Raw genomic sequence first — 72,089 nt, 5'->3', positions numbered from 1 at the left:
CAGACAAAACAAACACAAAGTAAACGACAACAGATCATTTTGCATCTCAGTCTAAGCGTTGTGCCCCTATTATTTTGTATTTTGTCTAATAATCCGTCCTCGTCCTCGTCCTCAGCCACTTCCCTGACTGAATGGAGGTTAGTGAGAAACCTACAAAATTGTATGTAACAGCTTCTAATGGCTGAGAACTGGAAACGTTTGGGTTTGTCCTCTCCTGGGAAAATACGAGAGCAGGCACAGATCAGGACGCCACGAACATACCGTCACTTTACTAAATGAACTTCTGTGAAAAAGCTGCAGTGAAATTCTGATTAAAGTTGGACTGATGTTCCTCAGAAGTTGGTTCGAGCTCTCTCTCTCCATCTCTCTCTCTCTCTCTCTCTCTCTCTCTCTCTCTCTCTTTATTTTAAATACGCTTGACGACGCCTACCTCCAGATAGAGGAGTGAGGAGACTGAGGGGAGCAAAGGAGAGCGAGCTGACAGGAGCAGAATGTGAAGAGACATTAAAACATTTCAAATGAAAGGTGCGTCAGAAGAGCTTGTCAGTGCATTACCGCCGAGATTAAAGGGGTCTCGGTGTCTTCTGTCGGGTTCAAGGGAGACTGCATGAGGATTTGGCTCAGGCTCTTAAATACCTCTGTCGACTAAGATTCAAACAAACACTTCCACAATAATTACATGTTGACTTTTCTTCATTGCCGGAGCAGAAGGTAAAAGATTTCCAAATGAAACTCCGCACATTGTCAGCGTAAGTACTCTGTGCTGTTTATTTAAGTCGGGGGGGGGGAAATGTTTGAGGCCATTATTCACTGATTAGGACGAGTGGCACGGAAAACATAATGCTGGTTGGGTTTACAAGCCTTTGGAGTTGAACAGGAGGAAGGTATTTAGTTCAGGTATTAGTTAGGAAATGAATGTGCTGTCATGGAGGAATAGGCAGCCGTGCCCGAATGGTTCCTGGAGGGTATCCTGCTTAGAGCCCTGACACTTTGGGCTCATATTGAAGGTTTTTTTGGGGCTTAACACGCACACAGATACACCTCAAGTTACTTACACCGCACCATACGTGAAGTAACTGTCATTGCTGCTCTTCATTATGACACAGTGTATTAGGGTTACACTGTAGGAAAAAAAAATTGAGAATAGTCTTAATATAACGAGAACAAAGTTGTAACATATAACGAGAAAAAGTTTTAACAGAGTCACAATTCAATGAGTATAAAGTTGTAATATTACGAGAATAAAGTTGGGATTTAATGAGAACAAGGGTCATAATATTACAAGAGTAATGTTGCCATTTAACAAAAAAATCTTAAAGTAGGTGGTAATTGAGAAGGAAGTCACAATATTAGTAAAACGTGATAATTTAATGAGAAAAAAGTCATTATATTTAAAAAAGGATGAAGTTGTGATATCACGAGAACAGTCATAATACTCTGAGAATAAATGTGTAATATTACAAGAGTAAAAATCACAATATTATGAGAATAAAGTCGTAATTCAATGATATTAAGAAAGACAAAATATTGCGAAAAACAATCAACAACCCAACATTACCTTCCCTACACAGGAGGCAACTTCAATCTGTTTCATTCTTTCTTTAGAACAGACAGTTCTGATACAACTTATGACTTTTGACATTTATCCTAATAATATAGGAACTATAATCTCATAATATAACAACTTTATTCTCATAATCTCTGACTCTTATTCTCTTGAAGTGACTCTAATACTCTGTTGTCCTTCATTGTCTCTTTCAACAAAGCACTGACAACAAACTCCTTCATCCAGCCTCATGACCTCTGACCGCCCCGCTGATGGAAAACGACCATACGCATCACAACGAACACACTCAAGTTCCATGTCTTTTTAAACTGGAGAGTTTAGAAGGAAAACACACTCACTGTGTTCTGGAAACCAGTCAGTAGCTCAGTGGGAAGCCGTGGACTGCTGGTGTCCTTAATAGCAGAAGCTGTCAACACAGACAGGGTTGCTGAACTCTAGACGGGCCTGTCAGACATCCAAGCAGCTGTGACCGGTGCTGCTGAATGCAAACATGAGTGGCCATTTGTATGAACTTGGCAGGCTGAGAGGTGACTGTCAGAACCTGGGTTGAGGAGAGAGAGAGAGAGAGAGAGAGACAGAGAGAGAGAGACACAAATCCGGTACCTGTCTCACCCTGGACTTCTTCAGGGAATAATAGACAAACAGTGATGTTATTTCATGTAGGTCTGACAGTAGATTAACCTTTGAAAAGGCAGCGTCACACAACAATCTCAACTCCAGGTCCTCTTACAGGCTTGTTCCAGAGATTTAAGCTTCATGAAACCATCTGAATAAACTGACGATGAAGACTAGTAAATGGACCTTGTGTGTTTCTCCGGTGTATTTTATAAACAACATCGAAAACCATTCAAACGTTTTGAAAATTTTCATTTCCAAATATAGCACCCCCTAGTGGTCTAGTGCAGAAGACGTAAATCTTCAAAGGTATATTTTTCTACAAACATCTGAATATTATTAAAGTAATTTGTAAAAGGCAATTATCATATAAAATGTTATTTTACAGGTCCATATATTCCAATGATTTCCACAGAAATTTCCTGTAAAAAGATATGAAATTTAGTATTTATAATGGGGGAATAATAAAGACAGTGTGCAATTAGTATACAATCAGTAATTTGATCCAAATGAACTGCTATAGAGAGTCTTAGAACTTACAGCAGGTCACTTAAAGAGACAAATGTGATGTATCAATACAGGTAAAGATACAATTCAACATTTATAAAGAGAAGAGTTCCTTTATATTTGAGGGTATTTGTCAAGGTAATTCCTCCAATTATTAACATGATGTTATCAAAATATTAAATATTCTTTCACGTACTAAGTTTATTACTTAGCTCACATATAGTATTAAGACTTGCAAGTTGTTTTCATGCACATTTAGATACGGCAATCCAGAAATATAAGTCAGAAGTTCAGCAATGTAAATTATTATTTGACCGCTGTTCTGTTTCTGATTTGCATAAAGCATCGGGAAGCAGTTGAATTATATTGGGTTTGACTTTCAGACAAAAGTACAAACACATCGCTGTTAAGGTTGAGCTAAATAAAAGAGAGCCTCATGTGAAAACAGAACAACACACATTTCACCGAAGAGACATTAATTCAAATTCAACAGAATATTCCAAACGTCAAGGGTTTGGAAAAACCTTCTAAAACAAATGAACGTATCTTCCCCGCAGAAATGAAAAATGGCAGCATGTGCAAATAACCTGGAGTGATGCTAAGCTACTTAATGTAAATTCTGCCCTGGAGAAGAAACGTGCGCTCTCTTCAGTTGACCGCTGCAGAAACACACACATCACAACAATGGAGACACAAAGAAGAAACAGGAATTAGCTGAAAATCTGAGCAGACTGAAACAGAAGTGGCTGAAAATTGATTTCAAGTTCTGTCAGTGACGGTGAGGAAAACAGCGCACGCACGCACGCTCTCACACACACACACACACACACACACACACACACACACACACACACATACACACACACACACACACACAAACAACCTCTCTCACCAACTGCCTTGAGAAAACAAAACCGTGCCATTAAAAATATAATAGGATTATCGTTTCTGTTTGTTTGTCACGGTGGATAAAGAAAATTACAGTTAAGAGAAGAGCTTAGAGCCACATTGTTATCGCCACTTCAGAAAACGAGGCGCAGACACAGACGATTTGCATATTCATTTCCTGCTTTTGAAATTCACCTTTTTAATTAGGGCCGCGTGTAACAATCACTTAATATCTGCAAACACCTTGACACCGAGAGGCGCCGCGAAGATGTCCTCAGACGCCGCGCACTTAAACGCGGGATCACCAAAAAAACGGCGAGCGAGTTACACAATGGCGACGTGTCGGAGTGACGCCTGAGTGGGAGGAAAAGAGCTGAAAAGGAAAAAAAAAATGGAACTGAGGAGTGAGATGAAGGCTAACAGTCACACACTAGGTTGTGGGAACTGTGTTTGTTTTGTTGTTTGTGTGAGGAACGAAAAAAAAACAATCACAGGAACAAGACGAAAGCTTCAAGACAGGAATCGGTAGCTGATTATGATCATCCGAGTGTGTTGTCGTGTTTGTTGTTTCTGTGTTTATACGCCGACAGACTGTGGCTTCCGAGGATGACAAGGAGGACTTCCTCGTGTGTCCTCGCCTGCCACAGCATCGGACCGTCCCCCTCCTGCTTTCTCTCTTGTCATAATTATCCTGCAAAAACACAACGGTGCACAGTAAACTTTGTGCGATCGGGGGGGGCATGTGTGGGTCAGAAAATGGGATTCAGGACAGTGCTGGGTGCGAACAGAGCTGCAGGCTGAGACAGGCTCGCGGGCTCCCAGCGAAAGATGTTTCTAATTAAGAGGAGTTTGGCAGCAGGAATTCCCTGTCCCCCCTTGATTTCACGTGAAAGGTAAAATTGTTCCAGAGTGAATTCCAAGCAGCTACAAGGAACCAAACAAGAAGTGAAACAAATCTGTGTGTGTGAGAGAAAACACGATTCTGGAGCCGACATTTCCAATAATCTCGTTCATATTGTAATATCAGTGTAATGGATATGGGATTTAATGGCAGGTTGGTTTTAAATGAAAGAGAATCTTTTTTATCATTAAACATTATGTAGATTTAAGGCCCGATCGTACACCTGGAAAAATACAGCACCAAGGTCAGTGCAAGTGTCCTTTTATACCAACAGAGTTCAGACGGACACAGTTGTCTTTTACACATCCAGCGCCCACTTTGTCCAAATTGCAAATGTCCATTGAGGGCCCATGGGTTCTCAATGGACATATGCTGCTGGCCCACTGCTATGTTGAGGTTAGTTAATGTAGGACTCATTATTAAGCTAAAATGCACCTATACATACATGTATGTGGGTGCACAACTAGCATGTGATGAGCATACACACATTCGGTTTGCGTGCTTCCACTTTGCACTGTTCCTGCAGAGAACTGATTGTCTTACTATTTAGTAAATTCTTCATCATAAAAGCAACCTGCCATAGAGTGAGCACATGTGGCTTTTAGTTAGTTTTGTTAATATGCCAGTAAAGAGCTGGGTTAGCTGCAGGACGTGTTCTTTAGTGCTGCTGTGGCTGCTGGATGTGTTCTTTTTACTGAAGCGAGCCATGTTGCACCTCACTGACCTGAACCTGCGTCCTGATCGCAATATGTTAAAGTGGCAGTTGAGTGGTTGAATGATGTCATGTGCTATTAAGGTTGTGATGTGGCTAATGGCTTTAGAATTGAATTCAGAGAGGTTGGGTGTGGAAAGCTCTATTATCGGTGTTTAACCTTGTATGGGTTACACGTGTTAGGATTCTCTGGTTTGTTACACAGAGCATGTAAAGAAACAGGCGGAGCAGTAAAGCAGAGAAGAACAAACCACTTCTGAACCTCGTTCCTTCTGCCGTTAGAGTAGAAAAAGTAGATTTGCAGCAGGCACTTTAGACCATGTGCTTAGATTGTTAAAATAGATATAGTCTTGATTAGATTAGATTTAATAAAAAGAATAATCTTGAACCTGCAACTGATTTAGTTTCACTGATTCAAAAATAATTAACCACAATACAAGAGTTGAATGAGAAAGTAATTTGAAGCATAAAAGATGCAAAGCTGAGAAATAACAAGAAAACAGTTTCTTCGAGTGTTCCCTTCATTGACTGAACCGCTTCACATTGATATGACCAGCGTGTTGTTCCATTCCAGACGTCATTATGTGGAAGATGACAGCTGCCACTCACAGCCTCCAGTGTGTCTCAGAGCTGTGGAGTAATTGCTCGGCTCCAGTGGCCGTTAGTGTGATAATGATCATCGGCAGTGACAGATGAACAGATAATGACCAGAGCAGATCGCACGGAAACAGCAGCAGCTCACAGATAAACATGAAGTACGTGTCTGTCTTCATTTCATCACTGGTTGGAATGAACCTCTGTGTTGTTGTGATGCTGATACCACAACAACACACGAGACAATTCATCACGCTAAGTCTTTTCAAGGCTTCACGTTGTTATTAGAGCTCAAACTTAAGTCTGAAACTCAAAAGATCCAACAAGAGTTTTGATGCTTTGAAATATAAGTATATTGTCCACAATCGGATGATGCATTTAAGGTTGTAGGAAATATGAAAACATGTTGGTTTGATGCAGCATTTCCGGGTGTTTTAACCTCGGTATCAGTTGTGGCTGAGTTAGCAACAACTTAAAAAGAAGTAATTATGTTCTAATTTTCAAAAAATCTATTAATTCTCTCAGCCGGCAACACATAACCCAGGTTACAGTACAGACTTAGTTGCTCCACTGAAGTCTGATTAAGCTTAAAAGCTGATCAAAAACAGACAATGCAATAAAAAAAAAATCTAAGAAATATGGAAACAAGTAATACAACGTCCTCCCACCACTTTCTGTCGTTTAATAATTTTAAATCAAAGAACTGCTTCTGAGCTTCCCTTTCATTTCCAGCATTCACGCAGATGGCAGCTTGGCTCCTCTGACTGGCAGTTAGACTCAGATGACATGACAGATGTTATTTCATTTCTCTGTCTCTTGTTTTTCTGTTTGGACAGAGGATATTAATTGGATCTATTGAATGTTGTTTTTTTTCCCGCTCACGGTGCGTTTCAGCTCCACGATGTTTTCAAACCGCTGCGGATATTGATTTTCAGCATTAAACCCTGTGCTATCGACAGAGTGCAAACTAAGAAAACAAGAAAATTAAGTGTTTTTTAAATTCAATATAAGGGTAAAAAAAACTGCACTTAAAGGATTGATGGGATTTGACTTCCAGCCACAATTCAACATGCATCAAGCTCCGTGTTGAAATCATTTAACTAGTTTCCTCCTTGAATACTTTTCTCCTCCGTCAGCTGTCAGTGTGAAATGCCAGTGCGTGCTGCCTTTTTGTTTTTAGGGATATTCCTGCAGCACTCGCAGGAAGTGCAGTCAATTCACTGTTGCCTATACTGTGTAACCAAACCTGTTTTATTCTTAGGGCTGGTACGTAGCACTTTCTGACATTTTTGATGTGTTTGCACGTCTCGGTGTGATGTGAGTGTACATAAATAACACAACTCTGAATATCTATCTGTGTGTGTGTGTGTGTGTGCGTGCAGTAAGACGGGGATAGGGGGGTATGCGGATGTTCCGTCTGCAGCACTGTCTTGTTGCCGCATTTCTTGCTGACAGGTCTGATCAGAAAGTGATGACAGCCTATGATTGTCAAAACGCCTGTCGCTGAGTGGCAGCTCGGCTTTGGCTCTGCCTTATTTTCCACTTCCCTTCCCCCTGGTTTTGTCACATCTCTTTCCCAGCAGTGGGGTTGGCTTAACTCAGAGTGAAGGTAAGAAGAAACGCACGCAGGCAGCATGAGGAACTCAATCTCGGTGTGTTGTGTTAAGGCCATTGTAGATGTCACGCGTTAATACTCCCACGGCGGTGGAGAAGCGAGCCCGATAGTGACAGTGTGGGAGTTAAACCAGGAGTTGCAGAGCCGAGTTTGGTGAGAGTCTTGACAAACAAAGCAGAGCTGCTTCTTGCATTGTCTACTGGACAGGTATGACAAGAGCAATACGTGTAGCTTCCCCCCAGAAGAATGCTCGAACCATGAGCTTCCAATGGTGCACCAACTCATAAACTGCACAATAGGGTTCCTCTGTTATTTAGTGGTTAAGTCTAGTTGATCCTCTTTGATTCAATAAAGTCTGTATTAACACAGATAACAGGTTCATTTTTAGATATAGGAGATATTGTTTCTTCAGTCTGTGACATTTAACTTCCCCAGTTTGTCACCTTACAGCCTCACCTCCGGCATATTGGTTTGGACGATGTAGGCTATGAAAGCCCCAAATGTGCAGTGACAGGAAGTTCAGTCTCAGATAACTTCGAATAAAGTTGTTTGAAGGGCTGCAGATAAAAGCTTCTATGGTCGATCTAACAAGAAAACTGCAATAGCTCTATATGATGACATAGGGTTGGGAAGCAGTCATGATTTGAGAAACTGGATGAATATAAGACTAGTTAAAATAATATCACGTCACTGACAGGGATTATAAATGGGAAAAGGATGAGATACTATTTATACTAAAGTGACCGTTGGTCCAAAGGTATCAAAGATGAGAACAAGGAAACTGGATTTAAAAAAAAAGAAAGTCACTTTATCTAATTAGTTACGTCGTCTCTCATACCAGGAAGCATCACTATGGTGGTATCAATATATCTGATCCATCCATCCATTATCCATCACATCCATTCTTTCATCCAGTCATGTTTATAGTCAAGCCCATTGGAGGCTGAAGCTCAATCGAGGACATATAATTCGTAGATACAAACATTGCACTCACCAAAGTCATTTTTCATATCTGTGATGGGTGATGTCATTAAAAACATGGCAACAACAGAAAGAAGAAGTGGTCAGACAAAGAAACAGGTTGTAAACAAGCTGAAGGACTCTCTAGGATAACAGGTCAGGTCGTGCTAGAAATTATACTTATCACGTGATGTGCAGCAGTAAACATGTTTGCAGGAAACACAATGGAATCTAATGAGGTTTTCCACTAATCAACACACTTTCCAAGTCAGACAATGTTGAATGTATCAGTATAATGTTCATGTATTAAGATATAAGAATAATAAACCACAGTTTGTCTATAACAAGTCAGTTTTACTAAGACAATTCATTTAATATAATTTCTAGGACACAGGGTTGAGCGAGTTGATCAAATGTGAACCAGGGAGTTGGTCTGTAAAGTGTGATGGAAATCTACATTTGACACTTTAAGTAAAAACTGGCAAATACTTTTGCTTTGATTCTCCAACATATAACTTCAGCTAATTTGATGGTTTGTTTAAAACCAGTACACTTGATGTCTGATGTTGTCTGTTTCCTGACTGTTTTTTATAGTGTCACTGTCATGTACCTGTCAAATAAACAAAGAGGCTTCTTATTTGTTTCCTGGGCGCCTCATTAAACGTCAGCGTGTTTAACGGAAAATAACAGAATAAAAGCCATGTAAGAACAAACAGCGACAGTAACCACATTATATCCGTATCAAGATCACAGCACTTAATCACGGCCGTAAATTAATAAATAACATCCGAGCAGTCATTTACCATGTGATGAAATAAACATCTCAGATTTCCTTCTTCTAGCTGAGTAGCATCGGCCTCAGTTTTGATTGATCCAGATGCAGGTGAAACAGCTGTTTGGGTGTTTTTTGCCTCATCAAACAAACACATCATGTCAATACAGTTTCCTGCAAAGTTCACACTTGTCAGCGCTCCTCCGCCGCCCTCCTGTCAATCCTCCGTCACTCCACTCCGTCTGCCATCCTGATTGTTGGATAACTGTTAATTGAGGAGATGCTAAACTCACGCTGATGATGGTGATTTCATTTGGGGCTGTAGAAAATAAAACAGTTAGCCGAGCAGCGGCTTTAACGCAGTGAAAGAGGGAGAACGAGGGGGGTGAGCGTGGCTCCGACTTTGTGGGAAGTTGTTGCAGATCCGGGACACGAGTTATCCTCAGTGGAGATGTTAGGCAAGGCTGAAGTGACAGGCCAACATCCATCCGCCTCCTCAACTTGTCTATTTATATGTATATTCATATTCATGAGCTATTGGACCATGCGCCGCTGCCGATGCATTTAGCGTTATTGGAAAAAACGAATCTCAGTCCTCCCCCCTGGCAACTGACAGAGAAAGATTGCAGTGCCCAAGTGACAAAGGACTGGCAGGGCTTGGTACTAAATCATTATTCTGACGTGGGCCAATGAAAGCAGAAGCTCATCGCTGGACTTGTAAATATGACTCCACCCTTCACTTTGGGCATTAGGTGGATTGTTGGTTCTTCTATTAACACACCTCTTAAAGACGGCGGCTGTTTGAATCCGGAGACGAGAGGAACTCGGGTGATGATTTACAACTTCCTCGCTTCCAACTTTTACCTCAACGTCTCCACAGACCAGAGCATTTCGGCCCGAGAGCAGCGTGCGTGTGCCTCGGATGGGGTGACAGTTAACCTTTAAGTCAGCCAATAGTTTTAAAACACAGCAAAAAGTGACTTTAATCAGTGTCTGCTGCACGAGAACGCAGCGTCACTTCTGCAGCACCTTTTTTTTAGAAATGCTCTTTTTAGGTAAGATGATATTTCAATAAGCAATGTTCTTTGTGAACAAAGTAACAGAACAACAATACATAACAATATATAGAAGCTGTCTGTACAGTATAGAATGGAGTTTTTAAGAGGGAGAATTTGCATTATGTGCAGTGACATTTGCAAACTACAAAACCTAATTCTAACGAAGAAAATTAATTCTTCATGAGGTGAATTTGTCGGCAAAGGTGCACGAGGCACATTGAGTTATGTGAGTGCAGGATGAAAAGGGAACAGCACTTTAAATTAAAGCATTAAATGCATATTTCTGGTGATAGGAAAATGTTCTGCATGATAGATAAAATTATTTTGCAACCGCAGCCACATATGTGTAAGTTTAAATAGGCACATGTATCTGCTAAAGAGGTAAATATGACCACAGTAAACACAAAACGTCTGGAAGCAGCTGTATCTGATTCATTCCTGTATGTCACACACGCTAAAGTAACAAAAACACAACGAAACACAACACTGTGCCCTTTTTAGTGCTCTAGCTGGTGTCATGCAGTCAGTCCACGACACTAACACTGCAGATGTGCTGGTGATCATTACTGACACGTGTCCTACTGTGCCTCGGACTTGAACACCGTCCAATTCAGAGTGAGTCATCAGAATGCCAGAGGGCACAGGTGGAAAAAAAACACACACACACACCGAAAAACCAAATGCCACTTCATCGGCACAATGGCTTTTCACAGCTTTTACTCTGAAATGGAGACAAGAAACGACGCGTTCTTAAAAACAACGAGACAATGAGAACAGATAATAACTGCTTTTAGTTTGAGGAAGTTTGTTAAACTCCTTTGATTCAAAGCCAAGAGAATCTCGAGAAACTCTTTTATTTATTCTGAAAAATACGACTTTCGGATTCCTCCACTTCTCTCATTGATTTGAAGCTTATCTTTCCACATCTGCTCCTCCCCTCTCTCTCTCTCCCTCTCTCTCTCCCTCTCTCTCTCCCCCGGGCCCCTGCACTTCCCTCCTCAGTTCTTCCTTCAAGCCTCTGACAGTAGTGCTGCACATAAAGACACTGCTACCTTTGCATAATGCGGATGCGCCTTCTGTAGGTCGAATGAAGCTCCTTCGACATGTGTCAGAAGCTTGCCGTGTAGGCTTGGACTAATGATGGCACGACGGCCAGCCCACTGCCCCTCAGCATATGCCCACTCTCACATATGTGTGTGTGTGAGTGTGTGTGCGCGCACCCGCAGGGTTCGTCATGCTGATTAAAAGCAACCCCACCCCCCCCACAAAGCCCCTCAGAAAAAGACAGCAGGGAACATGAACCACTGTCAGGTTGGCCCAGATGAGGACACAGGATCCGTGTCACCTGAATTTACCGGCCTAATATGACAGCCAAGTTGTGATCCCCTGTCTGGGACGTGTCACGTTTGCAGAGTTTGGGCTTATTCTCATGCAAATGATGTCAGGTTTGGACAGAATGTGAATGAGACTCGTCACACTGTCCAAGGGTCTAAACCCAACCGCATGACAGTGGTTCCTCGCACAGCTGAAGATGAAATGAATGCGACATTTGACATTCAAACCTGGCAACCACAACCAGGAATAGTTCAAAATAATGAGGAATTTGCGAGAGGAACCACAGCAGCACCGGTGTAACCTATTTACCTTTTCTTAGGTCCTAAAAAGCACACATCCAAACTCCAATAGAAACATACAGAGTCCGATATTAAACACAGACACACACAGATTCCGCTGCCCCAGTTTAAACAAATTTCCCATATACTCAGATTCAGATCTAGAACAAGATATACATAAAATAAAAAAAACATTTTAAAGGTATATGTAGCCTGTGTGAAACGGTACATGATATATGCAGGAAAGATAATCAAACTAATTTTCTGGTCATGGAAAAACACAGAAAAACTCGAAGTAGTTAAATAAAACAAGAAGTAGTGGAAACGGCACTAAAGAAATGTCCAGTGTGTCTTTTCTCAGGTGCATTTGTTTTATGTTTACTCTCTAATGTGGATTTTCATATAATTAAATTAAACTGAATAATAGCCAAAATACAGAAACCACCAAAAATGAGCTGTTCACATATAAATATCTCAGTCTTTCAGATACTTTGACACAACAGTGACGGCGAGGCGCATCACACCTGTGGGCTTTCCAGCCCCGGTAAAAAGGCTTTGATAGATCCTAAAAGACACTCCATCCATTCAGCACGATGGCAGCCGTCATTATTCTCAAAAGAATCGACTTTGTCACTTCTCCATTCTTCAAGAGCCTCTCCCTCGGCCTGATGAATTATGTCGTCTCTATCTTCCAAAACAAGGCTCATTCCTGACAGGTACACAACACTTTACACGACGGTTGTGACGGCCTGCTGATCTCAGCGGGGACACACACCAAAAAAAAATAACGTGTCAACAAGCGATCGGATTGAACTCTCTGTCCATGACGAGATGTCTCGGGTGATTTCAAACCTTCGGCTTCCCTTCAAATCCGCCCATCGAGGCTTAATGTTTCGACAGGAATTTAAGGTGCTATATTGTTTTTTCGCTGTCAGTGTGGCTGCAGCGGAAATGAATGAGTCTGCCACCTCGGGTGTATTTATCTTCCGTGTGAGAAACTTGTGATGTCAGGTCCGATTGACGTCTCACAACTTCAGGCCCCGTCAAGGTAGAGACAATAAATACTAATGTAACTGTAACTAATCAAGAGATTGGCAACCATTCATTGTTTTAGGATCATGAGAATCAGCAGCATTTTGAGAGGAAAACCTGCAGAGACCCACCTACAATACTATACACGATAAAATGTTATTGGCAGGACTAACACAATTGTATTTCTGTTTGTTGTTTGCTGCAACCCCATTATACTACTCCTGCTTTTGAAGTCAAACACATATTCTTGTTTATAACTTAGAATTTATTGAAATGAGACGTCACACCTAATTAGGGGCCGCCGAATTAACCAAGCACTAAAACGTGGTTCCAGTGACTCCAGTCCTCTCTGCATTAAAGCACATTCACAGAGGGATTTCTCTCGATGCGCCTCTTCCCTCAGGTGTGCACGTGTGTTTTTGAAAGCGAGGTCTTGTCACACAGAGCTGCGATCAACAGAAGGTTGCCCAGAAAGCGGCGAGGGGTGACAGGAGAGGACGAGGTTAATTCGCCGAGTCCTTGCTGTCGGCATGAGTACACATGATATGCATGTCACAAGGATTCAAACAGTGCCCGCACCATCATGTGCATGTTGCTGACACTTAGTACTTCATGGATGTACAGATGTTACTGCTCAGCAGCAGAACAGCTTACTGCGACTCCAGGCTTTCCATTCTGATTATTATAAATGGATAACAGGCTGCATCACGATGCCTCTTGTCATAAACACCCTTTTGTTTAACATCAGATTTGTGCTGCTGTCTTGTGAGCCTCTGTTCGCCTGGTAATGGTGATGACATGGAGCCAATTTATTTTGTGTTTGCTTTAAAGCAAACAAGAGTCATGAGAGAACAAACAAAACATTGACTGCCTGACAAAGTCATATGGAGCTTTTGTATCTGTTGTGACAAGACAAAGATGGTTTGTTGTGGAGACCGTGTACGAAAACAGCAACATGGTAGACCTCCATGTTCTCCATGTCTATATATATGTGTGTGTATTTATTACTACTATATACTAGTATACGCACAAACACACGCACACATCCACTTAATGTGCATGGATTGTATTTCTGTTCAATCAACCTTCCAGGTTTTACACATTTGCGCAATATATTATACGACAATACTGGACATTGTCATATAATATAAATTCTATACATATAACAATTTAAAAAAATAAGTTAACATTGCTCCACAGATATAAAAACACAACATACACTGTATAACATATCACAATAGGTTAAATTCAATCAAGAAATAGAAACAAAGAAAAGAAATCTTAAGAATATATGAAGTAAAAGTCTAAACCTGAAAGAAAACTCCACTTTTAAAGTCATTTTATAAAGCGAGTGTATGTGTTAATGTGACTTTTATTATAGGTGACTCTTCTCTGTATTTCTCACAAGTACTTCTCATATTTCCCTGCCACACAAAGCTTGCTGCGAGGCACTGGAACTCTATTGTTTCTTGGGAAAAGTGCCTCAGGCTAGTGTTCAGAGCTGCGTGGGGTGGGTGCATGTCGACTTAAATACCTTCAGTGGAGACATGCCACGGCCTCTTTTATCAGGCGTCTCTGGCTGAACTATAAAGCTTAGCTCTACGCTAAACCATAAAGTCAAATCCCGATTTCTTTTAACGACAATGACAATATTTTTCTAAAAGGGATTACGACTCTATTTGAAATTGCTCATGCACCTTCACTGACGTGGCGCTCGTCATGGGCTCTGAATTGAAGAACCCCACATTTATTCAACAATGTATTTAAATGTGTCAAACCAAGTGCCAGGTAGTAAAGAGAATATGCTAAAGATGCTCAAAGTTATACTCACCTGCTACAAGGTTACGCTACACATGCTCTGCAAGTTTTTATGCAGGGGGATATTTTGACTTCAGTTTTTATTGTCTTAACAGCTGCTTCAGTACTTCAACTTTAATGATGTCATCAGTGTTATCTTGGTTTATTTTATTCTATTCTATTTTCTTTTATCTTATTTTCTTTTTTACTATTGGTACTTTGATGTATTGCATGTTGCTGTCGTCTAATGTACCTTTTACTTTGTGAAGCACTTTGGTCAACCAAGTTATTTTTAATGTGCTATATAAATAAAATTGGCAATGGACTTGAAACTTGGACCCTCTCTTACACCCGTGGTAAAACAGTGCAAGTATCTTTGCTAGTTTCAGAACAACAGTTGTCATTTTCATGTTTTTTAAAATACCAAATGTGCGTTTGCTCATTCAGAGATTGTGCGACTGACCAACAGCAACTGAAGTCAGTGGTTCAGTATTTCACTGTTATTTTAAGGGTGTGTTATCATACAACGAGCACACACATATGTAGGCTGGTGCAGAATTCACATATTCTGTGTTTGTTACACACAGATGGTCTGCTGTCAGACTCCACACACAAGCACAGACAGGATCGGTTTTCTCTGCAGAGAAGCCTTCACTCCTGCTACCTGGCAAATAGCAAACCACCACGGAGCAAGCACACCTGGCCTTTAAAAAGGGACGAGGAGACGGCACTCTGACTGGTTTATTGCATATTGTACATAACGTACATGCATGATTAATTAAGCGAGAGAGAGTACAACCGTTATGAACCATGCAACTATTGCAGCGACTGTTTTTTCTGCTGTTAATCTGGAATAATTGGATTTGGATTCGCCCCTAATGCACTTGCACCATGTGCTTTAGAACCATGCACTTAGATTGTCCTTGAAGTTTTAAATATAAAGTTTGAAACTTACAAACCTGAAGGGGTTGAAAGACGCAGGCATTTAGTATAGTGGGGACAGTCTGGTCAAAGATGCAGGATAATGTTTTGTCGAATTTGACTTTTCTCCAGGACTAAACATCATATCTCAACCGCTGCTGCTTGACAATACTTAATAGCTGGTGCACAACCAACTAACTAATGCAGAGGTACAATGTGTATTTTGCGAAAGTTGGGAAACATTCATTTTATCAGTCACAGCTCTGATTAAACGACACAGCAGTGGAAACCCAGGCGGTCGAGCTCTGCCTCGCACCAGAGACCTTGACCGTGAACAGTGATAGACATGGAGGATCTTTAAAACCTGTTTCAAGCAAACTGTTACTGCTCAGAGTTACAGGAGCTGTGAGTCGCAGTGGGGAAGCTGCTGCTCACTCAGATGTACCCTGGAATGATCCAGAGTGTGAGAGAGCAGGTCCCCTTTGGGGGGGCCAAAATTTACAGAACTTGACGTTGCTGCCACGCTGTTTGTCCGAGTAACACCAGCCAGGACGATGCCTCTGTTGATGCACAAGAATCCTGGCTGAGAAAGGGTGAGAGTGCTCCGAGTGGTTCCAGCCCGGCCCCTTTCAGCTCCCAGTGGCCCTGAGAGGATGAACCGGAGTTCATTTATTCTACACAAATTCAGAAGTCAGACCAGCTGTTTGTCTGCTTTAAGCTGGAGCACCATGTTGGCTGTCAGAGCGCTGTCAAGTGGAGTGCTGTCAAAATCCAGCCTGTCACACTGGATTGTATTTATGATGCTGACAGTAGACGGCTGGATGGACATTTCAGTGTATCCTGGAATATAAGAGCGCTTACCTGCAGTGTAGTTACCACTTGAATGGGATACTTACACTTGGACTCAGTTCCTTCTCTGTCTGCGCTACAGCAAGTTAGAGCTTTGAAAGCTTCCAACAAATCTATAAAACCAGTTCTTCAAATATCCCTATATTTTTGCCTGTTATCTGTAACCCACATATAACCTCAATGTGCAGGAGCAGCAAGGATGTTCACTATTCTCCATGCAGAAAATATAAATACTAAATTATTATGGTTTGAAGCATTGACAGACAGTTTTACAACTCAGTGATAAATTAGTTTTGTGTGTATTTAGGGTTTGCAGAATATATACATGTTGTGTAAAAATGCTGTTTATGATATCCAAAATTTTGCTAAATGTTTGTATTCTTCAAACTAAACATTTATAAGAAAGACAACAGAAACAAAAGAGAATGATATTGTGTTTCAAGTTCATGTCTGCGTTCGTCTGGACTTTCTCATTCTCCCCAAATCACTCAAACAACACGTCAGTTTAATCCAGGACATGGAGTTTATTTTACAACTGAGGATAAAAGAATGGCATTCTGAATAACTGGGTCGAGGACAAAAACCTGGAATTCTATCAATGAGCAATATTTTTTTTTTTTTCAATGTTATGTACAGTACCATGCATCAGAGCAGATGCCAGTAAATTTCTGTCATTTGATGTAAACCACATTGAAGGACCTACTTTTCACTGAAAAAAATGGCATTACGGTCCAACAATATTCGGTAGCTTTACACATTCCCCCCCCATAATTGTTCTAGAAAATAACAATATAAAAATGCACACAGTACAAATAATGTTGAACTGTAAAGAGCAAGATATGTTGACATACATGTATACATACTTGCTGATTATTCATACGATAACTTTTAAACTTCATTTATTTATAGCTTCACAATAATAAAACTGGTAGCCTACTAATGCAAATACTGTACATGTTGAAACAACCAGGAAATTATATTTTACTGGAGAAACAAAGATTCTTGACATTTTGTGAGACATTCTGTGATTTAATGGCAAAAAAACAAAGCAACATCAGAGTTAGTCCCCACAATGCCACGTTGATCGAGGGAATTGAAACTCAAAACGGTGATGTGCGGTTATTTGTACCCACAAGTCTTCTTCAGTTTACACTTCCCTAAAGTGCTGAAATCACCTTAACGCTTTAGAACACCATCTTTCACATGGCCTCGTTTCTAACCACGTACCTTCATATAAACGGTGGTATGCAAAATTTGATAACCAGGGATATTAGCTTTGTCATCGTGGTTAAAAGTTCATTAGACATAATATGCTCACTGCTTTACATAAGAAACATGCAGAAACTGTCTCATAAATAATATGCAAGTTGTGTTGAAATATATTTATCTTAAAAACCATTCAGAAACAGTGATCAAAATAAGAGCATGGCCCAGTTTAAAAACAAGATGTACTTTTCCCAAAGGCTCAGAAAAGATGCAGTGCATTACAAAAGCAACAATCAGTCAGTCACTACATAGTGCCATGGCTGCTGCACCAATTTGGTACATTTATGTCACCAAAAACTTCTATAACACATCTTTGAGCCTCTGTAGTGCAAGCTCCTGCCATTTACTCAGTTGAATAATTACAATAAGTGGTATTAAAGCTACCATGTCATCATTATAATATACGTCCCAGCAATGCTTAATACAGTTGTGGCACTATTCGTTATGACAGATTGAAGCTTAGAGTCATAGTGCAACAGTGATCCGTCAAGCTGTCAACTTTGTCTGACTTCATTATTTGTCAAACTTTTCCAGCTCTTTCACAAAGATGAGGTGGTCCTCTGGTGACTTCCCATGTGATTTGCAAAGGTGCAATTTGATTGCATGTTTGCTCAAAAATGTCCGATTGCACAGTTTGCACTGATAAATGGAGCCAGTGTCTTCTTCTGTGAGTCCAGAGGGACTCAGACTGAAAGTCTTGTCCTCTATTCTGCTGACTGCTTGCTGCTCTAGTAAGTCTATGGATAGCTTGGAGAGGTCCTTCAGGGTGAACCCAAGATGGGACTCCAAATGGTGAATGTAGGAGGAAGGAGTCCTGAACTGGGATGCACAGTCACTGCACAAAAACAGAGGCTGGCAAGAGTCAATATTTTTTAGGAACTTTGTGCTTCCTGTCCGCTTTAACTGGTATTTTACATTGGCCAGCCAATGAGAGATAGTAGTCATGGAGAGACCAGTGAATTTACAGATGTGGACCCGTTCCTGGGGCCCCAAGTCAGTAATCACTAACTTTCCATCAGGAGTCTCTCTGAGACTGGAGGCAAACTGGGCCTGGAGAATCAGGATGTGTTGAGGATTCCAGTTTGACTGTCTACCTTTCCGTCTCTGGATGGGAGACAGCTCCTCCAGGCCGTCCTCAAAAGTACAGCTGTCTCCGTCAGATTTCTCAGAGATGGAAGATGGGGTTGTAGACTTTGGTGTCAAACGGCCAGTCAGATTTTTCACCATGTCTGAAATATCCATCAAAGCATTCTCCCGCAGAGGGGGCGATGAAGACTGAGAGAAAGCTCGGAAAGCTGGTTTGCTGTTGCTACTGCTGTTGTTGTGTGGTGAAGTAGAAGTACCCTTAGTGGTACTGCCATTGGTGTTTTTGGATTTTGTCAAGTCCATGGGCTGATCATCCTCCTCCTCATGAAACTGACTCACCGGCTCTGCTGACTTATTCGGAGCAGAGTTGCTGTTGATCTTGTGAAGCATTGCAAACGGGTCACTGAAGGGTGTTGCCACTTTTGAGGCTTTTCCCAAATGGTTGTTCATGATAGACTGCAAAGCACTGAGAGGGTTCACGAGTGGTTGTTCAGGGGAATGATCTGTGATGATGCTCAGGTTATTGCAGCCGTTGCTTACAGGCTTTTTTGGTGAATCAACTTCACTCTTAATATGTCTGTCTACTTCTCTCTCTGTCTGCTCTCCATCTTTGCCTCTTGACTCAGTCTGGTCCTCTGCAGCAGAGGTTTTCTTTGCCTTTGAGATATTGTCAGGATTTGGTGAAGCTCGTTTATCCTTTAGATTTGTCAGTGGTGACTTCACAGACCTACTCTTATTCTCTAGATGTTTTTCCTCTTTTTCATTCTTTACTGGTCTTTTCCCTGTCACTTTTTCTACTAGCTCTTCCATGGCCAGCACGTTGCTCTTGTGACTTGGAGGTGGAGAGGGGCTATTTGGTGAATGGATCAGAGCACCTAGATCAGCGGAAAATGCCTTCAAGCTGTTGCTGCTGAACAAAGGTTGAACCTGTGCTGATGAGGGCAAGGTAGACCTTATAGATCCGTGGAGCTGATAGGCGGCATGAATGCTTGTGTATCCACCCCAGGTCGGTGTGCCTGTTTGGGCCTTGGTGATGGCACTTGAAACTGTGTTCTCTAAAGACTTGATAATGTCAAAGCCACCTTTAGGTGTCTCTTCCAAGTCTTCCTCTCTCAAATACTGATAAGATATAGCCTTTCTAGGTTTATCAGCTTTTTCCAGGGGGTCTTCCTTCTCCTCTTTGATTTTTTTCTCTGGTTCCCTGAATTCTATTTTCTCTTCCCCAATCAATTCATCTTTTCTTTCTTCATTTCGGTCCTCAGGGCTAGAGGGCGGCAATGGGGAGTCATTCTGTGACTTCCCATTGGGTGCTGGGAGTCGTGTGGTAGTTGGTGGCAGAGGAATGGACTGAATTTTCTCCTCAATGATAGGATCAAAAACTAACTGCTTACCTTTCTTAGAGGCTGAATTTGTGACTTTCAGAAAGTGTCCCGTGACCATCATGTGGGCTGTCAATTGTTGCAAGGTATCATGTGAACTGCCACATTCCATGCATTTAAGAATTTGTGCCTTCCGTGCCTCAAACTGCCAAGTATAGCTGGCACCATTTTGGTAACCATATCGATTGTTAGGGGTGACATAGGGATTAGCCATTTTTTGGTCTTTGGGAGACTCTCCCATGAGTATGCCAGATGAGACAGACTCAGGTGAGCTTGGGGACATCAAGTCTTGAAATGCTCTTTTTTTGGTTGGGGGTACCAGCTTTGAGGTGAGGCCTGGCATTGGTTCTTTTAGAGGCACTTTCTGATAGTGTTTTGTTTTGATCATGTGAACACTAAGGTCTTGCAAGGATTCAAAAGAGTGGCCACAGTACATGCATTTAAGAACTTTCTGGGCATCTTCCTTGCCTTCCATCTCTAACAGGGAACGCTTGCGTGGCTTGGACCACTTCTTGCTTCGATCATCCTCTTTATCCTTATTGTCATCACGGTAATGGCCTGTCTCATTCATATGCACTGTCAGGCCAACCAAAGTATCATAGGCCCCACTACAGTCCTTGCACCTGAACTTGCTGGCACCTGTAAACACCGGGCCATAGAGCTTATTATTTTGTCTGTAAAGCTGCACGGTGCTGAAAAGGCTAGGCTCAGGAAGGAGTTGGTATGGAGTATGCTGTAGAGTTTTGGCCAATGCTGCCTGGTGCCAGTCATAGGCTAATCCTCCTGAGCTGCCAGAACTTAGACTAGTGCCACTGTGGCTGCTGCTTGACAGTGTTCTCGTGGTGGTACTGCTGGTGGTAATATTAGAAGTGGCCGAGGCATTGCTACTGCTACATCTGCCTTTCGTATGGATGCTCCCTGGGCTGTGACTGTTCAGGAACCCATTGCTCCCTTTGTGATTGCTCCCATTGCCGTTGCTAGCGGCAACATTGTTCCCTTGTTTAAGCATGTCCATAGCAATGCTGGACCAGGAGGCATCCGAGATCAGGTTTGCATAGACGGCTTTCATTTTCGTCAGACTGTCCTGTAGTGAGAGGCCATTGATGGACTCTGCGCTTTCCTCTAGCTTCTCCTCTAGCTTCTCCTCTAACTTTTCTTGACCATCATTAGAGGAAGACATGGTCTTAAGGTCCACCAATTGATCACTGGTGGTACTGAGTGGGGAGGCATACCCTGCGTCTGGGTTGGTGCCATTGCTGAGTGGAGAGTTTTGGCAGCTGAAATGATCTCTTCCATCCTCATCTTCATTGAACAGATAGTCTGCGTCTTGACCATCCAGAGAGAGGCCATCATCCTGCAGATGTTCCTCTTCATCAATTTTGTCCAATGCAAGTTCGTCATCGGGTCCATAAGCTTGAAAACAAAACAGAGGAGACACGTGACATTAGATATTTTTATATGCAAATATATCTATATTTGATAAATAGACACAAATTATGCATTGGCCACATGCTACGCATACACTATATGTAGGTGGTATATGTAATAAAAGATTTTTGTCAATAGTCCCAGAAGAGGACACAGGTTTGCAATAATAAAGTGGCAAACATCCATATCTTGACAATGACAGATTGTCCTCTTCACTGCACTGCCTAATGAAGCTATTGAACACTACAGCTCAGCAAGGGTAGAGAGGAGAGATGTACCACTGAAACGCTTCTGCTTGGTTTAAAAACTAAAAACAAGCACAATTTAAAATTATGATGTTGATGGCACTTATTAATCATGTGGTGAGATCAGTAACTTCACAATGGAAATAAAGACATTGTTGTCTCTTCTCAATTAAAAAAAATAACAGAAAAAGGGAAACTGCCTCATTGATCGTTCTATTAAAGACTCCCTTTGATGTTTCCCTTCTTGACACATACTCGAGTTGAAACACTGAATTAATAAGACAAATTTACTGCAAATGTGCAAGCGTTTCAGCATACTCATCAAATACACAACATTTTCCCTTATCAGCAAATTAAAATGCTACAACCTCCTACAGCCATTTAGAGTATTTTACTATTTTATTTTTTATTCTGCTGCTGAAGTGGGACTAAAGATATGTTCTCCACTTAGAATTGCTTTATTCTTCCAAAATGCCGCATATAGTATGGATTTACAAGTAAGAGATTGTGGAGGAAAATGCCAGCTGCATCTCCCTTGCCAAGCCATGGTTGGCTGGAGTCAACTTGGCATCGGCTGTAGAAGTCCTCACAGCGTGATGCTAGGAAATGGCCAGTGGACATGACAAGCCTTGTTGTTACTGCCTGTGCTCACTGAGTACTCACAGCGTCAAGTGTGCCATTTTAAAAGAATAGGGGGAGGTTTACAATATCAATGGAAAATGGCTGCCTTGTCCCTCTTTGCAGTTGTCTACAAATCGTGGCCGAAATCTGGATTCAGTTGTTGTTTAAAACCTAGATGTCAGAGATTTAAAAATGACAGCAATTACAATTCACTGGAGCCCCACTATTGTAAAAAATAGGCTTAAGTAGGACCTTGAAAGCAGATTAAGAGGGAAATATTACAGGAGAGCAGGACGAGGGAAGAGTAGAGGGTTAAATATGCTAAGGCAGCTCCCCCCAATCCATCCCTTGTAAGATGCTTGTCTGAGGTGCCAGAATCGGTCTCCAGTGAGGAGGCAGATGTGCTGTCGGCTTCAAACAGCGTGTAGCTCTCTATCCCATAATAGGAGTGGACATAATACCTGATGTTTGTGAGGTGCCAGTTACTGCTGCCTCGAAAAAGCTGAAGGTCCAACAGCTGCAACTCTCTGCCTTGTACGTGTGAGTGACGCTCAGAGTACAGCCTTCGTCTTTTTAATTAAACCACTCCTGTGCTGGGTTTCGCTCTAACATGTAAGCTCTTAATTATTCACTGACATCATTCACTTGAGCTCCTCACTAGATTAGGAGATTTCAAACTTTTGCCAAAGCCCCTGTAAAGCTTTTTTTTTTTTAAAGATGCAGCCAATCAAGATGGAGCCCACTGTATTGAAACAAATGCACAAGTGAACCTTTTCAAAGTCAATGTGGTGAGAGCGGTTAAAGATAAAGCAGCAGCTGACAAAGTGAGAGGAACCTGACAGCGCTGCAAACACACATTCACACACAAAAAGTACACCGACACTAAACCCCAGTTTTTTCCCTGCCATCCTCCGTATGTTGCCTTGACAGGCCTCATTGTCAGGAGTGTGTCAGTGTCAGCTCGAGGTGTCGGTGTCCACGCAAACAAGCCCGAAAGGAGGTGGGAGGGGAAAGTAACAACAACAAACACAAGTCAGCCATTTTCTTTAGCCCCCCCGCTCAAGCCTCTTCCTTCACCATCTGTGTCAGAAAAGCTGCGGGTGCCACCGCCGGCTAATAAGGCAATCAGAGATGGAAAAGATGCTGACACGGCGGCTTTCCCGCGTCACTCAGAACAAAAGAGGGAGAGAGAGAGAGGGAGGGAGGGAGAGAGAGAGAGGGAGGGAGAGAGGGATAGGGAGGGGATTAAAACGGTGGTGAGGGTAGGAGGGGGGGTGAGGTTGTCTGTTGTGGTTGTCAGTCAAAAACGTAAGCCCACTTTGTGCTGTCAGGGAGGATGGGGAAAAGAGGGGAAGTTTTGAAAAGAGAGGAGAAAAGATGTGTTTAGGCCAGTGAAAACGAGGTGTGTGTGTGTGTACGTGTGTGTGAGTGTGTGTGTGAGTGTGTGTGGATGTGTCTGGCAGAACAATACATGACAGGGAAACAAGTTAAACAGCACCAACAAACTAAGCATGATATAAGAGTAAAGAGAAATCAATTTCTGCCATGTGTGTGCAAGTTAGTAAGTGTGCGTAAGCGAAGTGTGTGAGCTAGGTGTGGCAAATGATTTGTGTGGGTGTGTGTGTGTGTGTTTGTGTGTCAAGTGTCACAGTGTGTCAGGTGCAGGCAGGGATGCACTGTGGTGGGTGAGGGGGGAGAGCGAAGCCATCTGCGTCTGGAGAGGAGCCTGTCACTATTGTTGTGCCCAGAGTCCAGGATTTCCTGCTGCAGACAGGTGACACCACAGTGGGACATCCCCCAGTCTCTCTCTCACATGCGCACACACACACAAACTACATCCCTCCCCCAATGCAGTAAGCGGTGTGAGGTACAGTGTTCTGCAAACACTCCCACGATGTTTTTATACAGAGTTGAATTATCAAATCTGATCAAAGTGAGAAAAGTGTGGAGAGGACAAAATCCTTGCCAATAAAAATTATGAAACACATATGCACTGATAATATAAACATGCCTGCAGTGAGCGTGCTTCTCAAACCTCAATGTTATTAAGGTTCCAGCAGAAACTACCACATGGATTTCCAGGAAACTTGAAGATGCAGTATGGGTAAGGGAAGAATCCATTAAATTTGAGTGCGGCTCCAGATCAGGGACTTGATCCAAGAATGTATTTTCAATTTCTTCACCATTGCAAGATAGTTTTATTTTATTTATTTTTAATCTTCATTGATCTCTCAGGGAATAATTCTTGGATCTTGAAAAAAACAAAACATGACAGACATGTTAAGGGGGGGTGATATTTATGAGTCTGCACAATTTGGGGCCGATCCAAATAAAAATCTAGCGAAAAAATGTGGTTTCATAAGAGGACTGTTGACGGAGGTATGCGCTTTACTGGAAGCCATTTTATTTAACTTATTTGCCGCTTTAAGTACAATTTTGATCAGATTAACATTGATCTTTATTCAAACAAGGTTTGCATGTGGCTGCTTTTAACATTTGAGAAGTTTGGCTTCTTCTGCGATGTAAAAAACATCCTTAAAGTAAGGCTTGAAAAAACTTTTCTTTGGTGTTCAGGTGTTTTAACACAACTCTGTCGTCTCTTAGTCAGGATTCACACATATGTATTACAACTGTACCTCAGACCGTAAAACTGTAGCAAAAGAAAAAAGAGAACTGTAAATTCATTTCACAATTAACCCCCACTCCCTCTGTCGTTCACACACATCCACAACACACATTCCCCTCTCAACCTTCTCCATTTATTCATGTTGTCTCCGAGAAGAGGGCAATCCCGACTCTCATTTGCAGTGCTAATGTCCAATTCCGCCAGCTTTCACCCGGCTGATTTGCCCTGCGTGGCCGAGCGCTGCATTCGGAGCGGGGCGGCCGGGGAAGCTCCCTCACACCGTTTAGCAGCCCTTCAAAATGGGAGCTCTGGCGTGGCAGTCTTATTTCTCTCTCCCGTTTCGCTTTGTCACTGGTCCCTCCATTCGCTGCCACTCACCTCTGATGGCTTTGGACAGGCCTGATCAGTGTGTGTCATTGACCTGCGCGGCGTGCATGAGTGTGTGTGTGTTTCAGCGGAGAGAAGGCTGTAAATAAAATGACATTATTATTTCCTCTGTCCTATCATGTAGAAAAGCCAATTATGGTAATGCTGAGTACGTCAGGCAATCTCTGTCTCTCCCCGCTCTCTGCTGTCGTCTTCATTCTTGCTCTTTTTTCCACTCTGGGATAGTTGTTGCTTTGGTTTCATAGGACCTGACACTCTCTTTGAACAAAGCACACTGAGAAAAGCTGGCACACACCAACAGTCTCCTCTCAGCCTCGAGACAACTGAGCACTAACAGAGCTTTTCATGCAATTCTGCATCAAGATTCACCGTCACGTTTACCAAATAAAGTAACTTAGTTAAATAGAAAACTCTTTCGATCGATGTAGTTTTCTTTTGTGACAAAGATTTCTCCCACATGCTTTGTCCCCCTCTTTTTTCATTTTGTCTCACAAATCCCGTGTTTTACATCGTCACTGCGACCCAACACAAAGATTTACAGATCAGCGTTACCACGGACACCGTGTATTCGCCATAATTTAACCCCCAGCCTTCCTGACCAGACATGTAAAAGCCTACCCGCATGGAACGGCCCACCATATGGCGCAATATCTCCAGGGCTACTCATGTGTCATACGAATCCACCTTCTTATCTTCCACGACTCTTCCAGCAGAGGAAAACAAAACAACCAGTGCCGTCTGCCCATCATGCTGGTAGATAAACGTGCAGGCAACATTTTACAATTTACTTTTTCTAAACTTGTGGCAACTGCTCTGGATTCTGTCTCAAAGCTTATGTTCCTTATCAAACGCAGCGGTCTCCTAAATGTATATGAAATAAAAGATGAATTAGTATTTCCCAAAACTTGGTACAGTCCCCCGGGGGCTTTCACATACGTTCCAATTAATCTGCAGTTACGTGAACTCATATTATGCTAATAGGCTTTTTAAATGGGTCATACAGAGAGCGTATTTCACCTTCATTAGATCACAGACGTGTTTATGTGAATGAAAGAGGGAAAGACAGAAACCAGAGACAGAAAAAGACACAACAATGGCTGCACAGAGACGAAGCCACAACCCCCCCCCCCCCCCAAAAAAAATCAGGACAACTGCAGCATTTTCTAAGTAAAAAAAAAACATTTCCAGTTCTTTCTTGCACTGCTCTGCATGTTTCTCTTGTTATTCCTCTCTTCAGTTCCTCTCTTTTGTCTCTGTCCGTTTGTTCAGATCTCATGTGAACCGGTTTTGACACGCCATGACATTGACTGTGGTCCATAAATCACCTTTTCCCTGAACTGTCAGTGCCTGCTTGTTCTGAGATGAAACAACAGCCATTAGATCATCGGCACCATAGATTCCAGCCGTTTCTGCTCCACGTTTATGCCAAACACACACACACATACACACACACAGCCACAACAATCTAATGTTGCTGCACAGACATTTCAAACCATCTGGTTTGTTTTCAGGCAACGTGCAGATAAAGCATTACTAATGCTAATTAAAGGTGATATGAGTGAGATTTACTCCAGCAATGCAAAGCACTGATTCAATGTAGGCTTCATCAGACAGATGTCATTTGGTTAACACATTTACTTTAGAGCAAATATATCAGATTTCAGTCATGGACGAGCTACAGAGTTTAGGTTAAACTTATCTTTATGAAATTCTAATTTGAAACATCTGTATTTATTCAATCTTCTGGTAGTACTTCAGATGTCGCAGGACTCTGCACATCTTTAATTATTTAACATGCAAGTTATTTAATTTCTTCTTTTTGTAACTTGACACAAAGATGCTCCGTTTAGATCTAAAAGGAATTTATAACAAGCTCAACAAAGCAACACGGTTTAATTCTTTCTTCATAGATGCCGTCTTTTGAATTCACCTGCATTGCCCCTGACAGTGGAGCTTCCCCCCGACTAAACAACAGCTGCTCCCATCGCCTAGCAACAACCAGTTGATGGATGACCCCAAAGATGGATAATTACCATAAATCACTATGGTTGTGTGGAGAATAGAAGCAGAAAATCATTGCAGGGGGAAAAAAACCTGTCTGAACCACGGTTTAAACTGGTGTCTGTTGTTCAGGCGAACTTAGCCTCTAATTTTGAATTGGTTGATGACCGGGAAGTTACGGAAAAAGAAAGAGTGGCAGAATCAGAATCCTCTTTGGTGCATTTCCTGAAAGTGGCGAGCGTTTCGGACTCGAATGATTAGTGGCTGTAAAGTGAAACCTGATGGAATGACTCACGGGACAAAACCTGTCCTGAAGGAGCACTGACAAAGAAAACAAAGTGGGCAGAGGAAGGAAGAAAGGAAACGGCCGAGAATGAATGATGGCAGCAATGATGAGTTTAGTGCGGCAAAGACGACAAGAGGGGGGGGTGGTGGAGGAGAAGAAGCACGAAGAGGAAGTGTGTGTGTGTGTATAGTCTGCACGTACATGTATATTTATGCACTGTGCATGTCTGAATGTGTGCGAGGTAGATGGTGAGATACAGGCAGAGCGAGGGAGAAGAAAAAGACTGCCAGAATAAAAAAAGACGAAAATTAGAGGGCGCGGGGCCAAAACAGGGTCACAACCTAACCAGTTCGGTCTAGCCGAGTCCGGTTGCACAATAAGCCATCAATCAACCTTCTCCGCGCTGTCAGCCCTCCCCTCAATTCACAGAGGCCATTCACTTTGTACACTGCTGAGGAACAAAACATAGAGACGGAAAAGAGCGACACGGGGAGAGGAAAAAATACATGTAGGGCCACACGCACGCCCATGAATCTGATCCTTCACTGCTTGGAAGGAAGCGCCCTGCACGCCGCACAAGAGGCACAACGAAACTCATGGCATCATCTGCTAAATATTTGGCTCGAGAAGATTACATGAAGATGATGAAGTGACTTATATTTAGAATCTATTTTTTTCCAGAAAGAGTTAATAAAGAGGCTAAATGCTATCTGAACTATAGGGATATCTATGTGATAGGCATGTAGCAAGCTTGTTAGCGTGATCGCTACACGGGACACTAAAGTCGGCTCCTAAACATGTACGTGTAGCATCATCTCCTGCTGTTGACTTACTAAAAAAGCAATCCTCTTTTTTTAATCAAGTTTATAGGCTTATGTAACAGCGGAGGTTGGATTGCGTGACTTAGCTAACAAGCTACAACTGCTCTCTACCTTTCTGCTCTGTCAAAGATTAGCACTTTCGAGACGACTTCCAAAGTTAATCAAATTTGAACTTCATGTAAACTAATACTGATGACAGGGATTCCATTGGGGATCAATTGATTTTGATGATAAATATATAACGTACAACTACAGCACTGATTTAAATTTGCAATATGCAACTTCGGCCGTTAGGGGTCTCTCAATCAAAACAACAACTAAGAGACTTAGTTTGATGATGTTGTGAAGAAGCGAGGGATCATGGGAGTTGTTGTCTTCACCACCATTGCTGATTAAAATCTACCTGACGTGACTCAGGCACAAATCATGTTCATGGACGAGGTCACGTATTTTAGTTTTATTCTTGTGTCACACATTGTTTGTTGTGGAAGTTATATAAGCCACGGGTAAAGCAGATCGTTCTCTGGGTTTGAACCTGGGAAATATTTTGGATAACGTAACTATGCAAGACAACAAAATATATAACATAAGTCTATAGTCGTATTTAGACATGTTAATGAAGAATTGTTATATATTCTATCTTTAAGAGACTGGGACTTTTTGACATTTTGTTTTCTGGATCAAAACAGTGCATCACCTCCTCTCTACTCCATCTACTTCTCAGTGAGGAATTCAAAAACAAACCCAAACACTAGATATGCGATACAAGGCTGCGCACAAGAACGCAGAGGACTTTGTGAGAACAGGACCTCAGAGACCCGACTGACATCACTTTCCCAACAAGCACAAAGACAGACAAAGAAACCATAATGTAAAAAAAAACCTAAAGTCACTTTAGGGAAATTAATTAACCGCAAACCCTCAGGGCAGGAGGCTGCTCAGGACAACCGAACGTCCCCAAACATTTTAGTGCTTTTAACTGCATATGACACCAGGGAAATTCAAGCAGTTGTGCACCATCGAAACCGTTATCCTTTATGCATCGCCAAATTTTCTTTTTCATTCTGCCCACTCAAGTGACGAGTTAGCGCTGAAGTCTGGCGCTCCATTAAACAAAGTTCTGCTGCTCCGTTTCAACACTGGTTTAGGATTTAAAGCGTGATGAGGAGCACAGGGGCGTAACAAAATATATAACAAAAGCATAAGCTGAATCACTCAGCAGCCGAGAGAATGTATATGCGCTTGTTTTCATCCACTTCCTGATGACCACGGCGGTAAAGTGACAATAGAAGAAATTATAGGAGGGAGCAGGGATTAGAAAATGAGTCTCTGGAGAAAGTCAGTAAATTATGTATAGAGCTCTTAAAGTGGACTTGTATCAGTAGCCATCTCTCCCTAATTGTGTCTGTGTCCAACTATGCATGACTGTGTGTGTGTGTGTGTGTGTGTGTGTGTGTGTGTGTGTGTGTGTGTGTGTGTGTGCGAGTATACAATGGCTAAGAACAGCTTCGCAGTCACAGAGAGAGAGAGGCAGGAAGCGAGGAAGCAATCCTTCAACAGAGCACAATATCAGACTGCGGACAGACAACGAACGGCTGGAAGGTTCTGGAAACGAGAGAAAAGCCTGCCTCCCTCACATTTCAGCTCCCAACGCCGCCTCCCAAAGTGCCCTCCATCTCACACCAACACACACGCACACGCACACACACACATAAATGGCACCATAACTCTATATCCGCAATCAATCCCCGCTATGAAGACACATCCATCTTCTGTAATGCTAATGGGAGGGTTTTGGGGGGTTGGAGTGGGTGGAGGACAGGGGTAAAACAGAGGGTACGTGACTGTAAAGCTGACCTCAGAGCTGTGAGTGAGGTAATATGGGCTGTGCACGAGTGTAATAGAGACAGCGCAAAAGAATAAGAAGCTATAAGAAGGAGGTATGTGCGTTGGTGCGTTGGTGCGTGCATGTTAGCGTATTTATCTGCATGTCAGGAGGTCAGGTGTGTGTGTGTGTGGGGGAGAGGGAGACTGATGGCTGTCAGCTTGCATCTGGCAGAGAAAATAAATTAGGCTTATGAAGACAAATGAAGGGGCTTTGGAAAGAGTAAACGGGGGTGGATGAAGGGGGGGGGGGGTGGAGACGACGGAGAGCGGGAAGAGGGAAGGGAAGGAGTGGAGAGAGAGAGAGAGGGGGAGACATAATGGAGGAGGAAAGAGGGATAGTGTGAGTGTGCGGTGGCATGGATATGAAAGGACGGGGACGGAGCGGCGTTGCCAGCAAAGAGAGAGTTCCTCTCGGCAGCCAGTGACCGTTCATTAAGAAGGACAGGCACACAGACAGGCCTGCTGCTGGCAACAGGAGAGGCTTTGGCTGCGGCTTCTTTGGCTGCAGGGGAAACATATATGTGGGTGCATGTGTGGGTATGTGTGCACGTAGATCCACTGCCAGCATGTTAAAATCCAGGAAATATACTTTCCCCATTGTGATTCAGACGTCTTCTCTGTCTTTAAACTGCTGCATTCAGAGCCACGCTGCAGCTTGAATAGAATGCGTGATACTTGTTTGTATAAGCGCTGGAAGTGGCTCTCGCTGTGTCTTTCCTGTGCTTGTGTGTTGGTGTCAGCGTGTATCCGTGTGTGTTCCATCTCTGTAGATTTGTCAGTGTCTATCCCATGACACACTCCCATCGCTGTGAGTGGAGGAGAGCTCTCGGGGGGCTTTGTCACGCGGCGGTCTGCTCGTTTCCTGAGGCCTGGCGCCCCTCGTTTGATAAATGACACATGTCATTCTGTCAGCCCCTGCCATCCGGGCTGGGAGGCCCCAAGCTGATGTATGGCTGCCCAGGCTAAAGGAAATCAGAGTGTTTTGGCAGCGCCCTGAGAACACGGCCTCTTATAAAGGGGAATGTGTCTGTGTGAGTGTGTGTGTGTGTCTGTGACACTGAGTGCATGTTTAATTGTGTGTATATGTGCCTATTAGTGAGTGTCTGTGTCTCCCTCAGTGTGTGTGTGTGTGTGTGTGTGTGTGTGTGTGTGTGTGCATGGTCTCAACCTGTCAGGCAGACGGGCAGAGGGAGACAAATCATCGTCATGGCCGCCCCAGCTGTTCCCCAAATTTGGTGCGAGGAGGAGAGCGAGGAAAAAAATCCTGCCGTTTGAGTTTTAAACGGCTGATGCTTCCCAGAAACAGGAATGAGTGAGAGGACAAATGGAGCTAAGCACACACACTAACACACACGTACGCACACATACACACACACCAACACAAACCGAATCACAAATCCAACACTGAAATAGGAACCAGGCCAATCGCAGAAGGAAACAACAGACAGTTGGTTTTCAACAGAGCAGTTTTCTTGCGAGCGAGCATAAGTATCCACACGCGTAAACACACATGCTTCAAAACGTACACATATGTAAACACACGAGCGCAAACTGGGGACGAGGCATGTGCACCTTGACCACAGGGAAAGGCTGACAGGCAGGAAAAACAAGTCCGCGACCGTGTTTACAGAGATGTCACATGAGAATGATGGATCTTTTGTCGCGTTCTTCTCTTTGTATATGAACACGACGGTTTTAACCTTCATCTACGACTTAGTTAGCCTTCATTTTAATTTTCTTATTAACCCAAACGTCGACGTTTTTCTCAAAACGCCGTCGTTAAACCGGCCTCGTGCTGCAGACGCCCCCTCGCAGCTCTACACATCCACAAACATTTCCCCAGCGGAGGACGGTCCCACCTGGAGGTTGTGAACTCTGAATGACCCCGTTTGATCGGGTGCAGGCCGAACTCCCTCCCCCGCTCCCACAGAAAAGAAGCGGGAGACGGGGAAAGAAAAAACAGTGTCATTAAGCTGTGAGTGATGAGTGGCAGCCATGGGTGACATCCTCCCCTAGCCAACTGCTTTCATTGCCTCTCTCCCTCTCTCTCTCTCTCTCTCTTTTTTTCTTCTCCACTGCCTGGATACTTCTCCCTCTCGCTCCTTCCACCTCTCCCTCCATCCCTCAACCCCTCAAGTCATTTCTCTTTCACTCCTCTGTTGCTCTGCCTCCTCTTTTTCCACTCCCTCACCCCCCCCCTCCCCTTTCCTCCCTGGTTCTTTTTTGTTCACTGTCACTCTCTTTTTCTCCTCTTTTTCACCCCTTTATGCCCCTCCTTCAATTGCTGCTTTTCTGCACCTACTCTCTCTCTCTCTTTCTTTCTCTCTCTCTATCTCACATACACAGACACACACACACAGACGTACACACAACACACACAAAAGCGCCTCACTCAATCCCGTCTAGCTCTGTGGCCCTGCTCATGTAGACACTCAAGCTTCTCAAATCCCACATATCCAGAGGAGGGGTGCACGTTTTCACCCGCTCAGGATTGCACCGCTTTAACAGCAGCTCCAGTCTGGCACCGCAACGCTAAAAATGTCCAACAGTAGTTTTTAAATAGTTCTGAGGATTAGAGCCCGACTGATACGGATCTTTGGGGGCCGATGCTGATATCAGAATAAAAAAAATATATATCAGAGACCGATATATTGGTTCATATAAATATCAGGAAAATGTTTTGCATTGATTCCTAAGATGTCGTGATCAATGACAAAGACATTTAATCGAAGCTTTGTATTTTTACAGTTTAACCATAAACTGTATTTAGTGCAATCAAACACCTTGAAACAAGCAGCTCAGAAACCATAACTTACTTTGTCTCCCAGGAAAACAGATCACACCAAACACCATCGTGTTTGTACTCGTTAAAGCTCTAAGAGATTCACGATTCTCTCTTGAAAGACGAAACCTCTTCAGTGAAATGCTAAAAGGTTCAGCTGTACTTTGCCTCTGTGGGGTCGTCTCACTTCATACGACCCCACAGAGGAGGGGACAGTCTAACAAGGTAAAGGGGTTAATGGACTGAATTTGATAAATGTGATGTCAATCAAGATAAAACATTCGGCTCCTTCATCTCATTCCTGATGTTAGCAATGCACTCAGCTAAACGTCGTTATTCCCTCTGCTGACAAATAATCTGGTCCCATTCTGCTGCTGTCCAAACTTCTCCAGATCTGCATCCTCACATCCTTCTCATACTGATACACACAGAGTCCAGAACAGTGTAAACAGCAGCTGTGTATTATGAAAAAAGTCACTTGTTGGTATTGATACCAGAGAAGCCTCAAGCAACTTCAGACCAGCACTTTTTTTCTTGCTGAAAACTATAAATGATTGATACTTTATTGACTTGCTCACTCATGTGGCATTAAGCTCAACAGACGGCGATAGAGGGAGTAAAGTCCTCTGACCTTTTCTTACAGATGGATATGAATGGTCATGTTTGTTAATGTGCTCCTACAGAAAGAAAAATGATGGATCTTAAAGTATCTCTCAAAATGAATAAAACATGTTCAACTATAAATATGTGATATTCACTCGTTCCTTCTTCTCACCTATAGTAGGTACTGTAAGTAATCTGATTACACCACATTATGCTTGATTAATTGGGATGAATAATTGAATTATTAAGAAAAAAGGCAGAGTAATCAATAATTCAAATTAACTTAAATTGCAGCCCGATCCTAAATCCTAATTTTATGCTTCACAGACTTAGAGTAGGCCTATTGTGTATATGTATTTCTTTATAGGTTAAGTATATTTTTGGATAATATGTTAGCCATCAGTTTAATGCAAATGCTGCAGAGTCATCACTTCACACCTTCAGGTCATTGAACTTTCTCTAGGTTCAGTTTAGGAACGAGGATGTGAGGCGAGGCAGGAAAAAGATTAGTTAAGTAACAAGTCTAATTACATCACACTTATCTAAAAGTGACTCACACACACGGACAAAACTGGGAATGTGGCCATTCTTGGACTAGGCCAGATAAATTCCAAATATAAAGTATGTTTTCAGCAAGATGACGGATGTATTACACAGACCTCAACTAATGTTGAGGAGCAAACTGTACCCAAATTAAAAAGTAAGGTAGAAAAAAATACTATGAAATAGACTAGTTAGACAAAGGAAAGGTTAAAGGAATAGCTCCACATTTACATTGAATGATCGGTGAATCTCTTATGTTTGTCACTCAGTAAAACAGCCAACAGCCGGTTAGCTTAGCATAGCCAAATGGAGAGAAGGGAAACAGCTCTGTCTAAAAGTGACAAAATCCATCTTCCAGTGCCTCTTGAGCTCACTAAGTAGATCGCTGTATCTTGTTTTATGTACAAATACCTACTTCCTGGAGTTTCACAGTATCCAGCTGTTAGATAAATGCAGTAGAGATTATAATACCATTTTACCTTCCCAACAGTACTTGCCAGTGGCAGTACAGTGCAACTGCTGTTTTGGAGTAGCAAAGAAGAAGAGATTTATCTGTGTGAAACTAATCAACTTTAAAAGATGTAGTATCGGATCATTACATAGATTTGCGTACTCCTGGTTATCATAAAATCTCAAAACAGTGTTTAAATACCTAAAAACTGCAATTTTTTAAAGTTACACTCCCAAATTAGTGTTGTATTTACATTAAATATCAATTCTGCAAAATCAAATCAAAATCAATATGTTTAGAGGGAGACAAGAGGCAGATGGACTATAGAGAGACACGTAAAGGGGCCAACCGTCTGGTCACCTGACAACCAGAGACAGGTAATCAGAAACAGATGCTCAGGTGGACGTCCAGTCAGCGAGTCATACACAGAGACAGCTGGTTCAGTGTGTCAGGCTCTGAGTGACGACAGACCCGCTGACAGGAGACATTTGGGTGTACGAGGGGCCCCCTGCTGCTTTCTTTGAGACAGACGACTTACAGGGACAGAGCCCAGCTTATACCCCCCCTGTGACCGTCACTGTCTGAGACAAGACGCCGGCTCAGGAAAGATTTGGGAGGAATTTTTTTTGGGGGTGGGGCAGCATGTGGTGCAGTTGAATCGACTGCAATCACGAGACGTTATATCTCCTTTCAACTGCCCATCAAGTGACAAACAGAGGCCGGCGGCCGTTAAGTGATTACTGTGTGTAACCCCGAGCAAATCGTGGTCAATGGGTTTCTTTCTTAATGAAAGTGTCAAACAAAACTGAATAGCACCACATCAACAAAATCCGCTTTGATTCTCTTCCTGTGCAACATGCTTTATGGAGAGCTCTGCTTAATGGGAACAGTTCTTGGAAAATGTGACAGTCATGTGTTCAGACTTCAAAGAAGATGACACAAGACTTTATTGCCCTGTGACCTTTTGGATTTTTACAAGTCAGATGTCTGACTGCAGGATGTCGCTGAAATCAAACTGTCGGGGTGGGGGAAAAAAACCCGGGACTTGATATATGAGAACAAGGCCAGTGAGCCTGAAAGAGGAGAGTATTAAGCTCTCCTTTTCAGATGTTGAGTTCATGTTCTTGTAACCAGTTCACTGACTCTTGAGCATCCGGTGAGAGAGCTCTAGATGAGAGCTCGAGACAGGGAGGAAGATGAAAGAAAATATGAGCAGGGCAGAGGAGAACTGAGTCAGTAAGATAGAGATTGATGACTGATAGGGAGATGAGAAAAGGCTTACAGGGGGAGGGAGAAAGAGAGAAAGAGAGGGCCAGTAATCCCCCCCCCCAAAAAAAATAAACGAGGGAAGAGAATGAGAGAAAAAGGAAGTAGACTGAGATAAAGATGAAGAGGTAAGGGGAGGAGAGAGAGATGGCAGTGGCACTACACCGGGCTGCAGAGTGACCTTCCCCATGTGTCCGCTCTCAAGGACAAAGTGTCATCTGTTAACGGTATCCATTCCCCGATGGCTTATCTGCAGTAAACTAGTGTCCAAAAAATGATATTCATTGCTTCTCAACCCACCTTATCAGTTGAATAAACACTCCCAGGGGGGGATAAAAATTTCCGCCCCCTGACTCTCGACCACTCGCAGCGGCCGGCCTGATGTGCTGAGGCCAGTGTTTCTCAGTCGCCATGTACTGGGGAGTGTCATGATATACAGCGGTGGCTTTAGCCAGATTTAGCACCACATGCTCTACATACAGCAGCTCTCTGTACAACTCCAAAGGGGGAAAAGAAAGTTTTACCAAAAGCTGCTGCTTAGTTTGCACGTGTTAAATTAATATAAATGTTCCCCCTGATGTTTGCAGACGGATTATATTCAAAACAACAGTGTACAGTTATCGTGAGGATACACATTAAGTCCAAATCCAACCAGGCAACCGCAGAGAAAAACATAAAGAAAATACACTAATTCTGTTTGTAAGCCTGCAGCCCTTTCGGGTTACTTTATAGTTCGGCGTGAAGAATTGATGCCACTTTCCATTATAAAGTTTTCATTTTCATGTTCCGAACCTAAATTAAATTTCTGCTGAGGCACAACAGTCAGACAAACAGCAGACTGCAGTCGTTAGGAGCTAGAAATGACTCTTTCACCACCATTTCTTTTCACCACACAGTTCCTGCAATTGTTTCAAGTCTCAGACTAAATGGTAGCTACTGTTAGCATGTTAGCATTTCCCTGTGACATCAATAGACTAAAGAGCTGGAGAGTAGATGTGAAGTTGGTAGTAAGCCTGAGATTAATGGTCATTAATGGCATTTTTATTAATGATTAATCAGTCAATACGATATTTCAGAGAATCTATCAATTAGTAATTTCATCTATTAACAATTCAAAATTGGTTACATTTGCTTATACATTTATTCACTGTCAATTCAAACACGATCATATTAGCGTGCACAGAAATAACAGAAGGAAAAGAAACATTTTTACTTTGCAGGAACTGGAAACCTGAAAGATTTTTGCCGGATTACTGACATAAATCTTTAACAGATTTTTTTCAACAAAAGTTTTAGGTAACTTTTACCTAAAAATCTAATCCCCACACTTTCAATCACTGATCTCTATTTTAGAAAATTCTGAGATACGTCGCCGAATACAAATGTTACTTTCCCAAAGCCCCTTGAACATTTAGCAGCAATAAAACCTGACTTTGCAAGCTAGAAACAAATTATTGAAAGTCGTAAATAGAGAATAAAATATGGGTTACATTGCACCGTTGTCGCTGGTCTTTCTCTCCCTACATGTGCACTTGACTCTAAAGATAAATTATACCTAAGTGGCAACAGTAGAGCCGGCGTATGTGTTGGCCTGCGTGTCTGCACTGTAGCACAGTCGCATATAATCAGTGGCTAATAACAACACGGTGGGAGTTGCTGCCTCGCCGTAAATCAATGGGCAAAATAATTGCTAATACACTGGTTATCGATTAGTGTGCCCGCCATGCACTCATTTTCTGGGGCGACTGTAGCTTAGCGCTAACGCAGTGACAAGGGTAAAGTGTTATTTCTCAAAAAGGCACACGGGCCGACAGCTGGGCAGGGGAAAGAAATGACTACAGGGCCTCGGCAGTAATTCTTAATTGACACCTGTCAGAGCGATGGCAGCAGTCACAGCTGCTGCAGGAGAACGTCTACCCAAGTCCTGTTCATCTGTCACTTTTCATATCTTTTATTCACAGCCACTCTTTTTTCTCGCCGTGTTGTCTTCTTCCCCCTCACCCACTCCGCCTCGTACCCACCCTGCTCCAACACAGATGTTCAAGGCTGGTTAACAGAAGCAAGTTAACTTTAAGGCCTCCAGCGACAAGTCACGGCTGTTTTTCAACGTGGAGTTCGCGGATCAGAGGCAGTTTTTCAGTCTTCGCTTAATTGACTTAGCACTTGACTCAAGTATCGGCCACGAGAGAGCGAGATATCCAATAAGGAGCGAGCACCGAGGGTAATAAACCCCCCCGTGCCTGCTCTGGTGGTCATGTATCTCCAGTCTTATCTCTTGGCTTGATCACCGTGATTACCGCAACAGGCACCGCCTCAGTGGCAATTTCTAATACATCAAGTGCAGAACTTGGGGGGGAAAAAACAAGCTCGGTAATATCTTAGATCACTGGAGCAAAATGCAGAAACCAATATCTGAGAGAGTCCTTCTGGCTGTGGACAAACTCGATCAACAGCAGCCAACGCTGGCTTATGTGGTCGCTCCAATAACAGCATCTGTCTGGTGTGCGGAGCATCAATCATACAAGGACACACTCGAGATGCACTGGAGTAACATCACACTGGACTTGATTTCCACGAGCACGAGCATTTACACTCACACACACGTGATGATAAAAACATGCAGGTCTGCTGTTCAGCAAAATGAAAAAGTAGGGGAGAAGAGCAACACACACACTAAACACAGTGTGTATCACAGTGGAAGCAGTCGAGACAGGGGCTCCCCCGAGTACACACTGACCTCCGAGTGTACCCTGGACCTCCCATCTTCTCGCTTTAAATCACGTCTTGGCCATTTTTCTCTTTTCCTGCGTCTTCCTGTCCTTCCTCCACACTGAGCCTCACTCCCTTTGTCTGCGTCTTCAACTGCTGCGATTATTAGACAAGCTCAGTCCAGTGTTTGTGTGAAGAAGCGAACGCAGCTGGACCGCTTTAGGCGCCCGATCACCCACAATGCTTTGCCACAGTCAACAGACACAGTGGGAATATTGCATATGTGCAGCATCAAGTTTAGTTTCAGTTTCCTAATAATTTGGTCATGATTAATCCCCGGATACTAATTGCCGCATAACACAAACCAGACGCTTTGTGAAATTCGTATTTGTGTTGGATTCAGTGCAAAACACCATTAGACTTGAATTTATGATCTGTGCCTTTGCTTTCAGTCTTTTCTCCTGCACCCAAATGGCTACTTTACTCAATCAGCAGGAAAACTCGGGCTCAGCCTGTATCCTTCACAGTAATTAGCAACCGCTGCCCTAAACCCCTTAAGGACAGCCATGTGGATGATGTCATGCTTGTTATTATTCCTGGTATTATCTGACATCCCTACTGTACATTGTGGCTTTTGTTTTGCAGCTGCTTTGAATTGTAGCCAGGATATCTTTGTGAATGGAAAACAGGCGCACTGAAAAATCAGAGACAATAAATACGTGCAGGATGTATTTACGGCCGAGGATGCTAGTCCTGTGAAAAAACGACCTTGTTCTCTTCATTTCTTTGTCAGAGCCCCTCGTGTCGTGCTTGAGTGAAAATCCAGGTTTTCCGGCTTCCTCTGAACCTCATTAAGCCCGGGGATAGTTTTACCTCGCGGCTGCAGCTCTGAATGCCTTCACATCGTCACCCTGCTGGCGAGCCTAATTCCCACATATTTTCAATTCGACCCTCTCTTTTCCATAAGAGCAGTCATCGATCTTCATTTGTCACTTAACCTCCACGAAGATGAGGACGGGGAGCGCGGTGCGTGCAGAGCGCGGGTGTGTGTATTAGCGTGTGTCTTTGATTTCCTGCAGGCCCACCGGCTTCTGACAACACATGCAAATGAAAGCGCGGGTGTAGTGGAGTGTGGGATAGCAAATGTATCCACTGACTCCTTCAGTCAATGTCACCTGTTAATGACACTTTACATACACTTCCTTATCACCCCGATCAGAATATTTCACTTGCACATTCACACCCACACACCGTTCTCCTGAAAAAATGTCATTAAATACTTTATCAGCGTCCCGATAAAACCATCACGAGGTTCTAATAGTCGTCTCTCGCTGCCGACTTCTTAGTCGACAGGTGCCGTGAGCTAAATTTCTGCCGAGGACAAACACAATGCAAAGTAGCAACAAGGAAATGTGTTAATGCTGCTCGTCTTTGAACTTGTTCTGTCAGACAAACCAAAAAGATGGAACCGGAGAGATCAGAGGGGGAAAAGGAAAGTTTGAAGAAAATCTCTCAAATTCACATGAAGCTACAAGCACATTCTTTATCTATTAGAACTCATTTCCATCGAATATGATGCATTTATAAGCTATTCCACGAGCTAATCATACAACCTTGAAACTACAACCAATCATGACCTTATTACAGGACCTGTCGGTGTCCAGCCGCATGTGGGGGGTTTGCAAGTCCCACAATTCGTTGTTGCCACGTCTCGCTGCGAGCAACCTCTGCTGTTGAGTTTACACCGCAACAACCGGGGGTGGGCGCCCGAGAAGTGGCTAACACCGAGTTGATTACATCAAGGCGGCTCGCAGACCTGACACCTTGCTGAATTTGTCAGCATTAATCGGTGGGGCCCTGTCACTGAACCGTCAGCTACCTGGATAATTAGGGGCCGTGGCTAACGATGCCGTCGCAGGGAAGAAAAAGCTCAACTCCCCTCCCCTCCCCCTCTCCCCGTCACCCCAACAACCAACCCTTGAGTCATAATTAAGAGACTGGCTTTGCATGGAGGTAGTGATAGTGGCAGTAGAGCAGAATTTGTTTAGGGGGGAAAAAAAAAAAAGAAAGAAGAGAACGCAGCCAGTGATGTCAAGAAGTGGAGACGCTCACGAGGCACCGCTGTCTGTGGGTTGTGTTGAATCGGTGTGCGGCTTGTTGCGACTGCAGTGTGGACAAACGGTGACGAGGGCTCTAATTAAACACGCGTCGTGCTAAGCTATAGACGGATCATTAAAAACGCAGCGTTTGTTTAAAGGAGACACAACGTAACGTATATCAAAGAAATGAGCAGCACCCAGTCTCTTGATTAGTGGCTCCACTGCGGCTAAGATTTCCATCAAGAGAGCAGACAAAGGAAAAACTTATTATTGAGTTTAGGTTTGAAGGGAACACATTTCCACATGGTCAGTATCACGGCATGTCATTGTACCAGCGTTCAGTATAGAAACTGCTCCTGGATCTGCGTCCTGCTCCGTCCCACTTGTGCATTCGTCTCCCACAGTTTGCTCCACCTCTTCCTCCTGGGCCGTCTCACTCAGTAAAACTGGACGTTGTGCAGGATAGGTAGTAAAAATATATTTTTTTGTGTGCGGCTAGAACTTTTTAATTCGCGTGGAACACATTCAACACGGCGTCCCACTGCAATCACGGCGACATGTTGAATGATTAGTTGACAGATTCATTACTTAGAGTGACAGTGTTTGATTTAAGATAGGTCGTCTGGCGAGGTAAAAGCGCGAGTAGACGTGCTGCAACACCATTCATTTTCCTGCTGCAATCAAAACCCTGACCTCAGTATCAAGGCAAATGTAAGAATTATGGCTTCTTTGTGTATTTCACATGCAGTATTTCACGTCCACTTATTAAACTAATTAGCTGTAATGTGTACAACAAGCTGCCAAATTTAAACGGGATAACGCTGCTGATGCAAACAGTCATGAACAGTTTCCTTTCAACAGGGATAAAAATAGGTGCTTGAGGGTCAAAGTTCGCTTTTGTAACAACTTGATTAGAGCACATACTATCAAACTTTCCTCTGGACATAAAGTTGATGTTGTGCTGGAACCACAGCACTTCAATGAGGGTTGCAACAAATGATTATTACTGATAAATGTGGCAAAAAAAATGTTTATTAGATTATGTCGATAATACATCTGAAAATAGTACAAAACAAATGCCCAAAAGTTTTCAGGACGAAAGTTGAGGTCTTCAAACTGCTAATTTTTGTACGAACAGTAATTTAAAACCCCAAATATAACAAATTTACAGTAATAAACAGAGAAACGTCCTCATGTGTCGGCACCTAAAAACAGACAATCTTTGTTTTGCGAACAAGGCTCATTAATTTCCTTTAGCACGAATTATAAAATAGCTAATGCCAAATAGTTTCAGTGAAAGATAATCAGAACCGTGGCCCACGACTAAATGTAAAATGTGAAAACAAACTGGGTAAAAGAAAAGCAAAACTCAAGTCTCTGTGCCTGCACTGCTTTATATTTAAGCCCTGTTATTTATTCTTGTCCTGATTATTCTCACTAGCCATCACTGCGTTGTGTTCAGCCTCCATTAATTACCTGGGCTGCTGCGAGGAACACCTCAGAAACAACTGCACTTCAGCGAGAAGAGACAGCAAGAAAAAATGACGACAAATGACTGCAGCAAAAGTCTCCGCTGCTCAAATGGCACCGCGCTGAACTCAACTGCCAAAACTAACAGATGCAGTAATGTGGTTCCAAATGAAAGAACACTGATGTATTGTCACTGGTCATAATCTAGATAGGGTACACCGCCATTACAGGGTCTAGAATCATCACTGTGACTGATGAAACTGAGCCCATTTGAAATGGCATACAAAGAGCCATTGAATCCTCCCTCTCTCTCTTTCTTTCTCTCTTTCTCTCTCTCTGAGGAGCGTATGCAACGTTTCGTTTTAGTGCAACTCCAAAGTGACAAATCTAGGTTGTGGAAATATCTGGTAATGCATTGTAAAAATAGCCTGCGTTCCTAGGTGCATACACAGAGGAAGCAGTCACACACACGTTGACATCAGTGGAGGTGTTGACGTTTTTTTTTTTTTTTTGATTGACCATACGTCAAGCACTGGAAATAATGCACAGACAATGGCTTCCAAGTTGGGGAACGACAGTCACTGCGTGTGATATATGTGTCCATCACAAAAGCAGACAATTAAATCAATATTCAAAAGCGGAGCCGGAATGGGGCCACGCCAGAGCTTGGCTTGGATGACCAGTATGGAGGCTGGATAACAGAGGAAACAACACTTTTTCTTCCTCCCTCTCTCGCTCGCTCTCTCTCTCTCTCGCTCTCACCAGCGTTTGTGGCAGAGGTGGAAACAGACACTGTTCACTTCCAGCGTGCAGACTCGCTCTTCAAACACATTTCTCTCTATCCATCACTAAAGCCTCGCGTCAATTAGAAATTACAGCCCCACAGAGTTCAAAGTCTTTCTGTCACAACCTTGATTAAGTCTGCTTAACCTCACATTTCCACCGCCTGCTTAACATTCTACAGCTGTTTTATTCGGCTTTGGTCATTACTGCATGAACTTCAAAGGTTCCTCTCCACCCCCCCGCTCGTCATTTGGAAATGCATGTCAATCACACACATCTCGCAGGGACATCAAATGGATTCAGGCAAACATGCGATTCTCTCACGCAGCAGTTCACGTCTGGTCAGGTTAACGACAACGACTGGGCCCCGACTGTCGACGAGCAAAATGTTGTGATGCAGAAATTCTCTCAGAATGTGATATCACATGTTATTTTCTTTTCTCTGAAGAAGAAGAGGTTTGTTAAATGTGATTCCTGATGTGAGACACCTAAATATTTTCATACTAAAAAGGTCCTAAAAATTCCATTACATATTTGAAAACATGATTAATAGGTTTCTCATACCAGGAAGTTATATTATTAGCAAGATTGTTGTAGTAAACTTGACTTTACATAACCTGGCACAAATAACATACCTGTACAGTTTGACTTTTGTTGCTAAATGCTTTCAAATGACGGTATTACATATTCCAATACATATTTAGAATCATCATTAATATGTGTTTGATACCAGAAAGTTTAATTGTTAATTAAGTCAATTATACTTAACTTGACTTTGACACAACCTGATGTCAATACTATACCTGTTTAGTGACTCTTGTGGTACCCAACAGGGATTTTACATATGGTGCTAAATATTCTTAAATATATGGAAACATAATTAATAGGTTTTTAATACCAGGAAGTAATATTATAGCAATATTGTTGTACTAGACTTCACTTTTACATCACCTGGTAACAATAATGCACCTGTATAGTGTATAGTTGTATCAAATAGTACATCTGGTTCTTTATGTTGCTAAATAGTTTAATATTATGGTATTACATGTTACAATACATATTTGGAAACGTAATCAATAGGTTTATGATACCAGAAAGTTATATTGTTAAGAAATCATTACTAAACTTGACTTTTACATCACCTGGTTACAACAACATACCTGTATAATGACTTTTGGGTTACGTCATATAGTGATTTACATACGCTACTTAACAGTTGCAACATTTTTAAATATTTGCAAACATAATTAATAGGTTTTTAATACCAGGAAGTTATATTATCAGCAAGATTATATACTTAACTTGTCTTTTACGAAACTTGTGTCAATAATTTACCTATAGGGAGTTATTTATGGTGCCCAACAGGGATTTTACATCCGTTGTCTCCTTGTTTATCACTGCAGTTAACTTTTCTGTGTCTTTAACATGTATGACAGCTTTGCACAGCTTGGTGCTTCTCAGACCTGAACACAAAGGTCAGGTCAGGAGTTTTTTGAAGTGACCATTAAGAGGCAGCCCTCCTCGCTTCACCCTGCAGTGTTTTAGGGCCATTCCTGTGTGGGACGCTTCCCCTGTGATCTCGCTACGCCCCAGCACCCCCCCTCTCCTCCCCTCCCTCCCGTGTTCCCTCCCCTCTCGGGTATTAATCGCTAAGTATTTATCCCGCTTGAGAACTTTTCTTTCAATTTGTCTTTTCTCTGCTCCTCGGCGGGGGCAAGAAGTTACCCTTTGAGGGAGTCCGGCTGCCGGGGCGCATGCGTGTCTCTGTGGCGAATGATTTACTGATGTTTATCAGGAATGAATAGATCAAAAGAAGTCGCATGACAGGCGATCAATCAAGCATCAAATCAAGGGTGGCAATCCCGGAGCGGAACACGAGCTGAGAATGTGCCTCTTCTCTTGTGTTCTCTCTTTTTTCACTGGCACCAAACACATCAGACACATCGCCTGTAAAAGCGAGATAAGATGAGCTTTGTTGGGGAGAACTTGGATGCTGGCAACCTATAAGTGGAGGATCGGCTTAAAAGCGTTGAAACTCAAGAGTGCAGCTGAGCGCTTTCATTTCACACCATGGCACATTTGGCACCGAGGCGCATGCCTGCGTAAATGAAACAATACTGTTGCCAATCAAACATGCCTCACTTGATTAGTGGGAATAAACTCGCCCTATTATGACCCACGGTGAAATGGAGCAGAAGTCAGTGAACTCAACTCAACACACACACTCAGACTACAGGGATGTGTTGCCCTGTTGTATTGTGTCCTGCATCTGGCCTCTCTATGTGCACCGCTGCGTAAACTTGTGTGCACATTCCTGGTTGTTTATTCTACGCGCGTGTGTGTGTGAGTGTGTTAGTGTGGGGGAGATAAATAAAGTGCGTGTGTTTCCAAAGCAGGGGTGTGTTTGTTTGCAGAGCCGGGGCTTACCTACTGACCGCCGCGGCGCTTGCTGCTTTCTCCTCGGCATGCTGCTGCAAGACTTTCCGCTTGACTTTTCATGCAGATATCAGAATAGCGGGACGAGACGGGAGGAAATCAAAGCCAGAAACGTTTTCTCTTCGCTCCTCCGGTTCTTGGGCTGACGACGGAGTAGATCCCTCGCAGGGTGAAGAAGTCTCTGCTCGGCTCTTTTAGGGCGAGGGTTTTTTAAATCTCTATGCGTCTCTGGTCATTTGGGGAATCGGTGCGTCCCGGTGAGAAAAAAAATAACAAAATGAAGATTGCAGTGGATTCAGCTGTAAACGGGCTCGTCCTTTAACTTCTGCCGATCGCACAAACTCATCGCAGGCTGCAAAAAAAATAAATAAGAACAAGCTCCGTGCGGATCTCAGTCTACCGAGGAGGGATATGGACAGCTGCCGGGGCTCCCTTCACCGCGATCCCATCAAAAAACGCGTGTGCCAGCCCCTCACCGGACTATTTCTCATACCTCTATTCGCAGCGAACGTGGAGGCACACGGAGCTTCCTGTCTTGCCTTTAACTCGCCCGGTGGCGGAGTCCGAACTGCGCCGCGGTGCGTTTTCTCTCCGGCTGCGCGTCCGACACGGTGCCCGCTCCGGGTATCCGACCGCTTCGGGGAGGAAAGAGAGAAAAGAGTGACACGTTAGTGGAGCTGGGTGTGTGTCAATCAGTCAAGTGTGTGTCTCTGTGTGTGTGTGGGTGTGCGCGGAGAATTCCCCCCCCCCCTTCATCCTCCGCGTCTCCGTGAAAACACCCCTGGATAATGAAATACTCACATTTTCGCTGTCCGCCCGATTTGTCAACACGGACACTTGACGAATTTCTCAGAAACTCATGAGGAGACACGGGGAGCAGACGCGCCCTCCGACCACCACACTCTTCTTCTTCTTCTTCTTCTTCCTCCTTCTTCTTCTTCTTCTGTTGTTCTTATTATTTCCTCTTTTTTTGTCTTAAACGTGTAACTGTTTATTCTCTTCTTTGCCCCCCCAAAAAAGCGTGCCCCGGATATTCTCCGCAGTGGAAAACGTGCGCACGTTCGGTGATGCGCGGCGCATCCAGACAGCTCCCACTGATAGACAGACACATCCAGCTGCCTTTCCGGCCTCTCCTTTACTCCACCCCTCCACGAGCGTCACCCTGACAGTCAGAGCCCACCTGTCAATCCGCTGCTCTAATTGTTCACTGGGATGGCTTTCATTTCAACGCCTTCCTGCCCCCCCCAACCCTACCCTACCCACCCCTCCTTTGCGCACGGAGCCAACAGTGTGGGGGCTACAGACGCGCGTCCTGATCGTGGACACAGGAGAGGACGATTGGTAAAGAAGAAAAAATAATAACATGGAATGAGAGGTGACTCTTAAAAGTTGATGTGTGTGTGTGTGTGTGTGTGTGTGAGGGAGAGATTTGATATAATAGTCACTGCTGCTGCTGGAATTCTTGCGGACAATAAGATAAACGGTGTATTCTTTCAGGCAGGATTTGGCACCGTCCTCATCTAATTCCCCCCCCCCCCCCCCCCCCCCAAAACACACACACGTAAACAAAAACAAAGAAGATAGATCCACCATATAAAAATCACCTATAAACCTATTAGACTTTGTTGATCCCACACAAGCAGGATAATCTTTGCTCCACGCACAGACAGATCAGGCCTGGCTGATTATTTGGATTAGACCCCCGAAACATCAATCACCAGTAATTCGAGCGCAGAGAGAGAGACTCTGGGGGGGACGTGTATTTAAAAAAAAATAAAAAAAATAAAAAGAAGCTGCAGCCAAGAAGTCTAAACAACTTCTCCCTTTGCTCCCCCCAAGGTAAATAATGTTTAAGAATAAAACAGAGACTACATGGAGTTGAGTTTGCAGCTCCTTCTTAAAGTTTGTGGATATTTCCAGTGGCCTCTTTCAGTGGGACAATGGAGGCTGCGGATCGATTTGCTACACCTTTTTACTGAGGCTTGTGGTGAAGGGGAGGGGCTCTGAATCTACAAGAGGCTCCATTAATAGCCTACACTGCGTCCTACAACTATTATCCTCCATAAAGTGTTTATAAAGGGCACACAACTGGGCCAATGTTATCTTAAATGAGGTGCAGGGGCTGCTCTGGAGGACAGAGGAGAGGAGAGAAGGAGAAACTCCCAGGCTTGTTTTTAATACCGGGTAACCGAGGGTGTGGTGATAATCACAACACAGAACTTGGATGGCACGAGAAGTGGCTCAGTTCAGACTGGATGCGCCCTCCCCCCCCCTGCGTCTGCAGCCGGACACGGGACTCATCCAGCCCCATGGAGGCTCCAGTCCGGGCTGGAGCTTTGGAGCGGATCATTTACAAGGAACTGGATTACTATACACAACTTCGGTGCAAACCGCCACACGGGCCCACTTCAACCAAAGCTGGTGAGTTTCTAAACCTTTCCTTTCCTCACGTTTTCGGTCACAAAACAAAAGCAGCAGCCGTGTTGTCCCCGTGTCTTTACGCACACAAATAAGCCTCTCAAGAGGAAGCCTGCGTCTTTACGCGCGGTGCCAAAGTGTTGATCTACGAACGCAGCATGTCTGAGGACGCTTATTATGTGGTAAAAGAAAAACAAGGTACCGCCCCAACATCTGTCTGTCCCTGTCTGTCAAAAGCGACCTGGCCGCTGATTGATGGAGCAGACCTACGTCACTACAATTTCCAGACAGACACACAAACAGGAGGGCTGCGCCTTTCTACAAGCTCTATCCAGATTTACAAAACATCTTCATATATATATATATATAATCTGAGTTAGTTCTTGAAAATAGTTCCTATAATTACAATGCATTTATTATAATGTACACTATATGTTTAATGTATTACAGAATCATTTTACCAGTCTAAAGTACATGAGAAAAATATGAATCTGACTTTATTTAAATAAATTATCACAGTGTGGTTTGAAACTATTTTCAACCTTCAGCCCTCATGAAAATATGATCTTTATTCGGTAAAATGTCAAGTCAGTGGCAAAATATGAAGAATAAAATAAAACCACACAAACTTGACTATAGGCGGTGTAGGATTTGTTATTTTGTGGTGTTAAGTGACACAGACTGTTGTTGTAAAGGTTTTTAAGCAGCAGAGAGAATGCAGTGGAATCACAGCAGCTTGTGCAAGGTCTGATCCCAGGCCAGCAGGGGGGGACATGTGGTTCAAGAGGCAGGGGTAATAACCACCTCTGCACCAACATGTCTCTGTATGAGCAGGACTCACGCTCCAGTTTCTGTTATTACAAAGAAGTTTTTTTAATATTTAATCTTTTTGTTTATTTCTTCTTCATCTCACTGACATTTATACAAGAAAAACCAAAACCATTGTCGTCTAAGTTCTTGTCGTTGAGGTGTTTTTGTAACTTTACAGCTGAATTATTATAAAGACATATTATAAAATGTTGGAATTTTGTTACAGAAACATTTTAGTCACATTACATATCAACTGAGGACTGAAAATACAATTCTTGCTGGTGAGACGAACAATAAACTGTTTGTGAATTTACTCCTTAATGTACCCACTGTATGTACAATGGATTCATACATGATTATATTTCCACACACACACACACACACACACACACACACACACACACACACACACACACACACACACACACACAGTCAGGCGTTTATGATCAGAACGTCATGATCTAAATTGCTTTCTACAGTTGTTACACTTCCTGTGATGCGACCGCCCGTGTCCATGTGCACGTATGACAAAAGCCGAACACACAAACAGTTGTTTCCCACCACCACCACCCGCCCCCAGAAACTTGTACACATGAAGCCCCTCTTCCACGTTAACTGTGGCGCGGTGACAGCATCACGACATGTCAGCGTGTTTCCTCCTCTTCTCCCTCAGAGCCTGTGAGAACGTGCATGTATATTTACATACATTATTCTCTACTTTCTACTGTCTCTCTCTCTCTCTTTTCTAGGTCTGACGTGAGAGCAGCCATCTGAAGAGCAGCCACGGGATCATGAGGCGAAGGAGTCCTGCAGGTTGTCAGATCAGGTGAGGGACCCAAACTCACGTGAGCTAATAATGACATGTAAATACTGTACATATTCAATAAAATTGTATGTTTACCATTATAATAGGTATTTTAGGAATAATATGACAGACTAACACTAACTTAACTCTTTTAGGTTTTGTCCTTAATAATATGAACATGAAAAAAATGCCACATGATTTATAATCCAATTTTTTTTGTCAACTGTTTTGTACGTTTTTTACGTGAAGATTGCAATTCCTACCGAGCTGTATTTATTTGATTATTTTTATTATTTAACCTCATTTACTATATTTACTTTTGGAACTTTTACTGTAAGTCACCAAACAATTCTGAAAATTATTTGCCAAATCTAAAAAGAAGTTTGTAGATAAATGAAAATATATAAGAATAAAAAAAAAAATGAAACAACTACCAGCGTAATTGTTTCTTTTTCATTTTCGTCTTTTCAATCCTTCTGCACCTTCATGACTTTCCTTCTCCTCCTCATCCTCACTAACACAGAGAGAATCACATGATCCACCAACATGAGCATTTCTTCATTTACGTCGTTTGAGTGTATTTGAAAAGGAAGTTTTGACCGGACAACGCATAAAGATCAATATATAAATATATTGCTTTGGTCAGATTTACAGAATTAATACTTAGCCCTCAGGAGTAAATTCTTTCTAACACGTCTTCTTTTCATTTCAGTCCAGTTAAGGGATTTATTTGGGGATATATATATATTATATTGACAGAGATCATACTGACCCAAGCCAAGAATTTAATGCCTACCTCTTCACATTCATAAATAATTAATGCTGTGTTGCATATGTTTTGGCCTGTGGCGAAGCAGCCGAGCCATTTTGCAGCCATAAACCTCTGATGTCAAAACATTTAGGGCTCTTCTGGCGTGAAAGTGCACGAGCAGGGCACCGCACAAATCCAGCTTCAGGAGTTTGTGGTGTTTAGCACGTGTTTAAGCAGGTTTCTGAAATATAACTTTTCTTTTTCTTTTACATATTTCATGTTATTTGTATAAAGATCTGCCACAGTAGCACCGGACGCCTTTACTTATCCTCGGCAGACTGAAATAAAGAGGAATTCTCTCCCCACAGTGTCATTCAAATAAGTGAACATTTGGAATGACGAAGGCTCACAGCTTATGATAATTCCTCTGCTCACAATCTTGACTAATCTTCAATCAATGATGGGTCCTATCAGATTCCACACACACTCATTGACAGGCTGAATATAAGAATATATAATAAAAAATTAATAAAGAGGAGGCTCTAACTTTGACATGAGCTATATCTCCACATCTATCAGATAAGACTGCATAATTAAAATGCCAAAGTGTGAGTATGGAGGAAGAGAGAGAGAGAGGGAGACGGCGAGGTTTTGATATTTTATAGAGATTTACTTTTCCACGACTTGTTTAATGTGTAGACTTAAAAAAAACGATGTGTTGCTGTACTTTTGACAATGCAATTAAAGGTTTGTAATCCCCACCACGCATGAGCCTTTTTTCTTTTTGTGTGATTTTGTCAGTTTTGGACGAAGGATGTGGTGAAAAGCTGCGCAGCGGTGACAGATGCAAGTTTATGAAAGGACCGGAGTCTCTGCGGGATTGGAGGTGTTGTTTTATAGCGACGAGGAGGCTCAGAGCTGAAGGGAAGAGGAGGCCACTTCAGCTTGTTTACACGAACTATGAAACCGCTGTTCAGCAGGATATATTTACTGTGTGTCTAACATGAGCTCCGTTACGCACCAGAACAGGAGGGAAACTTTATCTTCACAAACCGTGTGACACAGAGGTTTCCCTGCCTCCTGGAGCAACCTTGAGAAAAAGACAAAAAAAAAAATCCTTGCCAAAATCTGCAGAATAAAGTGACATATTTCACGTTTCAAAAAATACCTGCCTCCCTGACACGCACGCTCGTTCCCTCTCCTCCTCCCGGGCCTTTTGTTTTCTTTGACACGTGCACTCCAATTAGCATTTTTCAGCCATTAAGGAGGAACGAGAAACAGCCAAATGTTTGTCTCAGCCGGCACTTTTCTCACCGACAAGACTTTTCTTTCCGAGGCCTGGTGGAGAAAAAAAAAAGAAAGAGAAAGAATGAACATTTTTTTTTTACATTCAGACAGACTCAATATTATCCTCGATGTTAACATTATCTTCTTCACACAACAATTACCAATAGCTTTGTGCGAGAAAGTGATGTGACAATGCAGCCACTAGGGTTTGTGAGAGCTGTTGTCAGTCTGCATTTTGGAGCAATTAAAACGATTAAAATGAGTTTTTATGAGAGAACACAGGCGAGGAGGATTATTTTCTTCCTGGGTGAAGTCCTGTGATCTGTTAACTAAATATTTCACTGTCTCAGACGGAGGAACACCAGGCACAATACAACTAACCTTTTCTACGATAAAACACAACAGTCTCTGGAGGATAACACGCAGAAAACGTTCAGTTCGACAGTGGGAGCACACTGAGAAGTCGAGTTTTCTTCTTCTTTTTTTTTGTCATCTGTCCTCTTGTGTGTCAAATTAGAGCGTCCTAATCTTCAGCTTTACTCCTAAATTTAAATCAGCGAATTTCAAATTGCTCAGATCCCTCGCTGCGGGCTTTGGCTGCGAAAATCTGTCACCGCCGCTGGTGCGCTGTACATTAAGGGAGGAAAATGCTCTTAAAAAGGTGCTTTTCTGACATTAAAATGACTTGTGTGCACAGCGCCGCTCGATCCGTGTAGTTTGAGGCATATATTTATGAATAGGAACCTTTAATTAGGGCTTGTGTTTCCTCCCTAGTCACATTGAGGGATGGTCCTCGCCGACATTCATTAATGATAATCACCAAGAGCGATGGCATAGCTACAGGCCAAGTCTCCGGGGACCCGACACTTGAAAAGAAGCATTAAATTACACAGAGGGACTCTTTAATTGCAAAAAGGAAAATATATAGCCATCATTGTTAAATATGATCTTTTGTAAGCCTTTACTGGTTCAAGGATTTGTCTAAGGGTTTCTTATCCTCAGTCTTTCAAATGGATCTAGAGCTATTTCTGCGATAATGCACAGAGCCCCCTTAGATTTATTTATCAAGCAAAAACTGAGAATATAGGATCATTTTACACGTTAGCATTTTGTTGTATAATCACATTCCATATGAAAATATAAAGCAAGACATAGAGTGACTGCGCATTCACAGAAAAGTTGTGTTTGACCTAAAAACACAACTTTATCAACCTCAATCTGTAGGAGACATGTAGCTGTGTAGTTGAAAATTGCACATCAGCTTGGTCGGGGAAAAGCAAGATTGTGCACATGCGACTGGCGTGATTCCACTTATCTTAAGTCCATCTTTAAGATTAGAACGATTACCATTTATGTGCGTGTGCGTCTCAGGACAATAAGATATGTTCAAAACGATGTTCAAAAATGTGTTTATGGTGGAAGGAGCCTCAGCCACAGACACTAATATCAAGATGTGATATTCCCTGAACAGATAGATTTTGAAAGTATTGATGATTTTTTAAAGCATCTTTACTTGTATCTCTATTTATTTCTGTTTTGTTATTACCCGTGTTTTACCAACTACTCAACTTGTAAATTTAGCGATAATTATCGATATAATTATTTACTGCCTCTTATCTTTTTGTCCTCTGGTCTGGACGAGTTGTTCTTGATCTGTGTCCTTGTGGTGAAGACAGGGGATGCAGATGATAAAAACAAAATCTTCTTTGTTAATGAAAAGATCTCGATCGGGGGAAAAAAGAGAGGTTGTGCATGAAGACACACAGACATGACGCACACGTTCGTACTCACACACCAACTCGTGACCTAATTGCTCAGTCTCACTCAACTAATTAATCACAGCTGACTTAACATGGTGACAAGGTTAGGTAGGTGACATTCTCCAAAAAATCTGCCTCCTCTTTTTCTCCTTCCTGCTCCCGTCTAACCCTCCTCGTGTTTCTCCACTTGGCTTCTTCTTCCTTTATCCCTTTATTTTGCCATCTTTAGTTTTCCCCTGCACTACATTTCTCTTTTTATTTCTCATTTCTTTCATTATTTTGTGGAATCCTTTCTTCCATGTCGTCTGACTTTCAACCTTACTTTCTAGTTCCAATTTTTTATATCTTTCTATTTTTCCTTCCTTTCTTTCTTTCTTTCCTTCCTTTCTCAACATATATCTTTCTTTCCCCTACCATTCTTCCTGTTTTTCCTTCCTTCCTTTCTTTCCAGCAATCTTACTTTTCCCCATCTTCCTTTCTTCCATAACTTCCTGTTTTCCCTTCCTTACCTTCACTTTCGTTATTCGCTTCTTTCTGTCCAGCTATCTTCCTTTTCCATATCTTTCTTCCTTCCTGTTTTTCCTTCCTTCCTTTCTTCCTTCCACTATTCCTTCCTTTCCCATCTCTTCCTCCAATCAGATCTTGCCTAGCTTGAATTGTAGATCATAACTTGGCCCACATCTATTTTTACCTGTTATTTGGGTGGGGTGGGGTGGTGGTGGTGGTGGTGGGGGTTGCTTCGCAGAGGTGAGAGTGGGCATGCTGGGAAAGAAGGAGGGTTAGGGGCGGGGTCACCATGCTCCATTAATCAAAAAGAATGACACTCATGTCGTCCCTGACAACCATCCTGCCACCCGTACGTCTGCCCCCCCCTCCCCCCATCCCACTCAAACGGGACAACTTTAGTGATGGGGAGGGTGAAGGGAGAGGAAGAGAGGGGGCGGGGGAGGGGGGAGGGTTGGGGAGGTGAGCGAACTTTATTAATCAAGCATCTCAGATTAATTGTTATGAAGTGTCACCCATAAATTCTCCATTTGGATTTAATAATCTTGGGGGTAGACTTAACAATCTCTGTCGTGATTTGAGTTTTATTGAAGAGGCTGAGGAGACGGAGAGAGTGAGGGGGAGAGAGAGAGAAAGAGAGAGAGAGAGAGAGAGAGAGAGACAGAGAGGGAGAGAGAGATGCAGTGACACAAATAGCTTCTCGGCGGACAGTCCCTCTCCACATGACAGTTATGAAATACAATTATCAGCGAGATCTGCTTAAGAATTCATCAACTGCACCCCTGCTTTCCAAGGAGAGGAGGAGGAGAAAGAAAAAAAACCCTACATACAAAGCAAGTCTTAACTGATAAGACTTCTCTTTTTCCCCGCAGCCCTTAAACTATCATCTCAAATTCTTCCCAGTCTCAGACATGTTAAGTCACTGTAAAGGTGCGGCGTTGCTTTGAAAGCGCTCCGCGTGTTATAGTAAAGCGTATATCATTAGGTAATCAGGGAATATGGTAAATGACACACCACATGCAAATCACCGACGCAGTGAGTAGTTTGTTTGAAATGTATTACCCGTTGGTTTGCGTCGGGGTCAATAATAGCAGTTAATCTCCCCATGCTGTGGAAATATACTGTCACCGAATTGCTCGACGCCCTGTCAGCTCCGGAAAGTAACGGAATCATAAAACGCAAATGATTTCAATCAACTGTCGTCTAATTGCAGTCGTATCTTTTGAAACGAACGAGAAGAATGGCCAATGCGCAGGTTGACAGTGTGCATAAAATTAGCATAGCTTTGCATATTGCACTGCCATTAATGTTAGTTTTATTGGAGACTCGGGTGATCCTGTTTTGTTTTTCTCTGTGTGTTTCTCTGGCATTGTCTTACAGGAGCAAGGACAAAAAACCTCCAGCAGATAGTAGTGATAGAAAATGGTTCAACCCAACTATCGTTTAGACGTTTTAGCAAAGTGGAGCTAATTTCTGCATCAGAGAGCGGAATGTGGCCTTGTCTCTGTCTCGGAGCGTCTGATCCAGGAGGCTGTTTCCTAATCTGCCCAGTGAGGCTGCGTTGACAAAAGAGATCTGAGGGATAGAAAATGGCTCTGTCTTTGTTCAGAGTAATAATGGTAAGTCTTTATGTGACTTTTTTGGGGGGAAATGCCGGAGAAGCTTGTTAAACATGTGCCTTTAACTACACGTTCCCCCTGCGCCAGATATCATCCTGATCAATGATGCCTGCGCTCTGTGAAAAATTACGACGGTCGGATCCGCGGTAAATGTTTTAGCTATCAACACTGCTTCATCCGCTGTCGCCCAATCCCTCACTGACTCCCACATCGCGGCCTCAGCCTGGTTAAATCCGAGCCCTCCTCCTCCCATCGGTAAACCGCCGTTGTCTGCCTGTGATGTGTGACTCCTGAATGATTCCTCGACTTCAGGCTCATCTGTTTCGGCGGGGCCGGGACTGGAGCACCGGGTTGAAATGAGATGGTGGAGAAATGTTTAAATAATGTTGTGACAGTCGAGCACGGCAGGAGGCCGGACGACGGAGAGAAAACCCTCAGTGCCGCTTGAGTTGAACTGTAGAGTGACAAAGTGATTAAGACCAGACGAAAGCCATTGTGTTTACACTTCAACCAAGTTATTTCAGAGGATTTAAAACCTGATCAACAGAGCTTTAGTGCTCATCAGCCTCTCTTGGCATTCTCTGTGTCTATAGAGTCTCTTCAAAGAGGTTTGTCTGACTTGATGTGTTCAAGCACAAGCTTCAAGTATAAAACATAACAGCTTTTGTGTTTCAATTAACTCTGCAATGAAAACAGTTTGCATTAATGTGCTGGATTAATTCAACAACAAAGTTCCTGCGGTTTTCTGTATGTTATTTTAACTAATAGCCTGCAGGGCACAGCACAACCTTCTGAATTCATACTTAGTTATGAGAGAAGAGAAATGGACATGTACCAAGCCTCAGTCTGGTTATCTGTGGTAATTGTGGTGTAAAGTTACATGTGCAAACAGATTAAAAGCAATAGATCAGACTTCATTTTCTTTACAACTAAACTGTAGGAAGTGTTACTACGGCCACGTTATACTTTTTTATAGAGTAACGATATGTGATTATAATTTAATGTTTTTAGCAAATGTCAAATAAGTTTGAACGTATCATTAAAATGTTTGAATCCATGTAAGTATGTACAAGTACAATATCCACTTGTAGTCATGACAGGATTGTAAGACTCATGGTCTGGTTCAATACAGAAAAAGTCCCGATGCAATGTGACCAAGCCACAAGCTACAAGTTCTTTCGTTGCCTGAATCTAACACAGACTGGACTCTGGATGCGTCTCTGGTGTGTCAAAGTTGTACGACCGCCACCCCCCATCCACCTCCAGGATGTGCCGCTGCCAGGAATGAATCTAGTTCTTCTTTTGAAAAAGTTGTTCTTTTTCCACTTATACTGAAATAAACATCTTATATCACATTGTTGTACTTGTGTTCTTGCTGTATTGTTTTTCTCTGCTTGTCGAGCTGCTTTCAGACCTGCACTGAAGTCTGGACACACAAGATTCACAGCAAGCGAGTGGGCGAGTCGATTACACTTCTAATGACATCCCCTCACTGGTGTTGGGTGTTGGCTAACTGGAGAATCTCCTCCCAAGAAAAACCACCAAATCAGTCGTCCAGACACAACGACATATGATCCCGTTTATGACACAGCCCTCTAGTGGTCACAGTAATTACGACTATTGTCTATCAGGAGCCAGGTAGGAATTAAGGTGTTATGTTCCTAAGCAACAAACTCAAAAGACCAAACTGTCACACGTAGGGGGCAGCTGTTGGTTTCCTATTTCCCGCTGCCTGTCAACACGGGTTTCTTTTAAGCACGGCCGTGATTGTTACCTGACATAATTAGTTTGGTTACCATGACAACAGAGATCTCCTGAACCCAAACAATGATCAAAGTTATTTTTGTCCCTAAACCTCCACAACATTTACCATAGCACTGACACATCGTGAAACATGGATTTTTAACATCTGAGATATATAATGTTGTCGTTCTATGTTGCTCACATTTCAGAAATTTACGTAAAACCCGCTTGTGCATTTTAGAAATAATTCTCTGCCACAATCGACAGAGATACATCTTCTCTGTGGCTTTAAAGAAATAAATAAAAGATACAGCTCTCCGCCCAACTGCCCCCTCCGCTCCCTGCGTCTGCCCCAGTGGTCAAGGACACCCGTATCAGTGCACGTCAGGGTAGGCCCCATCCATCAGACGGCTATGGGTAATGGAATCAACCGGTGACAATGATCATCAGCACTGCAAACAATGGCCCATAAACATCCCCTGACAAGTGGTCAAATGCGGGAGAGGACGAGGTGGGGGCTGGGTGAGGGTTTGAGGGATTGTGTGTGTGTGTGTGTGTGTGTGTGTGTGTGTGTGTCCAGATGTGTGAGTCAGTCAGACAGGGGCTGTAACACGAGGTGAAGCGGTGCTGCGGAGTAGCAGAGAAATGGTGAGGAAGATATCTCCCTGGGGACGATGCGGTGGACCAACACGCTACCATCCGCAAACAAATGTCCCCCGTGGGTCGGAGTTCAAACATGCCTCAGCTTATTTCAAGAGTTTGCATCTCGCACTTTATCTTCCCTTTTCGTTAAGATCAGTTTTTTATCTGAGTTGTGTTTTATTGAATCACCTGCAGCAGCGAGGTCCAAAAAAATAACAGGAGATAAGATTTATATGCGCACACGCACACACACACACACACACACACAGACTTTTTAATGAAAACTCTCATTGAAAATAGGAAATTGAAAAATATTAAAAACTTCTAACCTGTATTAAAACAAAAGGCCCTAAAATTGCTGCTGCTGCCAAAATGGTTCAAACAAACTGTGGGCAATCATTGTTTCCCTTTCTCTCTCTCAGTCAGCAATTAGGGAGGTAGAAGAATTCAAAGAAAGTCCTTTTTCCTTTCTCTTTACGTTGAGTTTCCATCGCGATGAGAAGTTGTTGCTTTTGTCAAGCGGGGTGTTTCGTCACTCACAATTAAGAGCGTCCACACACGCACACCAGCGGTTTAATTAGCCGCCATTTGTCTCGGCTTTCCCTCTTTTCCTCTGTTTATCCAAACGTCAGGAATGACACTGGCCAATTAGTGCAATGAAATAGTTTAGCCACTTGGAACAGTACAAACCAAGTGGGATGTTTGCTCGGAGCTCGAGGACTGGTGTGCGGCATTGTGTGTGTGTGTGTGTGTGGGGGGGCGGTGGGGGGTGTGGGTGGGTGGGGGGTGGGAGGGTGTACAGGGGGCGTGGATGAGAAAAGCACAGCAGGTGTTATTCAAGTAAAGATATTTTTGTCATTTGGTTTTCCATCACTAGGTCAATGCTATTTGTATAGTTCTATTTTCCACATCACAACAAAGATGGCTTTCTCATCGGGAGGAAACACGTGTAAAGCGCTCTGAGTGGTCATCAAGACTAAAGCGCTATATAAACACAGGCCATTTGTTTATGTGTGATGCTGCTTCTCATTATTTGGTGTTTTGTCATCAGTGGCAGGATAAATTGACCCGGGGATTGGCTCGCTCTTCACAAATCCCGAAACCAGGGACAACAGCTGGATAATGGGCGCTGCAGTGATTTACTAATTGTCTTCAAATTAATAATTGGCAAAGCTGAAGTGCAGATCTAAGTACTTGCTTGTATCTTTATCGAAGAAAAAAAAAAACCCCGAAAAGGCAGCTGAGACGATATCATTAACAGTCTCTCCAAATTGAAACAGTCATCAAGAGTGTCTTTAAACGTCTCCGGCAGCTTTTTGTCGAGTGCAAATGAAATCTCGCTCATTTTGCTGGTGGCTACATGACTGATGTGTTGAATGAGACAGTCCGTTTTGACGCTTTTGAAGGCTGCGGGTTTGAAGTTTATGATTCTGAAGTGCCGGCATATGCTTAGCGAGATAAGCAATTTGACACACAGACATCACAGCCGGCAAATCTTTCGTCTGGCTGCCTTGAGTGTCCAACGTCGCGCGCTTTTTCAAGAACACTTTACAACTGTCACAACTGACTGTCAGCGCCCAAATGACGCACGCAAACGAGCTCATTTTGAACACACATTAAGACAGCTGTCATATCAAAAAAATATATAAATTCACTCAGACTAAAAATACCATTAATTTGATCTCGGCCGCTTTAAAAATTAATTTGCTATTTGAGAACCAAAGAATCCTGCGCTTTAGCGTCAGTTTGTTCATTAGAGTAATTAAATCAATGGTAGTGAAGCTTGATTTGAAGCGGGAGTCATTGAACGCAGCAACAGCAGCAAAGTCAAAGAAAAGAAAAGCTTCCCCTGCTGTTGTTTCTCTCTCTGAATATTTGACTGAGGATCATAATACCAAACACACACGGCATTTATTTATGTGTATACATGCAGTATATGCATACATTCAAACACATGCATATTCACACACACACACACACACACACACACACACAGAGCCAGCCGGGGGGGGGGGGGTCAGACGTGCAAACAAAGTCGCTGACATTGTGACACTTCCTTGGCAGCGTTGCGCAAGTGGCGTCTGCGAACAGGCCTCGGAATAAATGGATCTGAAATGATCTACCTAGGGTATCTACCACCTGAGCACAAACACATGCATACCCCCCCCCCCCCCCCCCCCCCCCATTGCGCGCACACACACACAACAAAGTTTCTCCCCTCCCTCCCTGTTGTTTATACAGAGACGCTGACGCAGACACACACCAACACCAAGAGGGATAAAATAAAAAAAAGAAGAGAGAAATCTGGCAGAACAGCCTCCTATGGTGTCGTCCTGAGTCACATCACTTGACGAATAAGAACGTGAGTCTCATCAAACAGTTCCGATTCTCTCGACTCTCTTTCTCTGCGATCGGAGTCGATTCACGCCCATTTGTTTCCGGACAAAATGGAGACCATAAGTGGGGTCACGCTAAGAATAGCCACTTCCCTGACCTTGGCTTCTCCAGCAATGTCTGCAACATTATCAGCCGAAACATCCGCTATTAGGAGCTAACAGCAAGAGACGTGTGTGCAGGAGCAGCAGCAGCAGACCGGTCCAGTGGCTCAGGGCAACACATCCGCATCACAGCGGCTGTTGTCACCTACAAGCCACTTGTAATCATCCCTGAGAAGAGAGCGTCTCTTTGCCTTTTGTGATTTGAATTCAGAGTATGCGAGTAAATAAAGACACTGTGTGAGCAAACTGTGTGAATTATTAAGATTATAGACATATCACACATATACATACAATTATATCTCAAGCATTGTCCGTGGGATCTTAGTTTGATTCTATAATGATATGATATACATGAAACAACATATAAAAAAGTATTTGTATATTGTGGAATTTGTTCAAGGTTTTATTTGCATGTGATAAACTCAATCTCTTGTAAAACAAAATTAATATAACCTCATAAATATGATGATTCTTATTCATCATATATTGATGAATGCAGTAGGGCTGTAACTTTTCTATTTGAAATAAGTTGAACAAAGTTGAATATTTGATCAGCAGTGGTGACACCAAATAAAAAAGTCAGTGTCACTCTGATCTAGTGCATGACCTGTTGCACTGTGAGTGAATTAGAAAACTTTGATTTGCTTCTTTAATGTAAAACATACATTAAGAATCTACTAAGAAAATCACAATCTGAGAAGTAGGTCTCAAATAACACTACTTTACAAAGGTGTTTGTTTTAACTACCTGGGTTGGATGTAAATACAAATAGAGAGTAACTATCATTTCTTTGAACTAGATCTTTGCAAAAAGCCTCAGTACTGCAGTCCAGCGTGTAAAGTTTTCCGTCAGTCAGTTTAAAAATGTTTAATATTTGATTTCTGGCAAAACGTGAATAATTTTTGTTGCCTGACAAATGTCTGTCAAGGAAATCCATGACAACACTTAAGGTGATTGATTCTATTATAAACTTCTTCATGAATAACAAAGCGCTATCTTCTGTCAACTACTGAAACAAAAAAATGACAAACACTTAGTCTTTCATTATAAAAGGCTTTTAAATATCTACACAAATCATCACCAAGGATGCACAACCTCACCACTGTCAGATAAAATGATGAAATGTAGTCGATGACACTGCAAATCAAATTAGAAGCGAAAAAGTAGAAAATCAACCACATTCTGTTTTCTTTCTGTATTTTTTGCTGAATGGATGAACAGCAGCAAAGATCAAATCCCGAAATGGTTAAGTGCTCCTGCCTCACACAGAGGGTTAACACTCTGACTGTGCGGCTCTGATGGGAGACACGTCGTCGGCAGATGGGCAAGAAAGTTGACACTGATGCAAAGGAGAAAAACAACAAAGTCAAGAGGTGAAAAACGGAGGCATCAGAGAGATGCATCATCATCCCACCTCCCTGACACTCTGTAGGGCTTGACCTTACCAGGCTGCTGGGTTGTCAGAGTGGCCTAATCAAGTAGTAGGCAGAGCTGCCAGAGCTGCCGCGCTCCCGGAACATGCACGGCTCGGAATTCATCAGTTCAGCTGATGCATGTGCATAAAGAGAGCGTCGGGTTGTAAGAGGGTTGTTGCATATTCACTGGAGGTTGTTTTTCCACACAGAGAGCACCGAGGAGATGTAGGTCAAAGAGGATATTCAGTGAGGAGGTCATGTTTCCAAACACTAACTAAAAATATAAAGCAAATAATGGTGTAAAATATTAATATGCTTAGTTTTTTGTGAAATGTTACTTTCTTCTTGGTCACATTTTTGTAGAAGATATGTTTACTGAAGGCGTGACCACTGCAGGAGGACTCAAGCCCCCCCCCCGTACACTAAACACCTGCGAGCTACCAGGTGAGCTAGCGGGCGCCACTCGATCCATTTTTCACAAAAACAAAGAATTCTACTGTGACAGGTTGAATTAAAATGGCTTTGTGGTTCATTTGTGTTGACATATTTCAAATATAAAGTATATTGTGTCACAAACTGTATCACAACATTAGAAATACTTTGTCTTAGACATCAGAGGCTTTCGTGAAAAAAAAAAGAGAAATAAGTTAAGCGTTTATTATAAAAGTTTGAAAACATATAATTTAGTTGCCCTTTATATATGATATATATATACGCATTATGCTGCGGTCTCAAAAATATGTGCACGACGCTCTATGTGTATTCACACAGATTATCCCACTAAATCATGCACTTTAATTACACATATTTTACAAATTCAAGTCTTTTTTTTAAATACAGTGGTATTAGTACCACTGCTGCCCGAGTCCAATTTAAGAGCATGAATATCATTAGAGCTGTATTAAAAAATATTATTGACCTTTCCCTGGTTGTGAGTGGACATCAAACCCAACTGTTTTAAAGTCTCTCCCATGTAGAGTGTTATTAACATATGCTGGTCTTAATAAATTATCTGTCACATTATAAAAAAAAATTAAGCTCAACTCTACAATTTTATGAGCCTGTAAAGGTGAAGGCCATGCATATAAAGTTTTTCATGCACCGTGAACTTTTGAGGGATGCTACAATAGGTTACGTAATTAATTTCTGCAGGGAACCCTGAGCCGTATATTTTAAACATTTCCCTCATTCTTAAAAGGTGCCTCGGTGTAAAGATGTGGGAATGTCCATTATCGTCTTGAAACTGGGTCCAAAGTTCAAATCTATTGTCTCCGAATGCTCAGAGTTACTTTTGGAACATTTAAAATCAAATGTTTAGGAAGATAATCTATGTTTTAATGAAATTAGAAGAAAGAAATGATGTTTCCATCTCTTCCCATCAACCATTCATGTGTTATGAATGACCTTTGAAAGATGATGGACGTAGGTCAACATAATATGAACCATTACAAGGTCACACGAGTATTAACAGCTGACGTTTTTCTTTTTGTCTCAATCAACAATCAAGGTTGCAGGTGTAGTTTTCAGATCAATGGTTTATTGGAACCAACATGAGAATATAATAATTCAATTATTAATTTATTAAAATAGAAAATAGAAAAATTAAAAAATTAAGAAACTACAACATTGTTCAACAAATGTCAACATCATGTGCAGAGTAAAGTCAGTGTTCATCACGATATCTACATCGGGAACTTTTCCATCTATAAAACTATCGATTTGATTTTAGTTCAAAGTGAACGTGCAGCAACAGACCAAAGGGTTTTGTTCCCTGAGCAGTGACGTCCTGTTGTGATTTTCATCTGAGTCACAGTGTGGGACACTTGTTAATTTGATCAGCTCAGTCTCTCTCTCTCTCTCTCCCTCACTAACTTCTCACAGGTTTTCTATATTAAACTGCAGAGAGTAAAGTGAATCTGAGTCCTGCCATAACTAATCCATTCTACACCATTACAAAAACTATTGTGTCAGTTTGACTAAATGAATTATAATAATCTTAAAAAGTAATGGTCTTTTTTTGGGTGGACTCACAATATGTAGCTATGTTTAGTAAAGCGTGTTCCCCAAAGGGACACAAGTGGTCATGTCACATCATGGAAGTGGCCTGAACCATCTCAGGGCTTTCACACTGATCAGCTGATCTTATTGTAATTACAGACACAATGTTTTCAATCAGACACAAAGGAGACTCCGGGATGATGTAACAATATTATTCTACAAGTTTATAGAATGGCCACTAGTTTATAATTATTTTATCTTTATTTCTGAGACTTTTTTTAATGGACAGTTTCTCTTGAACATAACTAATACATCAAATTAAAGGTGTAGATTGATAGAATGATAGAATGTGTAGGTGCACATTCAAAAGGCTTTGTTGTTGGACCTGGGCAAAGAACGCTGTGCTTTTATTGCAGAATTTTTGACTTTTCTCTTTACATTGAAATATATGTAACCTTGTAGTTTTAACATTTGATCAAAGAACCAGTCGTCTTTTGTAGTTGGGACGGTTTCATGTCCATTCAAGCATCGCAACTGCTCCAGGTACCGAACAGTGTCAAGTTTATCAAATATTACATTTGACTGCCATATGAACAGATGACGATAGCAATCGTGGTTCAAAGCCACAAACAGCAGCACTGTGTGTAACACTCTGAGGCAGAGAAGAGAACTAACAGGAAATGTCCTAGTAAGGCTTTAGGTCATGTGCTTCAGTGTGTCGTGGCATTGACTCCACAGGTTTCTGTAAATCTACCGAAGGGATCAAACACCATGGACCAAAAAGATGTTCCCTCATTTGTTGTTGTGCTGATGACAGTGGCTGAGAGTCTAACATTATCCAAAGCCTCCCATAGTTTAGAGACTGTGAGTGAAGGCCATAGAGTTTCGTTTTCATCGTGATCAAACCATTAACTGAGCTGGTGCCACATGTGGAGGCATCTGCATTCACTGGCATGGTTAGAAAATCTGTAACAATACACACATTAACTAAAAGTCATCCTCTTACTGACTCAGGCTTTACCACAGTCAAATATTCTAAATGCCTCTACGGACTCTTATCAGCTCCACGACACTGGAAACAGGAGAGGTTGCACGGCGGCGGATCAGCCTTGACAGTGGAATGATGTCAACACAAGAAGCCAACATTTTTATGTACTTGACCCCTTCTCGACTCAAACGAGCCGACACTGATATTGCTTGCCGTTGCCACTCAACGCGTGACGGCAGAATGGACACGAGGGGAAAGTTTGGTTGTGTGTCTTGCAGAGGAAAAAAAAAAAAAAAAAACAGCAAATCCGATGCACTCGGGGGGAAAACGACACACAACAATAGCATCCACCAATAGCACTGTCAAACAACGCCATCTCTCTCGGATGTTAAAAGCTTTAAGAGCTGAGGCCTCGGTGACATCCATAGGCTCCGGGTGTCAAAGATGGTTGAAGACTTGAGAGCAGTCCTCTGTTTTAAAAATACTGTGTGTGGGTGTGTGTATGTGCACATCTCAGCGCAGCAAAAGTGACATTTGAGGGGCACTTTACAGAAGCCAGCGGTTGCTAGGGATCTTCTGTATCACCTAAAGAGCCTTTGTCAGTCATTGGAAAGCTGTCACCTTTCGGGGGGCCGATACGGTAGGGGGAGCCGGCTGACAGGTAGGAATTAATGAGAGGTGTATGACAGCAGACCTCGGCGCTCTTGTGTATTTGTGTGAGTTTGAGAGTGTGTGTGTGTGTGTGTGTGTGTGAGGTCCTTTGTCTCAAGAGGATGAACCACCTTCTTTGTCATCTTGATGAAGGAAGAATGGGAAGACGTTAGAGAGAGAGAAACACAGGAATCAAGAGATTTCTTGGAGCAATAAGTGAAATAAGCCTTTTAGTGTTAGTTAGGATTTTAGTGTGATATAATAGCCAGGGCCCCCACAACCACACAGATGTTTGATCCTCGTGATAAGCACCTGTACACACTCACAAGTACATAACACAGCTCAGGAGGCAATCACACGTTTGCACCTCTGTTCCACCTCTGACTCCCAGGCTGCATGAGACCACAAGCACAAATCCTTGCAGAACAATTGAAGAGGCTCTTCAAACATGGTGCCAGTTACAGTCTCTTTTACCAACATGTGTGTGTGTGTGTGTCTGTCTTTATGTTTATGAGCGCGTGCATGTGCGTGCGTGTGTGTGTGCACGCGTGCAGGCTGATGTAATAATCTGTGTTCCCTTCCACATTACACACTTCTCCATCGCAGTAAATGAGTTCTGTCAATGTTTCTGCATCTCAATTACACAACGGAAATAATAGGCAGCGGCTGTGCAGGATGCAGACGAGGCCGAGAAGAAGAAGAGGAGGAGGAGGAGGAGTACAGAGGCCAGTGATCAAAGACGCCATCTATGACACGTGGTGACTGAAATGTCCCACAGTTAACGATATTTACAAATCAGTGGTATTCAATTCGAAAATAAATCAATAAGCCAATGAAAAATGGTGATAGAGCTACAGCCATATATCAGTGATGGATATTTTGCGTTATAATATATATATGTGAAGATATGAAGTGCACATAGGTTTCTATCTTCGATACACACCTCTCACGCCTGCAGACATAGCAGTTTTATCTCCAGACAAAATGACCCACTTTGAACAAGGTGTTGTCCTCATGTACAGAGTCAAAGTCGACAGCAGAGTCAGCTCAACGACAAATGGTCTATAAGCTAACAGCTAATATTAACATTATCACAGTTTGCTAATGTCATTTTTATTTTATTATAACATCAAAAAATGTCTCTACAGAGTACTGAGTTTGCCTGAATCCAAAATTACGATGACGAACCTCAAAACAACACGAAACCACCATGACTCTCATTGGCATTGCGAGTGAAAGGTTGCCTGAGAGTTTGCCTGAATCAAAATGTATTTCCAAAATTAAAAAAGAACCTCTAATAGCACACTAATGCAAAATCCCCATGATCATGTATTGACTCTCATTGGCACTGCCAGTGGAAGCTTGCCTGAAACATGTCTGAGGATATAATTGGCTCACTAACAGGCCTGACTGATTTCAAATCCAAGGGATTTTGAAAATGTGGAGGGCATGTTTGAAAACAGTTTTTATTTTCCCAGACAGAGCAGGAGATAAACATTTAAAGTAATATTTTCCCTTGGAAAACCAAAGGGAGCAGGCCTGAGAGAGAAACCGGAGAAGAGAAGGTGTGTGTGTGTGTGTGTGTGTATTTGCTTGTGAGCCTGTAAATTCTGATAGGAAGATGTTGATTTAAATAACTGACTCTCTAAGGATCTGACATAAAACTGAAAAAAAGAAGAAAGCGATAGAGGAAAAAGTGAAAAAAACCCACCCCAGCTCTCACAGAGTGAGTTTATCAGCTTGGCACCTGCTACTGGAACATTCTTGATGAAGCAAAGGTTGTCTTCATTAAGCGCATTAATATTCATGACGCATGGTAATTTTGACACAGAAAAGGTCTTGGTAACCTTTTCGCGTGTGAGGAAATTTTTTTACTTCTCAAGGAAATTACAGTCCGGCAATGACTTAATTAATGCTCGCTTTCTTGGCCACGGTTTGAGGGCCTGTCAATTTGGTGCAGCGCTGGCTGTCAGGCACGCCGAGGGCTCGGGGAGAGAAGGATTGAAGGAGAGGAAAAGACAGGAGGGGAGAAGAGAGAGGAGAGGAGGAAACACAGACAGAGGAAGTCAACACCAGCTCGTTTTGCCCACAGAACATGGTAATAGGTCTGCCTTTAAATACGTTAGCACCCCCTCCCTCTCTCTTTATATCCGATTTTATTTATTTTGCCCTTTTACCCTTTTCAATCTGACTTTTTGACTTCTTGATTTACTACAGAACCATTAATTGAACAAAACCGATTAGAAAGAATGTACATATGTTCCTTTTCGAAACCAAAATGAAACATATATTTTCACAGAAAGTGCCATTTGTAACTGAGATTAATCTATCACTCATGATTTTGACTCTAATTAAAACCAACCGTGCACGACTCATGTGCCTCGTTGCTGTTTTTGACTGACACTACATGAGGATCTATTGAATCACACCTCAACTGTGGAATGGTTGACAATTCTACAACAACATCCGTGTTCACCTCCTCTCCGTTAACCTACCCATCCTGCAACGCACGCACGTGTCACCCACTGCACAAACTAGTTTCCAATATAGTGAATAACAGCGTGCCCCACTCTAACGCCGGGCAGTAAAAAATGTGAACATAAGGCAGCATTTCCTTTATCATGTCCCATAAAAATAGCAATTTGCCCAAGCGCTTGTAGCACAATATGGAAGGCGGTGTGTTTGGCTGATAATGTTGAGATGACAGATCGTTCCATACAGGGAGGTTTCTTTGCTGTCTGCCTGCCCCGTGCAATAAATCGCAGAGGAAGACCAGAAGTGAGAGAGAGAGAGAGAGAGAAGGAGGGAAGGGAGGGAGGGAGTAGTTGGAAATGAAAGAGGAGGGAGGGCGAGAGGAGCGACAATGAGGGACGATGAGCCGGGGTCAGGGATGTGGAGGAGGGCAAAGCCACGACACACAGGCGAATATGAACAAGGGAAAGGAAACGTTAGAGCTGTGTGAAGAAACACAAGATACGTGCACTCATTCATATTCACGCTTTTGAGTGTAGGAGTAACATCTTTTAAATTTGATGTAATTATTTCCGTTCGTTGTCCACTTTCTTTCATCTACCATCAGATTAACCTTTGTCACCATCCTCTTATCGATGGTCTAAAAATACTCCGGCCGCTGAATTTTTGCAACACACGAGGCAGCTTTATTCATTTTCATTAAATCCAAACACATGCTGTTACAAATTACAGCATATCATGTGCTCTGTGCAGGTGACATGAATATATTGTCACTCTGCAAATATTGCATTCATCACTTAATAAATGAATCTATTTCAAACAAATGCCCAGGGCTCCAGCGTGCATTTGTGGATGTGACAGTTTGTTGAATATGTAAATGCTGTTGAGTCAGATCCCGGGACTGATAAAGTAGCCCTGTCGATGTGTGTGTGTGTTACACACTTTTGTGCTGCATGAGGAAGTGTGTGTGTGTGTCTTTTTTTCTGCTGCGCTTTGTGGCTTTGATCACGCTCACTCAGCTCATCGCTCACTGCAAAACCTGCCTCACAGACTGTGTGTGTGTGTGTGTGTGTGTGTGTGTGTGTGTGTGAACAACTGTGTCCTGACCATGTCCCTCCAACGTTAAGTTCATTCACGTCGCCACCACAGAGTAAAGGTACGTCACTGGACCCGAGCCGCTGTGGCCTAATATGTTGCATTTTAAATTCTGCACATTAAGAAGAACACATTCCGCCTGAACTACTGCCACAAAATATCATTGTATCTTACACCATGGTTACAGAAAAAACTGGTTTCTGATTGGCCAGTAAGTGCCCAGTAAAATATCAGGACACAAACAGTCCAGTCGACTGTTTAACCATTGTTCTAAATCATGTGGAACGTCTCATAACCACAGAGACGATACATATTCTTCAAGCTACGTTATTAATTGACGAAAGAAACTTAAGGTGATATGGTATAAGAACATTAATTTTTGCAATGCATAGACAGTGGTATAGTAAAAAAAATAGCACTTCCTCTTAAGCTTCCCTGAAAAATGACTAAGAATCACATGAGTTACAAACTGAGAATCTATTTAAATAAATTAACTCCAACCATTTATCAGGATTCAAACTGGGTGCTACGTTGTGAATATTTTAGGTATTAACACATGGGGTCAGTTAGTCTGTAGGACTCTTTTTCAATGAGGTTAATCAGATTCTTCTTATATCACTTGATCAAGGATATATGCAGGTTGACCGAATCTTATTGACATGTTTCTATCACTAGAACTAGTATTTCAATTCTTCTTTCTGCGGAACCCCTAAAATGTAAAACGCTTTCATCCAACTTCAAACATGGTTGACATTTTCAAACAGTATATGGCATTTTATATATCGTATATTATATTATACTGTCGACTATGTACTCAGCATCATAAACCCCTCAACCAGGTTGCACTAATAACGGATTACATTTTAAGCACGCACTTCTTTTTCTCTTTTCTAACTGGCCACCTCATAACACACTCAAAGGTGACATAACATTCCACCGAGAAAATAATGAAACTGACAAATGGAAGCGTCCCTGTTTTGCATTGTAGCACTTTTTTATATCCCCCACAGCTGATACCTCGTACGAAGATGCCCCATCATGCACTATTACACGTATATAAGTCCAACACGCGTTAAGGACTTTGTTTATTTTCTTAACACAAAAACTTTTACGAGGCAAAACTTCAGCCTCAGCAGTCCTTTCAAACACACAACATCAACCGTTACGACTGCCTGTAAACAGAATGGCCTGCAAACATTTGCATTTATGGTTTGTGGGACAGCCACGGTACATTAGTTTTAGAGCTACTGGCCTGTGATGACAAATAACACACAATGACAAGCCCTGTATCTGCCTTTGTGCCTTTTTCAAACGTGATACTCAACCCTTCATCTGTCCCGCTGACTGTCTTTCTCCCTCTTCATCTCTCTTTCCCCCTCTCTCTCCCTCTCTCTGCCTTGTATGTCTGCCATTAGGCAGATAGTTGCCGGTCTCATCTGTATCATGTCTCCCACCGTCCCCATAGGAGCACCACACAGTTGCTTGCTTAAGGATTCAGGAGCCACAGCCCCGTCCCACTCACCGATCCCATGGATCAAACTGACACTTGGTCAGCATCAGCACATTATGAACTATGGCCACCTGCCACCGCAGACACATTGTTCCCTCTGTAGTAATGTGAAGAATATAGAGGGGACTGGCAAACTCGGCCCGCTGACAGCTTATTCTCTCTCTTATCTCCTCTGTGGTGTGTGCCTGTGGAAAGTGGACGGCAGGACTGCATTGAGATGCAAGGGTGGGGATCATCCTACAGGCCTGTGCTGTACTCCGACCTTTACCCAGAATTCAACTGGAGCTCAGGTTTGCTCATGCAGAAGCGTGGACTTGGAACCATTTGATAAAATATTTAAAAACCAAAGCTGAGATGAGTTGATAACGTATAAACATAATCTCATCTTTATAAAAGCCATGCCCCTAAACACATATTTTGTTCATTCTTCAATTTTATATTCCTCTAAAAGATGATGTGCAATATAATCTGACTTTACATTTGGTCTGATGTAGAAGCTGATCCAGATTCAGGCCGGCCTCGGACACCACGTTAAATCCGTCTTCCCCCAATCATTCAATCAAGCGCACCCATTAAGTGGAGCTTGAGTTGAGGTAACAGATTGTAATGCTACTGCACCTTCCAACCCCTGTGAACACGCTTTCCTTGGATTTCCATCATAAAGATGCAATCTCCAGTGAATGCGATTAAAAAAAATGACCTCATTTCCAAAGATGAATCAGACCAACGGAGATACAATCAATTTCTTTTATTTCCTATCTTTCAAAAACACACACACAGACACACACACACACACAGTCGCTGAGCCAGATAAATGTGTTTCTGCCTCTTAAAATAAAGAGCTCTTCTCTGGACTGGACTCTCCGTGGATCCGCTTTAAGACGTCTCACTCCTCTTCAGACCCGGGATCCCATTGACACCCTTCATGTATGACCAGGTGGCACCCATCCACTGAATTATGAAACAGGTGATTAAAGTGACTGATGTCCGGCCATCTATTCTCCCAGGTCTCCTCTTTAATGCCGCCATTACGCTCCTGTGTCCAAACTTAGCTCATCAAATGGCCTCATTTATGGTGAACCGGCAGTGTGCAGTATATTGAGCGAAGATTGAGGAGCACTTCACATCATCCACATTTGGATTTACACTTGCAGATTAATCTGACAGGACACTGACAGCCTGTGGTCAGACTCCAGAGGAGGGCGAGGAAAGAATGTATGTACGCCCCAGCTTGCTCGTACAGTATAACCAGCGTAATTATTGTCATAGTCACTGAACATGCTCTCATTAAAAGTGCTTCTCCGTTACTGGCATTTTGCATAATATACGTGTCTACTTAAAATAGATGCCCTTAAAACCTGCAGTAGCTGATTCTCTGCCCACTCGGGAGGCAGAAGAAACAAGTTGTGAACGCAACATCGACACATCATCACCTTTTAAGTTGATACTTATTAGTGAGATAAATTTGCTTATTTACACATCCAGCAGTTACTGAGCAACATTAGCAAACACGTCATGTGGCTCTTCAGCTGCTAAACGCTCCGCTA

The 72,089-nt window shown here is 42.5% G+C and overlaps 1 protein-coding gene and 1 long non-coding RNA gene across 3 annotated transcripts; one reads left to right on the top strand and one right to left on the bottom strand.

Moving 5' to 3' along the window:
* Nucleotides 1-16,905: 16,905 nt before the first annotated feature.
* Nucleotides 16,906-47,121, bottom strand: tshz1 (teashirt zinc finger homeobox 1). Of its 2 annotated transcripts, XM_034600058.1 has the most exons (3): nucleotides 46,378-47,121; nucleotides 45,568-46,211; nucleotides 16,906-21,545 (listed from the first exon to the last, which is right to left on the bottom strand). In XM_034600058.1, the coding sequence occupies exons 2-3, from the start codon at nucleotides 45,605-45,607 to the stop codon at nucleotides 18,181-18,183; spliced, it is 3,405 nt and encodes a 1,134-aa protein (XP_034455949.1). In that variant the 5' UTR covers nucleotides 45,608-46,211; nucleotides 46,378-47,121; the 3' UTR covers nucleotides 16,906-18,180. The 2 variants fall into 2 exon arrangements, with proteins under 2 accessions (XP_034455949.1, XP_034455950.1); XM_034600059.1 differs by lacking the exons at nucleotides 45,568-46,211; nucleotides 46,378-47,121 and adding an exon at nucleotides 31,603-32,182.
* An 8-nt stretch (nucleotides 47,122-47,129) lies between these two features.
* Nucleotides 47,130-51,148, top strand: LOC117770524. The gene is made up of 3 exons (XR_004615405.1): nucleotides 47,130-47,997; nucleotides 49,554-49,630; nucleotides 50,655-51,148. It is a non-coding gene; the product is annotated as an uncharacterized LOC117770524 (long non-coding RNA).
* Nucleotides 51,149-72,089: the final 20,941 nt, after the last annotated feature.

This window comes from Hippoglossus hippoglossus, chromosome 11, assembly GCF_009819705.1.
Source record: "Hippoglossus hippoglossus isolate fHipHip1 chromosome 11, fHipHip1.pri, whole genome shotgun sequence".
Classification (NCBI taxonomy): Eukaryota; Metazoa; Chordata; class Actinopteri; order Pleuronectiformes; family Pleuronectidae; genus Hippoglossus; species Hippoglossus hippoglossus.
Note: the sequence above shows the minus strand (reverse complement) of the source record. Positions and strands in the feature narration are given on the sequence as shown.

Excerpts from the sequence above, each read along its gene's own strand:
- tshz1 (XM_034600058.1), bottom strand. The coding sequence starts at position 45,607 with ATGCCGAGGAGAAAGCAGCAAGCGCCGCGGCGGTCAGTAG. Across the intron at positions 21,546-45,567 it reads AGCGCCGCGGCGGTCAGTAG|CTTATGGACCCGATGACGAA; the intron begins GTAAGCCCCGGC and ends TTTGTTTTCAAG.